Below are 70,523 nucleotides of genomic sequence, written 5' to 3'. Positions count from 1 at the left end.
CAATAAATTCCACTTGTCCACCTCCCACAACATATCGACCAGTTCCTAACACAGAAACTCACTCTTCCACATTCAAACCATGCCCTGCACTGCTCCTGCACAATAATATGTCAATGTTACGCCAGCTGTACCGTCACACTCAGCAGTTGTACGGTTACAGTTTGCAGGTGACTGTTCAGGCCTTTCCTCATTCGAATCAAGGACAGAAATCAATAAAGAAACAACAAGCGGAGACATGCTCGACTGGTTTACCTTGAGATGTTACCATCTGCGTTTGATGCAATAGCTCATCCCTGTTTTTATTTAAGAACAGCAGATACATCTTCAACTTGCAAATTAACTTTGTGTTAAATGAAATGTACAACTGAGCGGTAGTAAATTTCAAGCTCTGCCCCACTATTAGACCTCTGCACTCACCAAGGACACACTGCTCTCTGCATTGGTACAATGTTGGCATTAGATGAAAATTGTTGTTTTACTTTGTCAGATGATGTCTGGTCGTAAAGGCTAAATGAAAAGGCCTAATAGGGAAGTGATTTTTTTTATTTATTTATTTTTTTTACAATTTCTGGTGGGTTAAAGCTCAACCAATCAAATCAATTCTGAAATAGGACTGTGTGAGAGCTGTTGCTTCAGCAGTGCATGCAACAATGTGTTGTATGCTGCACCGTGTGCCACCCTGCAGCCCATAAATATCACAAATATCCCCCTTTCCTCTCCTCCTCCAACTTCCCTGCTTCGCCTCCCTCCAAACTGCTCTACCCTGCTGCTCTGCATCCACTCCTTCTTCCAGTGCTCATAAAAAACTGGAGCTGACAGGTGCTGGAGATCCAAGCCAGGGAAACAAGTTTGGAGGGATCATTAATAAGCTCTGGCTTGATAACGCTTGAATATTTTTGGATCAAACAAATCTCTACTTTAGATTCTTTCCAAATATATACACATATATACACAACAGCTGCCATTAAAGTGTTCATATTATGCTCATTTTCAGGTTCATAATTGTATTTAGAGGTTATATCAGAATAGGTTTACATGGTTTAATTTTCAAAAAACACCATATTTTTGTTGTACTGCACATTGCTGCAGCTCCTCTTTTCACCCTGTGTGTTGAGCTCTCTGTTTTAGCTACAGAGTGAGGCATCTCACTTCTGTTCCATTTATGTTGGGAGTCGCACATGCGCAGTAGCTAGGTAAGGACTACTAGCCAGTCAGTTGTAGAGTATGAGGGTGTGCCATGCTGGCAGCTAGGCGAGCATTATAACGTGTTACAAAGTGATGCACATTTGTCACGGAAGTAAAGGCTGGACTAGAATAGAGCTGTTTGGAGCAGTTTGTGAACAGTGTTTTCTGTCGGAGACAAGGGAGAGTCCCTTTGGGGTGGACTTTGGGCTTTTTCACTTTCTAAACCTATAACATGCACAAAAAAAGATATACAACACAATAAAGGAATGGGAAAAAGCCAAAAAGCATAATATGAGCACTTTAAATTCTGACTGATTTGAACTGGTTTTTTTATAACAAAACTGGGAGATCTGAATCAGCAAAAACAAACAGCTATGAAATGTTTTGGATTGGAAGAAATTCTCCTATGCCGATGTCCTAGCCAGACCTAATTTGGGGTGCGGGTAGCAGGAAGGAGAAGTAAGACAGCAAGGTCAGTATCAATAGCAGCTTTGTTATTTTTGTAGAAGACTCACATCTCCTTCCTCTTCCTCCATCTCCTCCACCCATCCTGCCTCTACTCTTTCCCTGAATTGGCCAGCTCTGGATGTGTCTGCCACAGTTTGGAGAAGTTAGAAAGAGTCCGATGACTTGGAGGTTTTCTGCTGTTGTGTTGTGTTGACAAGCCTCCCATCTGAGCATGCAGCTAAGGACCACCCTGGTTGACTCAAGTCTCATAAAAGCTCTTTCCACTGCTCATATGTGAAGCGTGTGAACTTCTGTTTTCTCAGTTGATTGTTCTCTTTGTTCATTTTGTCTCTGTGTATCATGCTGGTGTTGCAAGTTATTAATTAATGACAAATCCTCATTACATCACCATGAACATAATAATCACCATCACTATTGTTCAGCCAGCCTTCTCACATGGAATTGATTATTTTGTGAATGTAGAATATGTACAAGCACAGAACAGCAGGAGGAGGACTCTACAAGTGGATGCTAGGATAGGGGTGGGATTTAAATGCCATGTGAACAGCAGTAGGGGCGGCAGCTGTAGCACCAAATGCCATGTGCAGCAAAAGAGTGAGCAGAGCACAACAAAGACAATTTACATATATGGCCATGATTAAAAGGGAGATTAAGGATTTGAAATGATTAAATTGCATTGAAAAGAAAAGGCCATGTTAGTGTCGCAGCCTGCCTGAACTAGCTTGCAGGCTTCGCCCAATTTGTCAATGTTGTCTTGTTCAACATGACATATTTTGTTGTGTCACACATCATATAAGGTCTCATCTCATTCCATTTAATCCCATATACATCAGTTCCTTCCTCAACATCAGACTTGTTTTGTAGCCTTCCCTAGATCTGTGCCTTGACACAACCTGTCTCTGAGCTCTGCAGGCAGTTCCTTCAACCTCATGGCTTGGTTTTTGCTCTTATAAGTATTGTCAGCTGTGAGACCTTATATAGAGAGGTGTGTGCCTTTAATAATGTGTAATCAACTGCCTTTACCACAGCTGGACTGCAATCAAGGTGTAGAAACACCAAGATGATCAAGAAAAATAGGAGGAAACCTGAGCTAAATTTCAAATGTCATAGCAAAGCGCTGAATACTTATGTCAATGTGATATTTCACTTTTTTAACTACATGTCTCATAAACTGACTGTGCTGTATCTGTTTTCTGTGTTCTTCAAAGTAAATTGGTGATCCAACTAAAGGTCAACTTCAAGTTAATGTCAGAACAAGGGAGCAAAAATATGGAACCAATCTGTAATACATTCCCCAGTTATTGACAACCTGTAACAGAAATAACTGAATATGCAGGCCCAAGTTGTCTGTACAAGCTCAGCGCAGCCCCCTTTGAATCATAATCCCCCAAACGTTCACTCACACAGCAGAAGGCCTCGCTAAGTGGAGCACTGTCAGCAAACACACAATGCTAGGAGTCACTTAAAAAACAATAAGAATATGAAACAAGGAAGATGCACATGTGTAGAGAAGCAGACTCTTTGATAAAACAAAAAAAAATACCCAGTTGAAAGACATGAAAGCTGAATATGTCCCAGCATATGTTTGCCAGATTTGTAGCAGATTTCCAATCATACAAATACAAACTTTCCTGGTTTTTGAGGAAGGATGAATGGGAGCGGGATAACGATGTGAGGGAGTCTGTTTCATTTCAGACTACTAGTGATGGATGGACCCGTGTGTGTGTGTGTGTGTGTGTGTGTGTGTGTGTGTGTGTGTGTGTGTGTGTGTGTGTGTGTGTGTGTGTGTGTGTGTGCGAAAGCTGACGAACAGCTCCATCCACAGTGATACATGCTTCAAATCGGATACTCTATGTTACTGTAGCGGAGAGGAAAGATCCTGTCTGTCAGGCTGTACGCTTCAATGAAATGACAGATGAAGAAATGAAGCGCTTTAGCAAGTGATCAAACATTTGTCTGTTAACAGCAAACAAATGATAAACCTACAAGTGCTGCTCTCAAATTGCATTGACATCGAAATAAAACGTCTGACTTTCAATTTTTTGAGGGAAAGCTGTAGATTACACAGGGAGAAAGCATGTATTTTGTCCTTAAGTGGGAGGCGCTGAAAATAGCATCCTTGCGTTAAACGTCTTTAGATCTTGAATGGTGGCAGTGTCATGTTTCACAAATGAGTGTTGCTCAAATATTGTAGAAAATTGTGTGAATCCTAGAGGGATCTGTCTGGGTCTAACTGTGGTGTTTGTTTTGATTAGTGAAACTGAATCTCATGTTGCAAATATGGTGAAACCTCTAATAATCATGGTGTTCATGTTAGCCCTGTTTAGAAGGGGTTGTTTTTCTTGCCCTAACATTAGGCTATCCATCCCACAGACGTCATGGAAGCTGCAATAGAAGTTGCTAGGAGCAGTTCATTTAAAGGGACTCTAATTCATGTTTTTAAAATAACAATGTGTACAATGACTATGGGAAAACGATAATGTGACAATGTGAAAGGGTTAGTGATAAACCTACAGAGAATCATCGTCTGAATCTGCAGCTCCCCTGGGCTTCACGGGCCTTTAGTGCAATTTTCAGCTCATTGTTTAGTTGTCCAGCTGCAGCTTTACTGTTTTGTTCACTTTCACTGTTCTCTTTGCGTCTTTTTTGGCCGCAGTAGGCAGCTGTTTTCAGTGGAAAAAAAGCTCTAAAAATCCACTGAACACTGCTCAGTACCAAGCAGCAGACATACACAGTTAGAGACTAGCTGATGAACATGGTGGAGCATTTAGCAGCTAAAGAGATAGATGTTTCCCTCAGGAGATGATAGAGACAAAAAAAGAGCTAAAGGAGAGTGATTATGGACATTCATCAGGTGGCCAGAAATACAACTCTAACTGAATGATAATGTTGCTCCATAACTGCTGGATGTGTAAATAAGTGACGTTTTGCTACAAGTTTGCAATGTCAACTTAAAGTTATAGTGCGTAGTTTCTGTCGCACCCATGAGGAATTCTAAGTAATGACAACAAAACTGTCATGTCATATGATACAAGCCTTACGTGATCAATACCCCCACCCCTCCACCACGCAGTTACTTGTAGCCACCCTTCAGAAGAGGTAATTGTCTTCACTCGAGTTTCTACGCGGGAAAGTCACCGGACGCCACAATCTTCTGAACATAGCCATACTGAGAAATACAGAGAGAGTTGTGTGGAGCTGATAGTTTTAATTAGATTTGAAGCAACACATTTGGCAATGGCTTGAATGTAACGGACGTTCATTATTATAAAAAGTTACAAAAAGTGATGATATGTCAATGTTGTGTTCACAACTTGTTTCTGCTGCTACCAAGTGGCTGATTTAAACGTTTACATTTCGAGACATTTTGTCCAGGTCTGAGGCTTCCACCACATTGTGCACTATGATGTGCACTATGATATGTATAGCCATGCACATGTGTACACGCAGGCCAAACACATACTACTCATATCGGTAATCTCCTCTACATTCATAATCCAAGAAATCACACAAAATAACATTGAGTTTTTAAAGAAATCCAGGCACTTTACTTTTCAGCATTTATTGCTCTGTAACTTGTACGAGAAAGGTACGTTTCACAGCTCGGCTCCGAAAGAACAACAGCTACAGTGCCAGGCGGGATAAAAACCTAATAGCAGCCAATAACCAGAGCATCAACGAAAATAACCTTTAATGGTTCCACGTAACACCAAACACTGGAGTGAACGTAGATTGAGGCCTCAGGTATCCGTGTGTGTTTGCCTTTCCACGCTTGCTGGTTTAACTTACTATCTCATTATGAGAGTGAGCTTTGAGGTTAACTGAGCCAGCGGGAAGAAATAAGAAGGATCAGGGAAAGACTCTGTATGGAAAGGGCAAAAGATGTAGTGCAAACAGGATGCACACAAACACAAACTTGTATACTTTATATGATGTTATATGGCCAGGAACTTCTTAAATCTAGATTTAAAAGATAGTCATTTAGGTGGGCGATTTGAATGTCATGCTGTCTAACAAGCCACATCTTTATCCTGTTAAACTTTATTAATTTGGCCTCAGCTTTCATCCAGAGTTTATAGGCCTTCGAAAGGCCTGAATCCCAGGGGTAGGGCTTGTTGAATAGGGCTCACCCACTGTTAGCTCATAGACTTTATAATAATAAGTGTTAGCTATGTAAACAGCTATAAACCACACACATACACATGCTGCAGAGGGAACAAACAGTGACTCTAACATAGGAACTCAGAAAAAAAGATGAAGAAGCAGTGTGTCATGTAACAACTTGTTACATGTGTGTGTTACAATGTGTGCTGACCAAACGCAGAAATCTGACTGCAAATATTCAGAGGTGAGGGCAGAATTTTTTTTCAAAAGGCAGAGTGCAAGCTGTAATCAAATGTTTGATTTGATTCATTTAACCTTTTTAGTGGTTTAAACACAATAATTCAACATTCAACGACAAAAATGGGGTTTAGCTGGAAAAAGAACAGTAATATCACTGTGTGTATTACAGTAATAAACGCAAGTGAGATTGCAAGTTCATTCTCACCACAAGGTCTTGAGTAGCTGTTCTGGAGCTTTCGGTCATATCTCACCATTTTCCTCCATGGTTTGTCATGGAATTGAATGGAATGTTCAAATTAAAGAAAGAAATCTAAGCACTTCAAGGACCATGACAGCTTAAAAGTTGAGATTGAACATTTATTCTTGACCTTGAAAACAACATTAAGAGAAAAAGCTGCCGAAGACCTTATAAGTAAAAACTATATTATTTTTCTTATCCCAGCTAAACCACATATCTGTTGGTCTGAGTCGATCTTGTGGTTAGGTTATTTTTGTAAACAAGTAAGATGTATTATACTGACTTTTACATACATACATACATCATTTTGTGTGTGTGTGTGTGTGTGTGTGTGTGTGTGTGTGTGTGTGTGTGTGTGTGTGTGTGTGTGTGTGTGTGTGTGTGTGTGTGTGTGTGTGTGTGTTCAGGAAGCACCACTTGCAGCAGAATAGTGTGTCTTCAAAGGTGGTTTAAATACATGATGATTAAAGTGTGTGTGTCCTTAATAACTAACTGTCTTGCTCTTGGTATTCATGGCTGTATGATTTATTTATACAGCAACAACAAAATAGAATTGATCTAATCACTGTCAGTGTTTCAGTTTTCATTACTCAGCAGAAAGCTCTGTAAAAGCTAGGACCTTTATTATTTTAAGATTATTGTAAGTTGTATTTCTCACACACTCGAGTCGCACACTTTGTGAAATGCAAAAGAAGTAAGTTCTTATGTTTTGCAGGTTTGTAGTATTTGTAGGTGGAGAAGTGTACTAAATAAAGTATTCTACTTTATTTCATGTTCAGCACTAAAATCTATATTAAAATCAGTCTTTTGTTCCCCTGTAAATTCAACCCGGTCTCATTCCCTCTCATCAACACCCTCCTAAAAACAGATACACCGTAACTGGACATGTTATGACAGGTGGTCGTCCCTGGTCTATACTGTATAATAGTAGCCTGCAGAAGTTCCTCCGGGAACGGAAGAAGAGACGAAAAGAGAAAGTGCGTGTGTGTGTTATGTATATAACTAAATGACAGACAACCAGAGCAAACACACACATTTGGAAAAAGTAGAGAGTGATTGAGAAAGAAAGAGAGGGAGGCTGAATGTTATTTCAGTCACAATGCATCCAGTTGTCACTGAGCTTCGTGACCAAAAGCCTTTTCATTCCCTTCTCTTTTTCATAAACTACCTCCTTATGTTGTAACAGCACATCTGGTGGACAGATGTCTATCTCTCCTCCAGCTCTTGTTTTCTCTCCCTCTGTACTTTTTCCCCCCTTCAGGCAGGCCTGGTGTTAATCCCTCTCTCCTCCACCTGGTCCAGACCACCCAGACAGGCCCACCAGCAGTGAGCAAGTGTGTGTGTGTGTGTGTGTGTGTGTGTGTGTGTGTGTGTGTGTGTGTGTGTATGCAACGTCATGCCTACAAAAGGAGAAGTGTACTTACAGTACATTTACATATAAGCAATAATAAAATGCAGAGAAATGGAAATGAACAGAATATATGTGTTGTGTATAAAACATAATTCTGTTATATGTTTCTGATAGCACATAAACATGATAATCAAACTCTTATATAATTATATAATAATACTCTTATAATTGTAACAAATGTCACTGTGTTCATTGCTGGGAATTGTTTTTACAAACAGCACAAATGAATGTGGATGTGGAACGATGGACAGAAAACAACAGTGTCTTGTTGTTTTCCTCTCAGAGAGTGAGTGGTAAATTTGAAGTTTCACCATGTTGATTTAAAGGTACTAGAGCTGGACACTTAGGATCTTAACTTACATGCAAACTTTTCAAAATTAAAGAGTCCCAAATTAAAGGAGCACCACCAATTTTCAACATTTTCTTTGCGTACATGGTGTGCATTGATCACATTATATTGGTCATTTTATATTAACTATTGCCTATTTATACTGTACATCTAATGATACTTTTACACAGTGGTTTGACTTTAGTTTTTCTCTTTATGTCAACTTATTTTCTTATTAAATACAGATAACATAATGGCAAGGATCATGGCGAAAGATAAGCATGCCATACTATGAATAAAAGACAGAAAAAAGGTTGAAAAAATGTCACTTTAAATAATCAAGCAGCGGCTTGGAAGTTACAAGTTTAATACTTAGTCGTTGTCGCCATCTAGTGGTGAGCCAACCAAAACACAAAAAAACAATTAAATCAGCACCACAGCCATACAGTCCAATGCATTAGACAAAAATGGCACCTTTATATCTGACTTGCCAGTTTATTAGATGCACGTAGCTAGACTAATGCGGTCTGATGCAACAGTCCTACAATAAATGCTACGTTCATGAAGGTTGATGTTAAGTTTTTGTTTTCTGTTTTAGAGAAGATTCGATTCAACTGTATGATCATTTTGGAGGCTGCAGTTTGTGGTGCTGTTGAACCATATTGTATTATATTGACAGGTGTTTGTTATTTAGCCTACCCTCATTGATACAAATGTGGTGGACAAAATAATGAAAAAACCTGTCCTTTGTAGAGTAGGAGTGTTGAAATTAATAATTGCATCGATGCATCGCGATGCGGATGTGGATGATTCTGCATAGGTGCAGTGACAGACAATAATCGATTATTGCCTACTGATGTTTCTCGTAGATTTTTCGGTCGCTGCTTTTGGGGTTTTTGCCTGTTGTCTGCTGTGTTCAGACTCCGCTACATTCAGGAAGTGTTTTTTTAAGAGCAGATGCAATAAAAATGGATGGTCACATACAGTATATCTGACTGCTTGAATTTGTTGATGAAAACCACGTGTAGCAAAATATAATAAATTTGAGGAGGTGGTGCATCGTGATGCGTCGGGATTTTGAATCGTATCGAATCATTGACAGGATAATCCTAATCAAATTGAATCGTGAGACCAGTGAAGATTCACATCCATATTGTAGAGGGTTAGGGTGAGGAAAAGAAGCACCTCTCCAGGCTTAACAGGCAGTTCAAAAGTGGATTCTCTGGTCTAGACTTTCCAGACCGGCACAGTTAGGAAAGTGAAAGAGCAGAATTTACGTTATATGTTGAGGTGCCCATGAGCAAGAATCTTAACTCATAACAGCTTCAGTGTAGCCGACAGATTAGACTGTCTAAACAGGACCGTAGCTAGCACTGAGGACACCTATCACTGAAACTATGTGCTTTGCATTTTGGTAAATATGTAACCATGTCTAACTTTTAATTTAGATTTAGATTAAATTAAGTGTGGAAATAGGGCAGTGTAGATTTTGAAATGTAGGCCTTGACTCCTTGATCCTGTGGTGGAGAACCGAAGGAATCTGAAAAGGACAACAGAGAGTTTTTTTTCCCCCCTTTGGTGTAGTTGAAACAAAAATGGTCACATATGCTATATGTGCTTGATGAAATAAAATGCAGAGTTTCATACATTGGCACATACAGTATAATGTGCAAAAAGAGAAGAGGTGGTTGCTACATTACAAATGTGTTCCAACCTCCACCCACATACAGAAAAACACATTATGAACAACAAAAGCATTTTAGATAAGAAAGCAAACTGCATGCAGCTTTTATCCAAAACAATCAAGTCCAGAGCGAGGGAGCTCCAAACAGGAACTCATATATTTTGAATTAGAGTGTAAAAGTGAGGGAGAAAGTGGAAAAGTGATGCTGTGTTTCCTATTATTGCAGGATGGGGGTTGACAACAGGGCCGAGTCCCTCTGCCATGCTGTGAACACACCAGTGGAATTTGGACGGCGGCAGTGCTGATGATGAGAAATATGAGAGAGGAAGACACAATACGCTGTTGTTCCGCGCAGTGTCATTGTGACCCGAGGGCCACACACACACACACACACACACACACACACACACACACACACACACACACACACACACACACACAGTGTGTTTCACTATCTTTGTGGGGACCCGTCATTGACATAATGCATTCCCTAGCACCTTACCCTAACCTTAACCATTGCAACTAAATGCCTAACCTTAACCCTTACCCTCACCCTAACCATAACCACATTCTAACCCTAATCCTAAAACCAAGTCTTAACCCTCAAACAGCCCTTTAAACTTAAACAAAGCTGTCAGGACCCCTGAAACAAGCCAACAAAAAACACGCACACACACACACACACACACACACACACACACACACACACACACACACACACACACACACACACACACACACACACACAATTGTCAGTGCTCATCTCATATGGAAATATTTGTAGTTGTGTTGCCAAACGTGGAAGTGGATGTGATTGGGCTGTTTGAAAAGCCGCAGTGCACTCGTAAAGTTCTGCACGTAATCCAGTGCAGGTGATGACGCTTCAGAGTCCAAGGTTAGACTGAGGCCTCAAGGTCAATTGATTCAGACTAGTCCTCCCAGTGAGAGTAACAGGCTCTTGACTTCGTGACTGTCAAGAGACTGATGACTGTCCTCATCTTTTCTACATTTCTACGCACCAAGGGCGTGATTTTACTGGAAACACACACACACACACACACACACACACACACACACACACACATACACACAGTGGAATGTTAGCAGTCTTTTGTTTAAAGTGTCTGTGACAACTTTGTATTTAAAAGCCCATAGGCTCTTGTTTTATAATTGAATTCATATTGGTTTGAGGAGTAGGGGCAGATATGGCACTATAAGTTCAAATTTGAACAAAACCCAAGCAATAGGTGAATATTTACACAAGTGGTTTTATTCTGCACTTTTTCACCTATGGGTAAATATATAAATATACAAATATCTCAGCATTCATTGCTGTAAATTGTTTTCACATTTTGCCTGTTCTGCAACTCAAATGGACAGTGCCTTCAATCATTTTTATTATTGGGCATGTAATATTATTATTACAAGCAAATGTGCAATGGGTAATTAGCAAAAGAAAATAGGAAATAAAATGACAGAGTAAAATAAGAGAGTACATAAGGTTTTGATTTATTGTGTCACCTTAATTTTCTTCACTGACCCTATACTGACCATCACTCCCTATACATCATTTTTATATAACTGTCAGGTTTCTTATGTTTTTTGGTAGCCATAGAAACATAGTAATGTGCTGCTTATACTGCAGAAGGGTGGTGCAATGAAACATCATCACTGTTACACTCCTGACTTGAAAACACCGTGCCGTGCTGCTTTTCAGGCTCCTGTTCAACTGTTGACATTGAATGTACAGTATGTGTGCAATCAAGGAAACTATTGATTGAACCCATTATGCTCTGATTAGCCCACCGGCCGGCTGAGTAAGTCTATTCTGAGACAATAAACAAGCCTTTTCTCCTCCCTGCTTCTGTCTACCCCACCTTCCTTTCTCCTCTATATACTGTACATCTCATCTTATCCTTCTCTACTTATTCTTCCACTTACCTTCATCATATAACCCTCCCTTCAATCAGTAGGATATTTGTTTTCTTTAAAAAAAAAAAGATGTATATATGAGGATGAGGAGCGTTGGTACCCTCACACCTGTGGCTGTGGCAGATATATCCTGTTTGGAAAAGGCCTGTTCCACCCCTTCGCCTGCCCCTACACCCCGCCCCTCTCCTCCCCACCACAACCTCCCCCCTCTGCTCTGCCAAACCAGGAAGTGTGCACAGGAAACAGCTGTCCCCCACGTCCGCCTGCTCGCCCCAGGCCAGGTGCATCCTGGGAATGGAGCGATGTGTGACCGTCCACATGTGGCTGACAGCATACAAGGTGCTGTTACAGTAATCAGGATCTCCATGAACTTTAAGGTCCTTGCTGTCTACTTGGAAAACATCTACAATGTTTAGGCCTTGATGTTACAGGGCAGTAATGAGGAAGAGCTAAATAATTTGTTTGATCTGCTTGAGATGAAGCGGAAACACTTGACTTACAAATGATCGCTTCCCCTCAACTTAAAGGGAAACTCCAATTTTACACATCAAAGTCTGTTTACAGGTGTTGGAGAGTTCTACTGCATAAAGTATGTGATAAAGATGTGTGAAGCCTTTTGTGGCTCCAGAGGGAGCTGTGTGAAGTCTGATAAATTGCCTCAAGTGATGTCAGTTGAGTCAGCGTCAATTGACTACAAGTTAGAAAATAATAATAATCTATTGTTGGTGTGAAGTTATAAAGAAGTGAGTTTACCAGACCCGTGTAGCTGCTCCTGATCTCTGCTTGAGGCCAGCAGCTTGAGGCAACATTAGCTGCTACTAGCATAACACATTTCAATCTCCCAACAGTTTGCACTTGAGTTGCATTGTGGGTAATATAGGCACCAGGTTATGACAAGAAGAAGAATTTGTGAACTGAAAATGATATATCTTGTTCTATTTTTAAACTGTCCACCATACATTAAATCCAACCATGTTATAGGAGTGAAATGTTAAATTGGTGGAGTACTAAATTTGTGATAACTGGGATGGCCGGTCTCCAGGACAATAAGGAAAAATAAATAGAGTCGACATCATGTCGCAGCATAAGAGGAGAGAGAGCGTCTGTCCCGGCCAGCGCTCGCAGCATTGTTTGTCACTTTCTCCATGAAATGCACTTCGAATATTGCCTTAAACAATTATGTTCCAGTGATCCCTATCGCCCGGCACACAATAGTGTTTACATGACGTGGAGGAAACGCGGCCATGGAGCCCACTTTGGGGTGTGTGTGTGTGTGTGTGTGTGTGTGTGTGTGTGTGTGTGTGTGTGTGTGTGTGTGTTCATATGACTTTTATGACTCCAAGTTCACACTAAATTTTGTGAGGGGATGAAAAATATTGGTGTTATAAAGTTAGACAATGTTCTTTTGGAAAATGAAAAGATTAATTAAATTTTTTTTTAAATGCCGCCTTGCTCACAGGTTCTGCCTTACTGGGCCTGGTATGACCAGTAGCTTATGGTGGCTAATTTTAGCTAACTTTAGATGCATATTGTTGTGTAACTTGCATTTAGCTCACTAAGGTCACTCTAATGATGATGTCTTCAAAGTGACTGATGCAAGATCTTTGGGAAATGAAAGGATATTTAATAGGCTGTTATTCCGTAGCTACCACTTTTGGTCACAGTGGCCACTTATAGCACCGCCACTCCATGTAAAGGGATATATATACATTTAAAGGGGATGTTGAAGAACCAGAGGCCTGTACTACGAATCAAGATCAACATGCCCTGGATTTATTTCAGTTACCCAGCTTCACCTAACATAACCACCGCGGTCCCACATAACCTGTGTCACGACGGTGGTTAACAACTAGTTCAATCAACCCAGGGTTTCCCAATCCAGCGTTCACATAAAGGAGGCGGTGTTTGCACAGCATGACCAATCGCAAACATCTACCAGAGCCACATGTTTTACATAAGAAGAGCAAACTATAATTCTACATAAATATGAAGAACACAGACATGGTTTTACCGGCAAAACGCAATACAGTCGCTGCTTCCTAAAACAGGATGGAAAGCTGGCAAAAAAAAGCTGACGCTGTTATGCGTAAATCACAACGCTTATCAATATCACTCCCCCATCAGTCAGGCACAAGATCTGACCATAATTACACTTGTGCTTTCCATAAACTGTCGTTGCTTTAGCCTTTTAGTTCAGTTGCTACCCAGTGGCAGTGGTAAGCGATCATGAGAGCTGTACAAAGATTTGCACCGAATCATTCAGTGCTTGACCCAAGCTCTGACTGTAGAGTAGAGACTGTAGTAGTCTCACTTACTTAACTGAACAACGTCTGAACATGTTTATATCACAGTGTTTCCTATACATAGGTTCTACTTGGCAGATTGAGACCCGCCCAGGCAATCCGAATTACATTTTCTTTTCCAATCAACATGTTGTTTTTTTACAGCGCACACAGATCCAGCCCCTCCTCCTCGTGAAGTCTCACCGCGTGCATGACACAGCGTCAACACTTTAGGCTCAGAGGCTAGCTAGTAGTAGCATGCTGCTGGTGGTCTTGCCGTGGGATTTACTGTACTAATAAACCATAGAAACGCCACGGCCCCACCACTGTGAAAGCTCCCCAAACATCATTTATCAGAGTGTGGTTGTTCACCTTCTCCACGGCAGTCTCCTCCACTCCATATCTTTATAATGGAGCTAACTGGAGCTAATCGTTGCTAACCACTAACCGAGCGTTTTCTCCGTCCCTGTACCCACTTACTGTATTTATGGACTTGAGACCAAATAAAACTTATATACTTAACTCATAGTAGAGTATTAAGGTTGTTATATAACATTTGAGCTCCGGGTAATCAGGTATTTTATCTGAAGAACCATAACCTTTGACAAACCAACCAGATTTAATTGACAGAGCACATCATGGCTACACTTCATTTGTATCTGTATCATCTTTTAGTTTGATTTGTTTAATATGTATGTATATGTATGTATCTAAATTATCTGTTAATGTTATGTAGTCATTGTTTTTAATAAATAGTTCATAAACCTTCGTTTGACTAGTTTACTACTGAACCCAGCCATCGCGTGCCGTGCCATCACATCCTGCACTACCCACCACCACAAGTAAATTCTCAACCTGTGGGAAACACTGTATCAGTTAGTATTATATTCTGGTTCCTGGACTGCAATTTAACAGCTAGTACTTTCTTTCAACAACGAATAGGCCACAAGCTTTTCATTTTCCACTCCTCACCCACACATGCTTACTGACCCAGCAAGAAGATCAATGTTGTTTCTGCTGGTGTACACACACACACACACACACACACACACACACACAGAGTGAGAGAACCTTTAAATACATTTTTACGTTAAGTCTCAAGGGTATTTTAACAAATAGCCTGACTCTTGCTTTCACACATAAACACACACACACTCACACACACTTTACACATTCACAGTGTCTCCCCCATCGATACTCCATTTATCAAGCTAGGTATTTTGAGGTAGCCAGGAGGAGGGCGTGACAGCGAGGTTTTGAGATTAAAACAATCCTCTCTTGATTTCTTCCTCACTCAAGGGAAAAGCGGAAGCTGTCTGTTATCGCTTGCTTCTATTATTATTCCCTGTTTACAGTTTGGGTGTTCACACTGAGCCGTAAATGAGAGCGTGAACGATTTGTCTTCTTTTCTCTTTTGAGGGAGCTGCCCAGATAACTGAGAGTCTGAGAAATCAGGCTTTTACAGTAAGGGGGGCCCACAATGTTCACCGATTTGTTTTTATCTCTACAAAGTTAAAGACATTAAGAGGCTTTTGCAACTAAAACTGCATTCTGAAATGTTTTTGGAGCCCAGGTTCAGTTTGGATAATTGTTGCCATGTTTCTATGCATTTATTTTTGTCTTTGTTTAGCATCTGATAAACCATATTTACCCACATGTTTTTTTTAGCACAAACTCAGCTATAAGTCAGATTTATTTCTGTCAAGGGCCTGTTTCAATCATTTTGTCTTGACTTTGAAAATGTATTTTTTTTTCTTTATTATATTTCCTAGAAGCACATATAGCCACAAATAATTATAAACAATCACTGAAAAAAAGCTAAAGGCATTTTAAAGCATGTTTTATTAAAGTTATATTTTGAATGAACCCCAAAAAACCAGATGCACAAACACCTTTAAAGAACCAAAACGTACTGACAAAACAGCAATGTTACAATATCGAATTATATTACTTTTAACAGTACCATATAAAGCACAGGGAAAGTTAATCCCAAAGGATTTGTCTCTGTCCCTTGGTGTAGCTTTTTATATGTCACAGGCAAATTCATGCAGCATCTGCAGGCACAGCGGTGCCACTGCAACTTTATTCTGGCACACAGAGTGCGATCAACTGGAACCACAGCTGCCGGACGCAAAAGAGTGTGACAGACCGAAAGATGACACTGTCTGAACTCGGGTTGTACTATTATTATTTCAGCATATTCAGACCACAGTGCAGTTATCGTTGACAATGATGATGATCATTATGATTACAATGTAAACAAATCACAATGACGATAATGATGATGATGAAGGCGATGACAGATTTGTTGAGCAGTTGCTCGGCAAACTGCTTTCTTTCTTTCCCAGGACCTTGAAGGTCACGTAACTGTAAAGCCTTTATAATGTTAGCGTTTCAGTCTGTCTAAGAAGGAAATGACTGAGGGAATGTAAAAGAGGTGCTGACCCTGAGGTTGAGAGAGAGAGAGAGAGAGAGAGAGAGAGAGAGAGAGAGAGAGAGTGAAAGATAAATTTAGGAAGGAAGTTTGGGAGCTCTTGGAGAGGAAAGTTACCATGATGACGTGACATAGATCAGTGACACAGGTGTGCTCTGATGTCATAATAGAAAAGCCCCTGCCCAAAATCTCTCTTGAGTCCAATGAATAGAGATCTTTTGTGTTTGTACCATGCCGTCGCACACACACACACACACACACACACACACACACACACACACACACACGACTGCTCAACAAAATCTTGATTGATTATCAGAATAGATATTGTGTTGATCGACTGATTGATTAATGGACATCCTGAGATTATAACCACGATAAGAGAATCAACTATAATCTATTATAGCTCTATTCAGGAATAGTTGCTCCTCATCTCTCATTTATGTTTTTATAATGCTGCTACAAAGACACATTATACGATCCTCAGAAGATTCAAAGCGAACAATCAAGATCTAAAAATTACCATTAATAGCAGACTGTTTAAGATATGTATCTACTGATTCCCCAAGGGCCTCTTTGGCATTGTCTATGTATGAACATCCACCATATGTGTATGTGTGTGTATGAAGAAGCATGTGCTTGTGTGTACAGTACACTATTGTCTATTTATTATATTGATATTTTCTTGGAAACAGTCAAGATGCCTTCAAAGTCTAGGACTGACCAATCTAGTGTGTGTGTGTGTGTGTGTGTGTGTGTGTGTGTGTGTGTGTGTGTGTGTGTGTGTGTGTGTGTGTGTGTGTGTGTATTGGTGGTGGAGGAGGAGGAGGGGTGGTGGAGGTTCCTTATCTACAGGCCACAGGCAGCTTTGAGGCTCTTATCAGGAGCCACCATATTGTACTAGCACATCCTCTTGTCCAGCAGGGAGCGGAAAACTCTCCTTGCAACTTGGTTCCCTCTCTCCCCCTTGTCTCTCTCTCTCTCTCTTTCTCTCTCCCACCTCACACTTGCCAGTACCAGAGCTCTCCGCCTAGCAACCAGCTAGAGCATTGTCTTCTTGGCGAAGAGAGTGGGAGAAAGAAGGATAGACAGGACAGTGAAAAAGAGAGAGCGAGATAGAGAGAGAGAGAGAGAGAGAGAGAGAGAGAGATGAGAATGACATATAGACAGGGGGCGACATGCTTTGAGTGTGTCTTCGTTCAAAGGAGCAACTTCACGACGAAAAACAAATACGTACATTTGGACGGTCTAATTCTGACTTCATCTCTTTGTGAATATTTGGGACTTTTATAAATATATCTAATTATTAGCTTTTAAAGTGATTCACAGAATATGAGAAGTGATTTGAGCGGTGTCAGACAGTTTTGACCTTAGAGATTGACAGACAGACAGACAGTGACAGGCTGCTGGAGGAGGAGGGCGTTAAACACTGAGGAGATACAACATGTGCGTTTACAGATCACTTGAACGGATTTTGCATGACAGACAGACGAGCCACACTGGATATCATAATGTATTTGTAAGTACTTGTTTATTTTATTTGTATGCAGCCTGTAGTGTATGAATGGTTTGCAGCCTCAACAATTATAAAAAAATATGTATGTATAAATATATAATATAAATAATAATAACAAAATAGCATCTGCTTGGAGTTTGTCATAATGTGACACGTCATACAGTGTGTACTTAAGTAAAAACATTTTTTGGAAAACTGATAATAAAATGTGGTTATTTAGTGGTAAATATATGAAGATAAAAATGAAATATCCCACCATGTCAGATGCTTTTTGGATGGCCATTTACTGTATTAACTTACAAATACTTAATATATATATATATATATATATATATATATATATATATATATATATATATATATATTTCTTTTTTTTTAGATTATTTTTTGGCCATTTTACACCTTTATTATATAAGACAGCTGATGAAAGGGGAGAGATAGGGGGAATGACATGCAGGTCAGAGTCGAACCTGCGGTCGCTGCGACAAGGACTTAGCCTTGTACATGGGGCGCACGCTCTACCAGGTGAGCTATCCAAGTGCCCCAATATATATATATTTCTTAACCAGTCTACTGGTTACAGTAAATATACAATATATTGTGCATAAACAATAATATAAGGCAATAAAATATAAATTGATTAAACAGAAAGAAAACACAAATATTGGACATATATAAAAATCTAGTGCAATTAAATATTGGTAGCATAAAGGTTTATTATTAACTTGTGCAGAAATGTGCCAGAGAATACAGGCTTGACCAAAAGTCAAATGCTATACCATCTATGCTTCAACGAAGTATACGAGTAGTGATAGTCGCTTTGTTTCTTGCCACAACAGCAAAATTAATTATTTAAAAAACATTGTGCAAATCATTATGCCTTCAGCAACAATAGCTAAAATAGCCATGTACATCTGAGACCTTTTAAATATTCATCTGTAACTTTCTGTCTGTGTTGCTTCTCTATGCAAGATATTTACATGACAGTAAATATAAAACGCTGCTGCAAAATGAAACGATAAAAAACTACCTGCAAGTCTTGTCCGCACATCATTGTGAAAGAGGGAACTGTCCAAAATAAAGTCATGACCACTAGAAAAAACTAAACAGGAACACTTGCGATTGCAAAACCTGAAAAATCATAAGAGTGTAACGCATTGCAGAGCAGAGTAAAAACAAACGTCTCCTTCCTTGAAGAAATAGAGAACAGTGAATTAACTTGATAGCCAGCATTTTAACATCAACTCAGGGCAGTAGTATGTGATGAATCTGTAAATTATGAATCAAATTCAGATTTTAAACTGTAGACCAGCTTCCACTGAGGGAACCAACAACTATTCCTTACATTTTAGTACAAGCTCTTATGGTGCTTATCTGCAAATTATGACCTTTTAGAATATTTTCATATCTATATATACACCACATATATATCCTGAGTGTGTTTTTTATTTTGTTCAACAGACTCTTTGATATCAATCCAATCTTCAGGGGTCTGGGACGTTTTGAATGCTTAAAAGGATTTTGACTTACATCCTCAAAATACACACAGACAGACAGATAGACGGAAAGACTCAAAGAGCAGCCACTAGAGACTTTTTCAAAACCTAGAATCTGCTGCTCAGGATGTACTGTGGGACAAATCCACTCCAGATCAGACCGCAACAACCACCCTGGCTCCACGCTGTACCCAGAGACGATACCACAGGAGGGCTACTCCATTAAAGACTGCAAGGGCTGAAACATTTGTTTCATTGGCACCCTCTGTAATGTTGAAGTGAGGGAATGAATACAGGCTTATGTTTACTCACACTCACAGCCAGCAGAGGCGGGAATGATGGGTAATAAGGCTGGATCAGAGGACAGCTATAGCTCAATCCGAGGCAAATATAATCTGAACTGACAGATAGAAGACTCACATACTGACCCTGGCAAAGATAAGAACATCTGATGGGTTGCAGGTTGGCCAGAGGAAAATACACATTTCTAGTGAGTAGAGCAGCAAAATATTGCATAATTTGCAAGAAAGCAGAACAAATGAAGAGGAAGTAAAAGACACATACACTTGGTTAGAAGAGGTATAAAGGGCTCTGCAGGACAAGCTGCATGTGGTACAAATTAATATGTTACTTATTCTCACACATATATATATATATATATATATATATATATATATATACAGACACACTGACACACTCTCACGGCACACACACTGAGCAGCCGGGAGGAACAACATTTTAGAAATACTGAGGATTCCCCAAGAGTCTTTTCTACCATGATGGAGAAGCTAAATCCCACCGGCCCACCTACCTCACCCCCCAACCTACCTCACCACTCCTCCTCCTCCTCCTCCTCCTCCTCCTCCTCCCCATCCTGTGCCTCCGTAGAGCAGCACAGTCCCCTCCAAAAAAGGCCTTTAGCTATCAGCAGCCCGTGTCCTGCTAACAAGACAGTGCACAAGGGACACACGAATGTCCCCTCTGCTGGCTCGATTCAGTCCCCCATTGCCACGGCGACGGCGTTAACCAGTCACAACGTAGGGACAGCTACTGCACCTGAGCCCATCGTCATGTGGACCGAGGAGGAGGAGGAGGAGGAAGAGGAGGAGGAGAAGCGAGGAGGACCAAAGTGCACCACAGCCCCTTCTGCTTCTGCCAAGGAGTCCCCAACCCTTTCCTCTCCACCGCCGCTCCTCCCGGCGCCAGCCAAGACCTCCGCGTGCACTTTACCACCTCCAACCTCCACCAGATCCTTCCCTTTGTCTTCATCATCCTCTCCTCTTCCTCCACACATTCCAGTCATCAGCCTCGGTCACAGCAAACCCCCTCTCCCGATCCCTAATACGACTTTGACTGCCCTCCACCCAATCCCCAGTCTCCTAAATGGGCCCCATGGGGACCTTCGCCGCAGTCAGCTGGCCTGTTTGCCTGTGGCCAGCCCTGGAGCTTCTGGGGGCCATTCAGCTCCCTCCCCAGGACCCCTGTTGCCTCAGCAGTACCTGTCTGCACACCCCTTCTTCACCAGGTGAGATCTGGCTCATATAGACCCTCTTCAGTGAGTGCTAAGCAGAGTGATTTCCTCCTTTCTCAGATTGTTTCATTTGAATATTTTTTGGGTATTAAAGAAGCAAATATTTCTATTCCACAAGAAAAAAAAAGGTTGGTGAAAAGTCAGAAAACAATCAATGTACTTTTGTGTTTTTACATCTTTCTTATTGGTTAATCATCATGCTACTTCTCAATCTTGCAACCCCTTTTGAGGGGTCCCGACTAGGGCTGAACGATTAATCACATTTGCAATAATATCGCAATATGTTAAAACGCCATTTCCTAATCGCAAAGGCTGCAATTTGGTCACGTGACTCACGAGAGCAAAGCAGTCTGCACTCCGCAGAGAAAGCATCAACTTGGCACGCTAACGCTACGCCGTACCTTGACCTGTTGTACAATGGCCTCAGGCTCGACAGAAACTTTAGTCCCAAATAGGAACAGTATGTCACTTGTGTGGGACTATTTTGGTTTAAAAAAAGAAGATGATGCGCAGCTTCAGGTATTGTGCAAAACGGGGTAACACTACGAACCTGTATCAGCACTTTAAAAAACAACACAAAGACATCTACGACAGTTGCATGGCTAAAATGCCGAACACCAGTTTGTCAAGTAAGCAAAATACCTCCTGACAGCCATGTTGGTGGAATAGCAGTTTCATGACAAGTTAAACAATTCTGGAGTTTGCATTTCATGCTGTAAGAGAATCTGAATTATGGAAAATATAATAAAACTTCAGCTCTCTATGGAACATGATACAACAGTATATCAAATAAAAGACATGCCACATGCTCATGCACCTCCTTTTCAGCAGGCATGCAAACAGGTGTGGAACTCTTAACCATAAAATAAAAAACGCTTTCCTGTGATGTTACTAGTGATGATGATGCCACCTCGTTGGTAGTAATTTTCGGTTTCATATGAAACCTTAACTGCTGCGATTTCACGACTTCCCATTGAGATTAATTGTGGCTATGCTGCACGGTTATGTGAAATTGACAGCAGGATGTGTGCTGTTATGAAGGGACCTCACATTTCTCACACTACATTTTCTCATCAGGACATTTGGGCGCTAAATACAAGTTGCATCATAACATTTTTTTTTTTTATTGTGTGCAACCAATAACCTGAAGATATCACTTTCCAAACTAAACATCTACTTTTAATTACAACTAAATTTAGTCGTTGAACTGACAAAAGACAACAAAACAGATCTCTTAAAGCTTTTTGTGGGCTCGTAGAGTTGGCAACTCTTAGCTTACACTCACGAAGAAAGGCATTCCTTTGCAGATATTATAAGAGCCCTCCTACTGTCATCTATTTAAAAAGTAGGACTTGTTTCTACATCTAAGGTTTCACCATCTGTCATGGAGGTCTGGGAATAAGATTCCCTCCTCACTTCTCTCTGGTCTGTTTGTAGCAGGAACATTGATCTATTGCATCCCCCTGAAGTAAAATCACTTAATGAGACTGGGCTAAAACTCTGCATGTACACTCAATCAACGCCACAAACCTAATCACATTGCAGTTAATGGCTTCCACCATCTTCTTGATTTCTCCAACCACTCTACCTTTCTTTCTATTTACAAGAGGAGATTCTTTTTTTTAATATTTAGCTGCATTTGATCGCAAATGCAGTTACAAAAATGTCACATTTTGCTATGTTTTTATCTATAGTTCTTACCTGGGTCCCTCAGGAGGAAACTATGGTGTCATCAACAACAGCCGGATCAAGAGAAGACCCTCGTCGCACTTTGAGGTGGAGATCAATGATTGTGAGTTTCTGTGTGACCAAATAAAGAATGAGACATCAATACTGATACAGCCATAATTACTGTATGTGAATGTTTGCATGTTTGAAATTGTACTGATGACGGAAATGCTGCACTGATCCTGGAGAAGGTTAATATTGAATGTATGATGATACTTAAAAAAAAAGAAAATTGCAGATAATCTGTATTTTCCTTTTGGTCAGCAAGTTCTATGAAAAAAAACAACAGCAATGATGTGTCAGTCGATCTCTCAATACTTTTCTACGTCCTTAACTTGTGTGTGGCTTTCAGCCCCATGCACAGTTGTTCTTACTGAAGACATACATGTTTTAAAAATGGGTCATGGATACATATTTAGATTTTTTTTGAAAGGTTAAATAATTCCCTAAAATAACAGGGCACTGTAGTTTAAGTAAATTTTATTCAAACAGGAGTAAATAGTGAATTTGTTGCAGGACTATTTTCAGCGGCGGATTAATACACGTGGTGCTCTAGTGAGTATTTACAGCAGCAAGGTGGTATGCGGAATTTACTCAAAATAAACACTAAAGTGCACATGTTCACTGTAATGACTGAAGATGTCCCAGTGCAACAGTGTTGTTTTAATAGTTTTTGAACAACTGAGTTCTATGTCACAGATGAATAAGACATATCAGGCATTGGCTACACAACACATTATGATAGTAGGATCATTCCATTGTTGTTTTTTCATGGTATTTGTTGACAATAATAATATATATTAACATCTTTTTATGTCCTTTAAGGCCCTGCACACTCAGACAGTGATTATGTGTGTCTAACAGGCCCTCCTCAGAAACTCGCTCGGCGTGTCTTCACCAACAGCCGCGAGCGCTGGCGACAGCAGAACGTCAACGGGGCTTTCTCAGAGCTGAGAAAACTCATTCCCACACACCCACCCGACAAGAAGCTCAGCAAGAATGAAATCCTCCGTTTGGCTGTAAAGTACATCAACTTCTTGGTCACTCTGCTCAATGACCAAGCACAAGACAAGAACAGGGACTCAGCTGAGGACGAGAGCAGCACCACTGGGTTGGACAGTAATAAACAGAACCGTATTTTTAAGTGCAACACTCCTCCTCCGTCCCACGCCGACCCGCCATCCTCAGCACGTCCCACCACAGTCCACAGAGACTCAACTGACTCAGTCATTGCTCTGGCTAACTCCCCAGCAACATCAAGTTGCTATGGTGACACGGACAGTGAGGAAGGCTTTGGGGCTAAGACCTCTTTGGTGACACAGGGCATTCTGGGAAAGGTCAAAGGTCAGATACGGATGGTGGCAGCCACAAATGATGAGCGGTGACGCCAAAAGACAGCAAACAAAGAGGTGTAAATGTCACACTGACAGGCAGGACACACAATCACTGCCAAATTCCAAAAGGGGTTTGTGGAGCCAGTATGATTCTCATTTCAACTCCCAAGTAGTGAAATGGAATTTTGGAGAATTTTTGTAGTTTTGACTATCTCTGTCTTTTGCAGTGATGTGTAAACATTGAGGGTAAGGCTCAATTAGGAAAGTAGTAAGGCATGCAGACACCACAGAACATGCAAACAGACTTGAACATGTTTTATATCCAAGTAAGGTCCCAATGTTCCAATGTCAAACAATGTGGATCCACAACATGGACAAATTGACCCTTCGCTAAGCCCCGCCCTCCTTAGTTACTGTTGCTATGCCTGACAAGCTTTCGTGCCTGGCACATTTATTACAGTATGTAATAACCAGTGTCAGACATTCCCAAGGAGATAATTTGTCATTTTTGGCAAACAGGTGAAATATTTGAGAGAGCAAGACAAAAGGGACTGCAGTATGCATTCAAGGGGTATATCCACGACATAATATGCAACCGATTAGAGAATAATTTCATCAAAATTGAAGCTAAAGCCTATAGGTCATGCCATAATGTTAGCCGCCTCATACGCTGACCATTCAAATGGGAAACACACAAATTGAGGAACAGCTATGTTCATGCACAGCAGGGTAAGTGAAATTTGAAAAAATTATAAATCAAACATCTTATCCATAAGTCTTGTGGAATAAACACAATACATTAGCCTGACCACTTTGCAATGATAACATTATCCTGCTTATATTTGTAGTGATTAACAAAATGCTGAAATATATTTTAAAGTATGTCAGTGAGCCTCCGTCTTGCCTTTAATCATTTTATTTTACGTTCAAATATATGCATTATGAACAAAGAACCGTCATTATTTCCAAGCAATGCTGTGCTGAGTTAGCTATCATTAGCGTGTTCTTGCCTTGGAGCAAACGTAGGTATTTTTGCTAATCCTGTCGACATTTAGCTAGTTGTGAATGGGGCCTCCCACACTGCTTGATCCACGCCCGGCATTTCTCCCCTTGGGTTTTAGTTTTGGGAAGGGAAAACATTCCACCACCCCGTCCAAACTTTTCGGATACCGGGTATCGGATTTGCACAATCCATACCACAACGCTTCGGTATGTTTCCCTCGCTTGAAAGCTTGACAGACCTCCCGCGCCTAGTTACGTTTGCTAAGCCACAATTGGCCTGTGGCGGTTTTCGGGCGCGGCTTAGCGAAGGGTCAATTATGCAAAACAGGATCCTGGAAATCTAATGACATTGTACGTTTTGATTTCTACGTGTTAATAATACAAATCTAATAATCTCTTCTCAGTCAAGACATTCAGGATTTTGAATTCCTCTTTTGTAGACTCATAAAATGGTAAATCTCTCTCTCTTTTTGTTCCACTCTCAAAAATGTACAATTAAATAATCTGCATTACCCTAGTACAATTATTGAAAGTATATAAATACTTTATTGTGTCTGCAAAGAAGAGCATGTAATGCATTCATGAATTGAAGTTGTGGTTTTTAATGTTAATGTCAGAGAAGCAGGGCCGATGGTCCCACCCTGACATTGTGACACACTTGTACCGGACAGAAATAAAGTGTGTTTTAGTTTGCTGTTCCTTATTTGACATCCTCTTATTGCGCTCCAAAGACTGCTCTTTGTCAGCACTATTTCTCAACACATCCAAAAGTTTTGCCGTGTTTGTCAAACGTTTAGGGAACATTTGTGTATCCTCTCAGTGTTCAGTAAGTAGAAATCTCAGTGTGAGATGATCACAGTAACCATCACAATCTGGATCACATATCACATGAAAATAATACATCTTGTCAGGCTTTTAGTAGCCTAATGTGTTTGTGTCTGAACTACCATCTAACCAAACCAATGTCCGGTGCGGAGCTACTTGCAGATACCAGAGTGGTTTAGGTGTGTATAATACATGTGTGTGACGGCCGCGGCTGTTCGTTCAAAACAACAATGGCGGATGTGATAGACAGATGGTTCATCCAATCACCTGTCAGTTTGTTTGTTTTTTTCAAGTACCTGCACAAACAATTTTCAGTGACGGCTTCTCAGATAATTCTGTGTCAAACCATCTGACTCGTCAGGTTAATTAACACATTTTTATATTTTTCTTTTGCTGGTCATTACTTTGGCAATCCAATATAGAATAATAGATCACTGGATTATATGATATATAGGCCTATAGGATATATATATATATATATATATATATATATATATATATAATTTTTGATTCATTAATGTGTACACCACTAATGTTGCACTTGATGAAGGTGGGGCTTCAGTCAGGGGTGAAATTACTGACTGACTTACTTACAAATTATCATTTTTGTATATTGTCAAATATCTTAATCTAATAATAATGTATTAGTTGATTTATATTTTTAAATTAATAATCTGAATCTCCAGTTTCTAGTAACTAATGTTGTCAAATACATGTAATGGCATAAAAAGTAGTATAAAGTACATACCTCAAAATTGTAGATAAGTACAGTAGGCCTACATGAGTAAATGCACTTAGTTAAATTCCACCCTTCATGTTTTGTCATGCATTCTGTATGTGTGTGCAAGCAATCAAGAGGCAAAAGATTTATGTAACAGCAACAATTGTAGTTGTGCGGTTGGGTGAGGAAGGTCAGGGTGGATGTGGGATGCGGTTAGAGATGGGGTTCAGCATGGTGGTGGGGTGTTGCATAAGTGGAAAGTTGGGGCTAAGTTGCAGCTGTGCAATAGTGCTGCTTTTTCTCTGCCTGCGTGCTCGGCTCTATCAAGTGGCCATGAACGCCTACAGTTAGTGCTGTCTCATTGACGGTCAACGAGTTTCCTGGAGGAGGGGTGGTGGCTGTGTGTGTGTGTGTGTGTGTGTGTGTGTGTGTGTGTGTGTGTGTGTGTGTGTGTGTGTGTGTGTGTGTGTGATGGGTGTTTGGACATATGGGGTGGCAACCACTGCATGGGAGAAAGGGAGAGGGGGCAAACAAAAAAAGAATACAGCCACCAGGATGCTCTGGGAAGCCCTACACCCGGTCTTGGGACCACACAACAGGAAGAGCTGCTTTCACAACGCTGCTATGGCTGACTCTGCCCGCTCTGCTGTGCCAGGCTGATCTGTCCCCTCCCCTCGCTATAAAAACACAGAGAGCATTACAGACTGAGGCAGGGGTCACACACATATTAAGGGGGTACTGCAGTATTCTGCAATTGCACACACTAAAGTTCTAGCCAGGTTTTTGCAGCAACACAAGTAATATGCTGTGTTGTTGGGAGTTATTTAACACTTTATGAAATATTATTATTATTAAAGATAAATGTGGCACACTCTTGCAAAAGGCTCCCTGGTGTCACAGTAGGATGCATTAGAGGATAAACAAATATACATTTTTCACAGCAGAAATGTTGTCTTGTCATAGCAGGATTTAATAACATTAAAACAACTGCATTCCATGTAGATGAGCTAGTTCCATGGTCAACTGGTGGTATTGGTGCATACTGGCTCACTGTCATGGCTTACTGGGACACTTGATGGAACTGAGCCACTGTTAACAAAATTTGTTTCACCAAGTCAAGATGTTTGTCTTGTGTGTCAGAAATTGAAAATTGAATTTGCCTCATTTTGCGCAGCCTATATGAATAGGCCTTCTTTCACAGTGGACATTTACTTGTCGGAGTAGCAAAAGCACAGGTGTTACTAATAACATTAAAACCTGCAATAACAGTTGTTTGGCCACTTGGTAAAGGCAGACACAAGTTGTGAACACAAAATTGACATATCATCACCCTTTAAGTTGATATGGTGAACTCGTTGGCAAACAGTTGCTTACACATCTAGCAGTTACGGAGCAACATTATCATTCATTTTGGGTTGTGTTTCTGGTCACCTGGTGAATCTAAATCCAATATTCACTCTCTTTTAGCTTCTGAAAAAAAACATGTCTCTTAGCTGCTAAATGCTCCATCATGATCACCAGCTAGTTGCTAACTGTGTCTGTCTGCTGTTTGGTGCTGAGCAGGTAGTGTACAGTGAGTTTATAGAGCTTTTTTCTTTCTACTGAAAATAGCTGCCTGCTGCAGCTGAAAATGGCTATATGAGAGCGATAAAAGGGAACAGCTAAACAATGAGCTAAACTTGATATAAAGCTCCGTAAAGCCGAATGGAGGTGCAGATTCAGATGATAATTCTCTGAAAGTTCATCACTACGAGCGACCCATTTCACATTGTTTTCATATTGTCAGTTAATACGTTATTATTATTATAGGAATATCAATTATAGCTGCTATAACAATGGCTTTGTTCTATTTAAGTGTCCCAGTAAGCCATGACAGTGAGCCAGCGTGGACAACCCTGAAACTGAAGCAGCTTAATGAAATTGAGCCACTATTCATTTTATTATATATGTATGTTCTTTTCCTTCTATGACAAGTCAACATTTCTTCTGTGGAAAAGGCCTATTCACAGCTGTTTGCACAAGAATCTTTGCACTAACTTTATGTCTAAACTTTTTCTGCTCGCACCCTCAAACTAACCAGCTTTATTTGTGTAAGGTCCCTAAGCTAAGAGTCTGAATCGACGACAATTCATTTCCAGGATGTCTAACTCTATTCTCTTTGAGAAACAATGACAAACTTCGAGCTAGCAAGCTACACACTGAAAATGTGGATTGTGCAACAAGGCAGGCCTGCTTGGTTCTTTTGGAGAATGAATGTAAAGATTTACAAAGAATATGTTTGCGGCATTTAATATCTAACTGGGAGGTTTTGTGACCTATTGGCGGGGATTTGCTATGGACAAAATACACACGGCCTTACACTGGTAAGTGTAGTTTTATAAGAGCAAATTACGTTTAACCATGTATCCAGTTAATTAAGTAGCTCACGTTACTATATTGTGTGAACAGTTAACTTCAGTTAATATTGTATGTGGTTTTCTTTTGCGGGGTATAAATGTTCCACCAAAACATCTTGCAGAGCCATCGTCTCGGCATCCAGAGCTTAGCGCCGCCCAAGACAATTGTGATTGATTTAAAGCAGAGATCTTTAACAGCGGGTCCTCAGAGTCACTGAAAGGTTTTTCAAAAATGTAAATGTTTTAACATGGATCCAACATATTATAAGCAAATATATCCCCACTGATGATAGGCTTACTGTCCTATTGGGAAGGTAGTCACTAAGGTAGCCATACACAGACACAGTAAATCTGGATTTACTGTGACACATGTATGTGTAACATTAAAAGATGATTTATAAAATCATGCCGACAATTATTATTTTAATAGCTTAATATTCTATGTACTAAAAAGGTATGTATAAAGGCTTTAGGCCGCCCTACACCCAGTTTAATATGCAACTTCATTTTATACAATATTAGTAGTAGGGGGTCCCTGATCCGTCTCTCTTTCAGCTAAGGGGTCCTTGGTTTAAAAAACGTTGAAGACCCCCTGGGGGCTGTTTCACAAAAGCAGAATTTATGAATCCAGGATAACCGATAAAGCAAGGCTTGACCTAGTAGTCTAATCTGTGCAGCCTGGCTTGGTGCGTTTCCCAAAGGCCAAGCCAGGCCAGAGGAGCGACTAGGACGAGCCAGCCTGAAGTAATTAGGATAGATGCGCGTTCACAACTTTCTGTAACAGACTGCGAGGTAGCTCACACTCTGTTTCTCCCTCTCTCTCATGGCCTAAAATATAAATATTCATATTAACTTCCACTGCAAATGACAAGGGACATTTTGTTTTTTTACAGAGGCCGAGTTTCCTTCTTTACATATTATATGCCAAAACAAACATGATCTGTTATTGTTAAAGAATACAAAAAAAATAATCAACTAAAATAATTTAAGGTGCATTGGTCCACTATAGAGACACACATGTACAGCATTTTATGTATTGCCCTTAGTAACAGACTTAATTTAAAACACATTTGCAACTTCATTAGCGTTTTCTAATCATCTCAACAACTGCCGTAATATATTCATCAAACTACAATATCTGAACAGCAGTTTACTTTAAATAACTTTAAATACTTTCAGTGCTTAACTGAACAGCAATATGCACCTGTTGTATTTTAATGCAGGCTGACAATAATAAGGTAAAACCACTGAGTCAACAGAAAAGGCCGCAGGATTAATACATTCTGGCTGTTAGCCTGGTTGGGAGCAGGCTAGCTGCACAGAATAAATCTCCATGGTAATTTAGGTGCCTCTGCTTTTGTGAAACCGAGTCAAGGCTAAATTGAGCCAGGATAACTGGGAAATCCCAGCTTAATCCGCTATCTAGGTTTTGTGAAATAGCCCTCTGGTTTAAAGAAATGCTAACAAACCAGAGTGTGTTTTTGTGTAGCCAGACCTTACTCCACAGCGATGTGGAGATTGGTCTGGCAATGCAAGACTACTATGCTATTAATTCAACGTGAAGATATTAGAAACTTTATTAAAATCAACTAAACATCACAGCTTCTGCCTGAATTTACCAGTTCATTCTTTAGAGTAAAGTGCAATGGCGTATAGGTCAGAAAAAAAACTTTATAATATTGGTTGGGACTGCTGGGGTGTAAACCTTCTCTCCTTCTTTTGATACAGGAGGCCAAGCAGGGTGATGGTGGCCAGCCTGGGACTTAGAGATAAAGTCCTTGCCTCCGCCCCTCTTGCTACACCCACATGCACACAGAAATGCCATTAGCCCTTTTCCATCAGTCACATACAGACTAAACCTGCATGTCCCATGTGAGGATTGGACATGCTAGAAGGTTCTTGGTCCTAAAGCAGCTTTAGCATGCTGATAATGAGCATACAGCTTTTTAATGCAGAGGTTTAGAAAGTTGTGAGGTTTAGTAAATGCAAAAACAAAGTCAGTGTAGAACGGTGAAATTGTGAAAAATATTTAAAAAAAATTCATGATAAAACTTTCCATCATATTTGCATTGTGACACTCAAAACAGACAAAGACCCAATAATTATATAATAGTTTTTAATTAAGCACTAGTAATACTAGTAGCACAGTGAAAATGCTGTGACCCATGTACCTTGCTAAATGACTTACATAAGTTGAAATTCATGTTGAATTTACTACTACTACATGAAATAACAATAAATTATTCAATAATTGCATTTATACTTTCTTACAGAATTTGAAATATCTTGCAAACAGTAAGAGAAGCACCTGAATACTTTTCATGTCCATTAATAAAATAAATTTAGCCAAGTTTAGCAGAGTTCATTTTGTCAAATTTTCATTTTAAAATGAATCCTTTAACTTGTGGTCTATTTGTATATAAAGAAACAAACAAAGAGACTAATAGAAAAGTGTCTGTGTTTTAAAGATTGTCTGGTGCAATACATTTAAAATACATATTTGCCACTGTTTAATTATACACTCTTATGTCACTTATTCACAACTAAATGTTTTTGCATTTGTTATACATTTTACATACATGATCTATTCAGCCTTTCATTCAGTTTTGAATACTTTCTCTCCTTGTTTTACCAGAGAGTCTATGCTGTCGTTCACTGTTCTCTCCACATTTTTTGCAGCTTTAGCTGTCTTTTCTAACGTGTTTTTGTTGCCAATTTTCCGTCTGCCCACCTCAGTTACCGCCGATCCAGCAGCTGCCCCGACAGCTCCGCCAATCACACCCCCTAAAATCACACCGAGCACCATACCCAGCAATGCGCCCCCTATGACTAGCATGGGCACCTGTTTAGCAGTAGTCCCAATTTTCTCCCACACTGAGCTCTCCGCCACCATTTTGGCCCCTGATTTGGCCCCAGAGCCAACCTTCCCCCACACAGGACTTTGCGCCACCATCTTTGCACCGGTAACAATTCCAGCTCCAATTTGCACAGAGCCGTCGGCCATCAGTTTAGCTCCAGTTTTGGCCCCAGATCCTACTTTTTCCCACATAGGACTAGCTGCTGCTGACTTTGCTCCGGATCCCACCCATGCAGAACCATCCACCATTACCTTGGGAACTCTATCTCCTACTAGTTTGGAAACATGTCCAACATTAGCTCCAACCTTCTCCCATACAGAACTATCAACGACCATTTTCTGGACGTTTTGTGCCTTGCTGCCGACTGTCTCCCACACCGGACTACCTTTCACCTTCTTTGCTCCCTCACTGACCCACACAGAGCTATCTGCCAGGAGTTGAGGTAACATCTTTGCACTTGACTCAATTTTCTCCATAATGGAACGGAGACGTGAAGGGGACATGGTGGAACGTGTAATGGGAGGAAGGCTGTCAATATTCATTGTACTTACACTCATCTCTGCCTCATCCCTTGTTTTCTCAATCTCATCCTCTGTCACTTCCTCTTCTGCCTCAACCACAGGCTGCATGTAGGGATAAAGTACCCGCCTTTCAGAGCTGAGCTGTCTAACGTCGCCAAGTCTTTCTTGCTCTAGTTCCCCTCCCCTTCTCTCCCTTGCTATCTCCAACTGTCTCTGCCTCACTCGGTTCTCCGCCTCCTGAAAAGCAGGATGGGAATAGCACTGTCCTCCACCTTCCTTCACTGTCTGCTCCACCTTCTCGAGCAGCTGTGCCACATTTCTTCTGTCCCTTCCACCTCCTTCCGTCTCCATCACATGAAACCTGTCACCGCATTTCTCCACAAGCTTTACCAAATCCCCCCGCTGACCAGCGATGTATGCCTCCACACTGTCATTTCCTGCCTTCCCGCTCTTCTTCAGTTTATCTGCGTAAGTAAAGAGGAGCAGAGTGTGTCTCTGGACCGCTTCTGGGCCAAAAACTGCCTCGAGGACCCCGAGAGCCTGCAGCTCGGTCTTTGCAGGCTGGTCTAAGGGGACGCACAGGAGGAAGGCGTGTGGACCGGGACTGGATAAAGCAACACAGGAGGAGATCTGAGCTCGCACCTCATCTGGAGTTTGTTCTGAACTGAACCAGTCTGGGGTATCCACCACCGCCACCTGCAGGTGAGAAAGGAGTAACATGCAGCAATATGAAGAGTTGATTCTTGGGAAATCCCCATGATTGAATTGTTTTATGGTGGAATACAAGACGAGTGTCAAAGATTAGATTTTGGGGGGGGGGGTTGACGATGGCACAAAAATGAAAGCAAATAACATCTTAAAAACGTACCTGTCTTCCGTGAACCAGTGCTTTTTTTTTCTCACATTCTTGAGTGATCGCAGTAAGGCTGTCCGGGCGTGACTCAAACTCCTCCTGCCCCAGTATGATGTTACCAGCTGCACTCTTCCCTGCTCCAGATCGCCCGAGCAGCACCAGACGCAGCTCCGGAGATGATGAAGAAGATACGGAGAATGAGGGGAATGAGGAGGGAGAGGAGGATGAGGGAAATGAGGAGGGAAAGGAGGTGAAGGTTGGTGAGGAGGGGGAAGAGAGGAAGACTGGCGAATGAGGAGAGGAGGTTGGAGACACCTCAGGGGATCTCTCTTCAAAGCTGTTCATTCTTTGGTGAACTGAAAACAATCAGGTGAAATTTGGAGTTTAATATGGAAAATTTAAAAATGACAATTATTTTCAAACATCTTACATCATAGGAGTGCACTTTTTAGTGACATTATACGAGACAGTGGTCCTGTGACTCACAAGTAGTGACCACTCTCGGAGTTGATTTAACCTCAGACATTTGTGAGAGTATAGCTCCATCTACAGAGGAAAAACAGTAGATATAAGTCCTGTTTTGTGCTCACATTCCATTTTCTACATGATATTGTGATGTAGAACAACATTGGGTACAAAAATGCATACATTTACCTGCATTAAGTCTGAAACTGGGTGTCCTGTTCAACTGCCTGTCATCACGCGTCTCTGAATACGACTGTTGCTCTGGTGCTGGCGTTGAATGAAGCCCGTTAGATCTTTGGCTCACACTCACACTTCCCTCAATCTCATCCCTCCCTCCTCTCCTCCTCCTCCTCCTCCTCTCCAAGGCGGCGCTGTTCTCCTCTCTATCGATACTCCTGCGTGTTTCTGTGCTTTGGATGTGCGTTGAAGCGACAGTCTCTCTTCTCTCCTCCTTTTGAGCTCTGTAACTTTCCATAAGTTCTTTCTGTCTGTCTTTCACTCGCTTCTCCAGCTCTCTCTCCTGAGCTGTTTTCACATGGTATTCCCCATTTTCCTTCACCATATTGTCCACCTGTTACATAAATAAATATACAAACAATATATTTAGTAAATCTCCCCCATACTCACATTTACAATTACAGCATCACACTTTATAAGTGCTGTTAATCTCCATTGTGGAATCAATTCCCATGTCAGTCAAAGTTGCAATGTAATCAGCCTAATTATTAATACCTGTCCGATTATGACTGGGTGTGATAATAGGTGTGAGAAACAGGGCCTTGCTGAGAAAAACATGCATGCTCATTAACCTTCTGAAACAAAGCAGTTAAAACAAAGAGCTCTACCACTTGCAGTTTGCAATAAAACATAATTTTACTTTCTGAAGATCTTAAAAAGTGCTTGACAAAAATCAGGAAATATGCTGTACCTCTTTATTCGGGTTTTGTAAGTATACACCCATACTGACTAAATTGTGAGATAACCACCATAAATAATAATAAAACAGAGAAGCTGTTAACAATACTACTGCAAAATGTGCGTGCAAACTCTAGTCTTGATGCCATTAATCGTTCTCTACGCCGCATCTCACCTTCTCCAGCAGCTCACAGACCTGCTCCCTGTCCTGACGCTTACGATTATTGAAGACATGGTACCTCCCCCGACAGCGCTCAATTATCTGCCTCAGGCCTGGGTGTTCTTTCTGCAGGTATTCCTGTGGAAAACAATTTACATTTGCAATGGGTTGCCTCTCTCCTGCTAAAAACAGCAGCTGATAAGTCCAAATTGGACACAGTGTATGGTGAGGAAATACTGCAAAGATGTCAAAAGGAGAATGCAGCAGTTTCCATTTTTACGAAGTATACAGTATATAATAAATAATATGTTGTTGTTTGAATTTGTTTGCATAACCTAACTTACTTAGAAAGATTACTTTAATTCCTGCGTCAGTGTGTCACAAGACTGGCCAACCCAGTTAAAATATAATAAATAATATTATATATATATATAAATACAAAAGCTCAATTTGAATTGCAGGGTACCAACGTGTATACAAGACTTTAAAAACACAAAAATGAAGAGGACTTGACATTTGTATCTAGTGTACAACTCTAATACCTCCACTGTTCTTCCCATCAAGTAGTCCCCACAGGTCAGCAGGACCAGGGTGTGATCCAGCACCTCGTCCCCAAACGCTTCCTCCAGCTCTGCAGGCACATGACTCTCCATCTGGTAACACCAGGGAAAGAAAAAGAGAAAAAAAGACTATTAGGGCTAATATTAGGAATTTTACTGCCAACTGTTATTTGATGATACACAGCTCTATATCAGCACCAAACCATCCAATCAGCTCACCCCCCCCACCTCCCTGGTCAACTGTCTGCATGACATCAAAGCCTGGATGTCCAACCTACTCAAACTGAACAACAACTAAACAGAGCTCTTGGTTGTGGCCCCCAAGGCGCTGCTCCTTTGGAGATCTCATCCTGGATGTTGATGGGTGCGCCATCTGCCCATCCTCGGAGGTCCGCAACCTTGGTGTAATCCTGGCCTCCACCCCCACTTTCCATACTCACATCAAATCCATCACCAAATCAGCCTTTTTTCATCTCAAAAACATCTCCAGACTCCTAGCCTGGTTGACACCAGACCCTTCTCAGTTGTAACTGAGAGTGGGTCTGGGCAAGGTTAATTCACAGCTCATTTCCAAAGGGGCGTCACCAACGGACGCCACTCAAATGCCTCTGGGCGCAATTAGATAGTCCTTCAACCAATCAGACCAACGATCCAGGTGACGTAGCAGCGACAGGGGCATCAACGGGTTGCTGCGCTTTGGTGGCCGTCATGTTGAATGTAAACAAAAAGCTGCTTGCCGTCGCTGCGCTATCGTCATCGTGTAAAGTCCGCCTCAACTGCGCAGCCTCCAACTGAGAGCAACCTGTCTGAAAGTTTTAAGTCTTCTGGTAGCTGTGCCAAGAGAAATCTCAATCATTCCCAATCTTGCAGAGACGGAGAGCGTAGATATATGTAAGGAGATAACATGGACACAGGCTAATTATTGCTAACTAAAATGCTAGTTAACATTAGTAATTAAACTTAAACAGCTAATTATTATTTATTATAAAGACATGGTTAAAAATGATGCACATTATATACCAACATATTGTTCCTTGTACTACAAATATGAATGGATGTTGTCAAAGCCAGTCTACGGAAAGCCGTTCCACTCCCTATTCAGCCCCATTGTACAGAATTTGGTTGCAGTTCCACCAGAGTTCCACTGGGGGTGATCGCGGTCCAGTGCTAAATGAATGGGACTCTATGGAGCTAGACGGCTAAATGTGTCTCTTTCGCCTGATTGTCGTTGAGAAATCTCAGATTTGATTGTAGTTTTTGCAAGTTCAACATGGATTATAGGTCAAAAGTTGAATGAACGAGTACTTGTATCCTAGACGATTTCTTACAGGTTGAGTCGTTGTTGCCCATAACACGCTAGCATTCTGCTAATGAATGCTGATTGGTCAGTGAAGGACTGATTACGATCGGCGATCCCGCTTGACGGCATCCAAAGCAGAACCAGAATGTCAGAGTGAATATTTCGGCGTGGTCTTTAAAACATTAGCAAACCTCTTTCTAGCACGTGTATTGACAGGGAGAGCCTAACCTGTCAGCTGTGTTGTCGATGCTTTGAGAGAACAAAGGAAGCGACTCAGAGCTTACCGTAAAGCAGTATCTCTGGCCGTATATGTGTATGACGTCACTGACATTTTAAAAGGCTTTTTAGAACAATAAAGCGACTTTAAAAAAAATACACCCAGCAGTGTGTATTTTCTTAGCCTCCCCTTTCGAATGCAACATTCAAATTACTTGACAAAAAATTATATCCTGAGAAAAGTGAGGGGTATAGCTCTATAGAGTCCCATTCATTCTGCACTGGACTGTAAGCGCCCCCTATATGGAGCACTGGTGGAGTTCCAGTTCAGAAGCCAGAAGTAACGAGAGAGTAGAACTTATTCCCTTAAGAGAAATTCTTTGATGTTGTATATATTAGGAAACACAGGAACGTAAATCAAAAGCATGTCTTTTACTTTTAAAACTACCAGAAAAAAGTAATTGATGAATGCATGAGTCAATGAGAAATAATGGCAAAAGCAAAAACCACAAGTAGAAAGGCAAATAGAGAGACGGCAACCAACCTCTGTGAATTGGTTAACCGGCACCAGCAGCAAAATAGCATGTGGGCCTGGTGCTACCAGCGTCATCGCTCTCTCGGTCTCCTTCCTGACACTGTCCTCCATCTTGCCGCCGTCCCAGTACCATCTCGGCGCCTCCACCACAGTCACACTCCTGCTCTCAGAGATGCCCTCAGAGATGCCCCGTCGCAGCTGGCAGCTCCTGGAGGCACTGGGAGAGATGGGGGACAGCTGGCCCAGGATAGTGTCTGCTGAAGACGTCTTTCCACATCCAATGTTTCCCAAAAGAACAAGTCTCAGCTCTGGGGGGGAGGACCCGTAGTAGCTCCCTCTCAAGTGTTCACTCATGGCTGGAAAGAAAGAAAAGAAGAGGAAGGGATCAAATGTACTATCTGGATATAATTCAGTACCAAAGATTACTGGTTCTATTAGGTAGGAAGCTACACCAATGCACACCAACCAAGAGCAAAAGTGAGTTGTGAGAATGTGTTTATACATGCGTTTGACTGTTAGAAGATAAAACCATATGTAAATAAAACTGGAAAAACAGACTTGGACAGGTTGGGTAGGAGTTTGTAACATCTGATATGTGGACAGGATGAGTCACTTCTAAAAATAAACTGAGGACTTTTGATGCATTTCATCTCTGACGTGCATGATTCCAGTTGTTTGTCTCCTACATATTCACTCCATCCTCTCACCTGCATGAGTTAACAAGAACTAAGATAATTGATAACTGCTGTGCTCTTAGCTGAAGATTTAATTTCCCTGAAACTTTTCCTCCTTTTCTGACTGCATGCCTTTTCTCTTATGTGATGCATGATATGCCACACCTTGCCAGTCCTGTTCAATTACATTCTACCTAGACTTTTATTTATGGACGGATATGCAACAATGCACAAAACATATCTGTGCACAAATGCACACAGAAATAAAGACTGAACATATGACACCACATATTAGTGCAGTTAGCACTAAAGGGATATTCAAACTTGGCATTAAAATAAAAGGGTACAGCTAGACAGACACTTCTGTCTATTCAAAGCTCACATAACACTGACAACCATTTGTATGATCTACAATTTGGTGCTACAGTTAAACTCCCACTTAAATATTCCGATAACTAGCACAGTACTTAGTTTAGTAAACAGATGTATAATTCAAACAATAACAAAACATACTTACTCAATCGTGTGAGGACTTTTAAGCTGTGTTCATGTAATGTCTTCTCTGTGTGCTCCGTTTGTTCAGTAGTCAGTAAATTATGTCGCTCATCCAGACAACTTCAGTACATGGCGACTGCCAGTCGACAATCTCACGAAAAAGCTGCCTACGCAGGTGAAATCCGCTGTCTCAGAAAGGTATTTGTCTCACCACTCCCAGTTTTGAACACATGAACACACTTGTAAGTTTATTTTTTTCGTGCACGACAGGTTTCTGGCAGAGGTGTGTCCCAGCGCACATGTGAATCATTATGTACCACACCCATGAAGTGTCAAAATTCATGGTTGACTGTCAAAAAAGCTGTCCTTCAGTGTTTATAGTCAAGGTTAATAACTGGTAAAATATTCCTGTACATTTTTGAGAGGCTGCAGTTTTCATGACTGAGGGCATGTCACAGACAGAAGTGACAAGTTGACGACGTAGTAAATCAACAAGGAACTTCCCTCTGCTTGTGTCGTGCGTAATACGGAATGGGCATTCCCAAAATAGTAACGTTACTTTGCAGTTTGATCCTACTACATAGTGTATTAAAACCTTGAATCCTCAAGCTTCAATTATTTAGAGCCTGTGAGTTTTGTATTCGATATAAAATTCTGTGTTGAATCGATTACGTAAGGGTCAATGCCTGACAATGTTTCCATAATCAGGAATTAATGGACAACGGCGAGGCCAGAGCCTCAGGCTGCTGCAGACAGTACACATGACGTATCATTTGTTCGTGAAAGTCTTTATTGATTTGAGGACAATGACATAGCTGGATAGCTAGCTTGTCTTGTTGGTAAACATACGGTCACAAATATATTTACTGATTGTCAACCGTGCCTAATGTTATTGACTTTAAATCTGGCTAGCATACTTTAGCTTTCTGACTCTTAGCTGAGCCAAAGGGTTCTATAGATGGACTAGAAATATATCCAACCAAGCTTTCAGAGGAGCTGCAGAAAGTGGGTAAGAGTTTCCCGACGATCGACATAGTTTCTTGTGCGGTGAATCATGTCAGGCTGCTCTATAGGAGTCCTGAATCAAAAACTAAGGCCAGAAAAGTAGTACAATAGCTGCTCTTTAAAGGTGCTCTAAGCGATGTTGATCACTTCTTGTTGACGTTCGAAGTACTGTTAAACAAAACGGAGGCTACTCGCCCCTCCCTCCTCCTCATCCTGTCCCCTCCCCCTCCCTTCCGCGCACTAACCCCCCCAGCCCCCACCCCCTAATCCATCTTGTCGGTTATTGGCTGGAACACTGTTTGTTATGTTTGGTGGTGCAGGTTGGCGCAGTTTGTTTTTGTTGCCGTTTGTGGAGCCTGGGCTGTCTACAGAGACCGCGTTTTTTTACAGTGTGTTCAGGGGACAGGCAGCTCGCAAATAGTGAGATGTTTGCTGTATGTGACAAAAAATGTTTTAGCCTAAAAAAAGCTTGACATTGCTTAGAGCACCTTTAAGTAATGTCTGTTAAGTCACTATCCGTCACAGGAGGAATCACAATGTTGATTGAGCCTATGGCCCAATGATGAAAGTATTGCAATATATATGATAATTCTTTTGGGCTTTTCCGTCTTTAATGGACAGGACAGGTGAGAAAGAGGAGAGAGAGGGGGAAGACATGCAGGAAATTGTCACAGGTCGGAGTCAAACCCTGGACCTCTGCGTCGAGGCATACACCTCTAAATATATGCGCGCCTGCTCTACCCACTGAGCCAATCCGGCCACGCAATATTTATATATTTGAGGTATTACAAACTGGGTGTCTGGCATGACATCTCCCGGTTAAAAGAATCTTGTATTAGTTTTTCTCCATTGTATACACACAAAAATGGAACTATGCACACAATTCTGAAAACCTGAAGCTTATGTATCAACAAGACTTTAGAAAAAAAATTATCGAAAAAAATGGACAGAAAGGACATTGAGCTGTTTGCCGTGGTCATTTGATTACTAAGGCACAAAATGGCGATTGTTGTTAGTTGTCATTGTGACAACACACGTCAGTGGGGCCGAAAAAGTGCATCGCAGCTCACTGGGAGGATGGAGCTTGGGATAGGTTTTGACCCAGCGGTAGCGGGTCAGTGGGCTGTTTGCCTCATTTTCTAATTAACCATTGCAGCATTGAAAGCACAGCGGAATCAGCAAGCCGACCAGTGGACGACTGGCTAGTTAGCTAGGTTGCTAACTCTGCCATGCCCTCACGTCACACCGGTCACAAAACGAGTCAAACAAAGCTATCACTCATCTGACGATAGCAATGTGCTTTGTGTGATTGAAGCATTAAATTGTTATATTTCAGTCATTAGCTAAGTGGCTGGCTCTGCATCGTAACATTACTACTCCACTGCTCATTTGGCCGTTGCTGCAAAACCTCACCTCCGCGACTTGCTGCAAATCGGTTTATACAGAAGTTAGTCCGTTGCCATGTCAACGGTACACATAAAAATGGCTGCCACTCTGACCATTCTGCTACGTTGATTTGAATAGGAATGGCCTTTCTATCCATTTTATTTCTATGGTCTGGAGTCTTGTTTGCTTCAAGTTTTCAGAATTGTGTGTATAGTTAAATTTTTTTGCATGTATACAATGGAGAAAAACTGCAGTTTGTAGTACTGCAAATATATCATTATTGCAATAATTCATCATCAGTGGGCCATAGGCTTTATCCCCATTGTGTTAATTCCTTCAGTGATAGTGACTTAGACATTTATTTTTAAATAAAAATCTTTGAGTTTACAGCTTTAAATGCTAACCTGTGGTCAAATAATACATTTTAAAAAAACTTAAATTGAAATTACTCAATAAGCATATATTTAGCTTGACATGAGTTAATTGCTCATGTTGCATTATTGCAGGTTGGATGCACATATCCCATAAACTGTGAGCTTCGGTGTCCCCTGGTTATATGCAGTCACAATTATCAGAGGGGCCAAAAGATTCAGTTAAATTCCTTAAAATTAACTTATGCAAATTTGTAGTTTCTCCAACTTTTATATTTGAGTATAAACCAAGCGTGAGTGCGCTTAAGTAAAGCGTGCATGTGACTTATAAAGCATACGCGCTTAAAAAAAATCAAAAAAAAAAAAAACGTCACCTTCAGGTCTCCGTAAGTAAAAGACTATGTAGTAAATATATGTCATGTTACATCAACTCCACTGTGAATAAGAAAAATACACAGACCAAAAGGTATCTGGTCAGTAAAAAGAAGTTACATAATTCAATCTTTACACACATATTTTAATTGACCAACCAATACAAGAAAGTAACCTGACATATTAAAGTAAACTTAGAACGTGCTGTGTGCTGCTAGTGTGGTCTTCATTATCACTCACAACCCTGGCATCACATAGGCAATGTTTCCCAGAGTGGAGGCCTTAAAAGAGAATAGAAAACAGGCGTTTCCTCCTTAACATGTAACTGGAACAATAATTTCACTCGTGCATGAACATGCACACATAAATAGAGTGTAAAGTATGTGGTGTGTATGCGCTGATAAGTGGCTGCATCTCTCACCAGTGTGTGTTGAGTGCAGCTCCTCAGCTCTGGTATCTGTGCAGTGAGGCACATTAGAGGAGCCAGGGCACACAGCAGCGAGTCCAAGAGCAGAGACAAGCTACTCGACATACTCACCATTTTCTGCAGAGAGATAAAGAAAGTCAATTATCATCTCTTAATGCAGTGAATAGGCTTTATGTTCTCTTGACGCTAAATGTAACCTGTCCTTCTTGATCCTGTTGTCAGTTAGTGTTTGGGCAGATTAAAGATGCAGTAGGTAACACTTATAAAACTATCTTTCTGTCATATTTGCTGAAACTGACCCTATGTTTGAGTAGAACTACTTGAAGCAGGTAATTAAAAAAAAAAAAAAAATCCAGCTCCTCTGGCGCCACCTACAGCCTGTAGTGCGATTTGCAAAAATCCACAGCTCCCTGTTCAGATGCGCCAATCAGGGCCAAGGGGGGGGGAGGTGTCTAACTGCGTGTCAATCACTGCTCATGCACACGCATTCATTCTCCCTTGTGTGGGGAGGGGCTTAGGAGACCATTTGGGCTTTAGCAGAAAGGGGGGAGGGACTGAGAAGTTGTCAATGTTCAAATTCTTTGGCTAAAGCCTGGATCTTCCTATCTACCTAAAGCACCTTTAATGTAACAAAAACTAGAGAATCATGTTTGTGTCAAAACTTGAATTCTAGGACTGCAATATCTCATACTGTATCTCTCCTTCAACTCTTCCTAAAATACTGTTTAAGTACAAATTAGTGTTGTTAATTTTCAAAATTGTGTAAGATAAACGTAAGAAAGCTTTTTTGCACACCTCTTTTGTCGGGCAGGTGCGTAGGATATGATCAAAAGTAGCAGATCAAAAGCTTAGAGAAGGTCTGAGACAGAAACGTTGTATTTTTCTAAAACTATTGCTTGCGTAATGGTCAGTGTGCGGGACTCTTCTCTAAAATTGTGTAAGACAAAATAGCTTTGACTATACCGTCATGTGAAATATTAGGACACCCATGCTAAAGTTGACTAAAAAGAGGAATAAAAAAAATCATCTTTTGGAGATTGATCTTAATGCCTTAATTAAAAAGATTAGGAAAATCCAACCTTTAAGGACACCAATTATCTTTGTGAATGAATAATGTATCGTAAATAAATAAATGTTCTTCCTTTAAATACAGGGGGCATAAGTAAGTACACCCCTATGTTAAATTCCCATAGAGGGAGGCAGATTTGTATTTTTAAAGGCCAGTTATTTCATGGATCCAGGATACTATGCATCCTGGTAAAGTTCACTTGGCCTTTGGAATTAAAATAGCCCCACATCATCACATACCCTTCACCATACCTAGAGACTGGCATGGGGTACTTTCCATAAAATCATCTCTCAATGCAAATCAAACCAGCTATTAGTTTAACTGAAATAAAACCATGCCAGTCTCTAGGTATGGTGAAGGGCATGTGATGATGTGGGGCTATTTTAATTCCAAAGGCCAAGTGAACTTTACCAGGATGCATAGTATCCTGGATCCATGAAATAACTGGCCTTTAAAAATACAAATCTGCCTCCCCCTCCTCGGAAGCCACCTCAAGTACAGGAAGAACATTGTACGATATTATTCAATCACAAAAGAAAATTATTGATCGCCATTGAATGTTCCTCATTGCAATTGGGCATTAAGATCAATTTCCCAAAAGATGATTTTATTCTCTTTTAATCGGCACAACATAGATCTATTTCATGGTATGTTCTACTCCTTCAGTACCATACACAATATGTTAAATTTAAACAAACTATTTCTGTAATTTCCTCATTTTCCTCCTTAAGCATAAATGTGACAAAAAAAGGTTTAACGCTGCCTTTGGGTTTTATATATTTGTAATATATTTTTAACTACACATAATCTCTTAAATTAATGAAAATGTTTTTTTCTACACTGAATCTACTCACATTGGTTTCCTGAAGATGGTGTCCAATCAGGGACAAGGATTCTCCCAACAGGTGTAGGTGAGCTGCAGCATTGACAGGATCCTGATCAGCGCAGCCAGGACTCGTGGATGTGGATCTGAGGGTGTCCCAAGCTGAACTGGTGGGACTGCACATAGAACTAATGGGACTACAGGTGTCAGCCATGGGGCTAGACATCATGGGATTAACTACAGAGCACACTGTAGAAGCAACGGCTGTCACTGAACTAGGAACAGGTATGAATGGACAAGGCCTGTGGGTTACTGGAGTAGCAGGAGGGGTGATAGTCCTGGTAATGGGACAGTCTGCCATGCTGTGCTGGTTATCTGGATACACCCAGTACTCTAACATGGAGCTTGGACTTGCCTGGGAGAAACAAAAAGGTAGAAAAATGATGATGAGTAGAAGTGAAAGTAGCAGTACTGAACAATATATAAGATAGTTACCTGACCAATGCTGCCCTCTGCTGTGCAACATGAATGCAACAACTTGTCTTGGATGTCCTGGAAGAGAGTTTAAAACACCATGAAGTATAGAAGGGATCAAATGACAGGTAGTTTAAATGAGCTCTTACAATCTTAACACCCACAAACAAACTTAATCCGACGGCGTAAAATGTATTTAATCTCATCTGTTCTCTCACCTCTTCTCCTTCTCTTTCTTCCCATCTGTCTCGTGACACGCAGACTGGATAAGCAGGGAGGAAGCCAGAGGACTCTGCTCCATAAAGTTCAGGCTCACCTTCACTATTACCTGCAATGTGATGTATTTAGTATTAATATATATTAGGATTGTACTATGGTCATCATATGAACAGCCATGGCGTTTTAGCTACAATATGCTCACCATTTACCACTGAGATTTACTGTAATCCAGCCATGATGGATTTATGAGAGTTAAAATATAAAAACCTCTTTAGCCATTTGGGGAAATTAACAGTTTAGATTTTAGTACTCAATGAATTGATTTTGGTGAAGTGTGCTGACAATCAACTGAAAGACCAAAAATCAAAGGGTCATTGTCCCGAGGGAAGGATAAGAGTTTTTGTCCTGTGGGATAGCTAAGGCTTTTAACAGCAAACGGCTATTGTCTTGGTACATTAACATGACCTTGGTTCTCAGGAAGGCCTCAGGCACTGCATGTCGTAAATGCCTGACTGAATCAACCTTTGTCATGAGGTCAGATGAGGTTGTCCTTTTTTTTTACTTGATGATACTGTATATAAGGCAAGGTATGCTGAAAGAACTTTAGAGATCATTCCAGATCTTCTCTCCATGCTGCATGAGTAAAGAAACCTGATTCATCACACCATTGACTCTTTAGTTTTTAGGAGAACTAGAAGAATTTCTCTGACACCATCTACACAGCTGATAAACGCACACAGTTACCTTAAAAGCACCTTACCAGAGTGTTTCCTTTTCTTGTTGAGTAAACCTTCTGGTTCCTGAAAAATGTGAATAATAAGCTATCACACATGGGAAAATAAAATTAATCTCCAATGAACATCCAAAAATAACAATTTTGCAATCAGTTTTTTTTTATAATATGTAAAGATACCTACCTAGAAACATACTTTCACCTAATTTCAGGGATCAATTCAATCACATACTGTATTTTTTAGCTGTCCGTTTCACGGAGTTAAATAGAGAGCTTAAACACACAGCCATACACTGTTAAAAGGCTGCCACAAAGCAGAACAGTCCAGAGTTCAAATATCTGCAGTTAAGGATACACCTCGGACATTGCAACAGAACGTATTCATGCCAATGAATCAATAGCATATGCCAAGAGACTACATGTATATCAGAATATATTAAATGTATTATTTGTCACATCCATAATCACAACTGCTGCAGATGAAAGATAATTTGAAAAACCTAATTTCTCTAACTACCACTAACTACCAGTAGAGACCCAGAGTCCACCTTGTAAAGCTTATTTGTGCTACATTCCTCAAAATCCGAATCTGATTCCTCCAGCTCCTCCACATCCATCGTTAAGTCTTTGCATGACCTTTGCTTCTCTCTCTGGCTGCCTCCACACACTGGGCCTGCTTCACCATCCATCTGCACCAGTCAGGGATGAGAGAGCAGAAATGTTCATGTAAAGTATGAGCTCCTAAGAAATAATTCAGTTAGAGTATGCGACCATTTCATTATGAAATGTGCTTTATTTTAAAGCTTGATATTTTATTCAAGATTTATGTCAGACCAAGGACTATGGTAATGCCATAGTAAGCAAAATGATACCCTGCTAACGATCTTATTGCTAAATTTACACACATTGACACTTCCTGTACATTTTGTAAACTATTTTTGATTGTGAAAAATCAAAAATAATTTTTTGGGCAGATTTGGAGGCTTACTTTTTTGAATCCACTAACTCTATGGTATACTCTTTTGACCTTAGAAATATCATCCATTTCTATAACAATCCAGATAATGGCGCTCTTATCTGATTAATTCCATTATTCCATATGCCAAATGTTTTATTCACAAATACTGTTTTTAATTCATTACCTAATTTTGTACGTTTTCTCATAGAACTGAATTATAAACTCAAGTCACTCAGTTTGTTAAACAACAAAAAAGTATTAAGCTTTTGGATAGAGCTTCTTCCCCTCCAAATCCTCTGATTGAATATGATTTTCCTGTGGTGTATACATGTTGTTTTATTTATTTTATGTAATTTGTCCTTAATATCCTCACTTTATGTTCATCACATATTTTTCTGTATGAATTATGTTTGATCTGTGTGCTAATGTTTATATTGCATTTTGTCAATAAAAATAAATAAAATAGAAATAGTAGATAGGCAAAATAGTGAGTAACTTGCTACCGTAGCTAGACGGTAGACCTACCTGTTGGTTTGGTACCGCGGACGTGTTGCTAATGTAGAACCCTATAGCAACAATGACGGTTCTAAAAGTGGGGCTTTATTGTTATGACGTAGGCTAATAATACAGGGTACACTTGGGACTGTCTGCTCAGCAAGTATTAGGTTTTTTTAACGGGTTGAGTCCGTTTTAATCTAGGTTACAATCAAAACAAACGGATAAGGCTGTGAGTTAACAATTAACTTAATTAGTAACGTCACGTCTCGCCACGTTCAAAGTCTATCATCGACGGTTACAGCGACAGTTAACGCTAATTCAGGGGAACTTTTCTCTATGATATATCCAGTTTTGTCGACTGAGCAACGAGCTAACATGTAGCTAACCACCTTTTACGTCTTAGGTAAACAACTTATTCTCGGTCGACTGGTCTGAAACACGGTGGAGGAAAAGTTGCTGACTCACGTTTAGTTATCGCTCTCTCTCTGTCTCTATCTCTCTCTCTCTGCTGATTCATGTTAAGACTGGAGTGAATGAACTGATTTAACAGATGAACAGTATGTCTTGCTGCAGCTGGCTGAGCAGAAGCACGTGCGCATGCAGTTCGGAGACACATTTTTAGTTTTTACATAAAATCATCCTCTCGAAAGGTTTTTGATATTTGTAGGATGGGCTCAGTCATTGGTTGTGCTCAAGAATTCAATTATTTTCCCCCACACTATTTTACAGTAAGGTTTCAGTAGACATAATTCATTTCTACATATAAATTCATTTCAAATAAAATGATTTGTGATATGTGAGCCTACCCCTAGGCTAATTACACTTTATGACCAAAATTATGTAGATATGCTTTTGTGTAAACCGTGATGTGTTTACAAAAACACTTAATGATGCGTGCTGCACCAATTGTTGTAGGCTAATTTAAAAAGCTGAACTGTTGGCTTGATTAGTTTTTATGGCAGTAACATTATTTACAAAAAGAAGATGAATCCAAGTGGTTTTCATCAATTAGTGTAACTTTAATCCCAACAGTTTTTTGTTTTAATGGAGAAAATCATAGCAGCAGCTTCTGCTGCCTGATTCAACACTGCTCATATCTGCTCTACTTTCTCAGTATTGCCTCTTGTTCTGCTGACATATTATTCTTTTCATGTGAACATTGACAGACTTAGCAGTGATCTATGAACGTGATTAAACTTGTTCATCTTTCTGATTAACTGAAAACTGTCACTGTAACATTAGTCACTGTTTCAACACTTCCTCTCTCTGGCTTCAGAAATGTATTCAGTCATGTTTAGTTGGCTCCACCTCTTGTCTGATCCAACTTTAGAACTCCAAAGCTGCACTGTCATGTTTAGCACTCAGCCCTCCCTCCCTCTGGTTTTCCAGGGCATTACCTTACTGAAACTTCCATACTCATGCTAAGCCCCATAGTCCCTCCCTCAAAACTTTTCCAAGTTGTTCTCAAAGTTGCTGCATCATGTTAACTCTCAGTCCCTCCTACTGTTTTTGCTGAAGTTGCCATATCACGTTTAGAGGTTTTGTGAGGCTGAGTTCCTGTTTTCATTCAGCTGCTAGAGGGAGGAGACAGAGTAGGAACGTATAAAAGCGGGGAGAAGACTGTAGGCACACAGAGCACAAACTGTACTGCACATCCAGCGAGAAAACAGTGAATCACTGTGAACATAGATCAACCTACCTAACTACCAAACCTTCAGAACTTTATCCTAACTGGTGAGTAAAACAACAATATCTAGATTGCTGTTTTTGTCATACTTTGAATTTCATAACCTCTTGCTGATGTTTTACTTCATTATGTTGGAAGATGGCCCGCAAAAGCACTTTTCTGACACCTCGACTTTTTACAGGGCTGCAATGGAGCCAGAGAAGAAGACTCAGACGACATCAGAGCAGATGACTGACAGGTAAGAAGGAGCTGCGTTGATTTATTGTATCTCTAAATCCTGGCATTCACATTTCACCACCGGGCATTGCGAAATTCATCATTATTATTATATTATTATACATTATTATGCTTAAACTGTACATTTCTTTAAACTTACACCGAGTTTGGATGATCTTATCTGCATTGGCGAGCAGCATCCGAAAGTAAGTTTCTAGTGCAGTATGTGCTGACTTTCTGTTTTTATCAGCTGCTGCACATTGCCTACATTAGATAAACATTTAGGTGCAGTAATTCACAAAGTGTATTCACACAATGTCTATCTTCTGTACTTTGGAGTCCCATATTTGTTCTTTACACTTGTTTCATGCCACCCTCTTTGACTTCTTACTCATTTTCTTTTTTGCAGGGATCTGTCAGAACAAATCAAAAAGGTGACAAAGGATAGTCACGTCAGGGCAGAAAACACAGAACTGATGCTGAGCTTCCAGAAGGGAAAAGTCACCCTGCCACAGTACAAGGTAAAATATATTTTAAATCTCTTTTTTTAATTGCATGATCTTACATTTGTTCATACCTTTTTCTGGTAGGCTATTAGCTACTGTGATCTTCTTGTCTGACACCAGCTCTCCTACTCCTCTTTTTCTTCAGCTCCTTCTGTGCTCGCTGTATGAGGTCTACCAGGCCTTGGAGGAAGAGATGGACAGGAACTCCAACCACCCCAGTGTTGCACCCATTTACTTCCCGGCTGAACTGGCCAGACTGGAGGCCATCGAGAAAGACCTGGAATACTTCTATGGCCAGGACTGGAGAGAGAAGATTGTTGTCCCTGCAGCCACTAAAAGATACTGCCACAGACTCAGACAAGTATGTGTACCATTTATTTTTATATATATATCTCATACACAATCATTTTGATACTGAAATAACCCTCTTTACTCTTTATCCCTCTTCTTTTTTAGATTGGTAAAGAAAACCCAGAATTTTTGGTTGCCCATGCTTACACTAGGTACCTAGGTGACCTGTCTGGAGGGCAGGTCCTGGGTCGAATCGCCCAGAAGTCCATGGGGCTAAAAGGCAGCGAAGGTCTGTCATTCTTCGCCTTCCCCGGTGTGTCCAGCCCCAACCTGTTCAAACAGCTGTATCGCAGCCGGATGAACAGCGTGGAACTGACGGAGGAGGAGAGGAACGGCGTGCTGGAGGAGGCTGTCAGAGCGTTTGAGTTAAACATTCAGGTACAGAGCGAAGATGCAGAGCTAGTAACCTTAAACCAGAAATGTCATTGTGAATTTACAAGATTTACCTTCTGATCTTGCAATTGTTTATTAAGCCAGAAGAAGCTGATGAGCGTTCTTGCTTTTGTTTTACAGGTCTTTGACGGTTTGCAGATGTTGCTGAGTGTCACTGAAAACGAGCTGCAGACATGTTCAACACACTCCACACCAGTAAATACACTCCAGATCCCCAAAACCATCATCAAAACTGCCCCACTGCTCAGGATGGTGCTCGGACTTTTGGTGGCTCTGGCCACAGTCAGTATGGGAATCTATGCTTTTTAGAGAAGATACACACAAAGAAATACCATGTGTTGGTCTGTTTCTGTAAGACCATTAAAAACTTGTAAGATTTTAAATGACAAAATACTGTATATTTTTATGAAAGTTGAGTGTAATGATTTTTGAAATCTATTTTATGTCTAACACTGTTATCCAGTGTGCATTAAAATGTGCAATACATGTGCTTTTAATCCTGTAAATATGTTATATTTGTAATAAAATCTTGTTGAAAGAAAGTACCTCTCTTTTCTTAGTATTTGACTGTGCTTGAGTTGGGACTGCATGCTATTTTCTTGTAATGGGAATGACACTGCTGATGTTCTGGGTCCAGCTGGTTGACATTTGCACTAATGTGTTGGCACCCGTCCAGGATCCAGCTATTTATTTGGCCCTGTCCATATGATTGTACAATTAATGAACACAACTGCTGGTAGGCCATCTACTACACCTCATGGCTTTCACACAAAGAGACAACACATCATTCTTTGGTAAATTTGGTATCCACTTTTATTGTGGTTACATGATTTTTCCTAAAATGTTCACACCAGTGGCACACATAAATTAAAACAAACTGCTAACAGCAACCAGAGCAAATTTCTGTTTTTTTTTCTTCTGGTTTCTGGCCTCATTCATCATGACACAAATAAGTACAGTGCTGGTATCAGTTTTCCCCCCTTGAGGACAACTAAAAGAAAAACAAGTCATGTCAGAAATGATTGTACTTCACAGGAATTGGCTTCACCTCAACCTTAAATGGTAGCCTGGATGCCAGCCGAACTTAGCCCCGCCCACAACATTTGAGGTCGGGATATTCTGACTAGAATCTGAGTATGACGACGTCAGGCTACTTAAAAGGCATAGCAGCCTGAGTACATCAGAAATGTCCTCTTATTGTCACATATACTGCCAAAAATCTTAAGCTGAAATAATGCTTTACATTCAGGATACATTCCTTTCTACTGCTGTAGCTTCTCTTTCAGCATTATACTTGTTTGTGCTATACATTATTCAGCCAGCATCAGAAAGTACACACCTACTAGGCCTACCAAAAGATAAAAGCATTTTTGTTTGACCAGACCCAGGGGCACTGGGAATGCATTACTTGTTGTAAGAAGGCCATCAACACAAATCAAAACCCAACCCCCAAGCTTAAAATTAGAAAAAGAGGGGGAACTACAACAATGTTTACATTTGACAGGTTTAATTTACAATGTTACCTTAACATTCCAATCTCTACCCACCATCTGCTCAACACACACACACAACAAAATATGCAAGCTACAGAGTGCCAAATAGTATCCCAAGGTGCTTAAAGGGGGATTGCACAGCATATCTTGTCTTTGTAAATGTCACTGACAGAAAACAATGTTCTTAAATCTTCTATCTAAACAACCCGTTCTTACTCCGAACTCGTAAAATACGGACGTTTGGACAGTGGCTGTCAGCATCTGAAGCGACGAAAAAGGCATCCTTCAGTGTGTTTGTAGAACCTAGTGGGGAGAGCAGCAGCTAGACGGGGGTAGCGAGTAGTATGTAAGGTCGAAGTTCCACGTAGGATGGGTCAAACACAGGACTTTCACCCAGGAGACCGGGGTTCGTGTTCCGCTTGTCACGTTTCCTAAAGTCGCTTTCTTCTTTAACCGCCCTGTTCTTCCCGTGTGTCACGGAACCGTAAGCCCACCCACGACCTTTTCCTTAACATAACGTCAAAAGTAGAGATGGTCCGATACCATCTTTTGCTTCCCGATACCTATACCTGAACTTGCGTATCGGCCGATACCAAGTACCGATTCGATACCAGTGTGTCATATATTTTATTATGTTTTAAAAACTGTATACTACTATCCCTGTATGGATGTGATATTATTTCTTACTTTGTTGTCGGTCTGGATCAGGTTAAACTCTTTGTGAAACATGAATGCCACAGAACGTTATTTTATTCTGCAGTTTGACAGTCAGTTATAACGGAAAAAGAACATAAATAAACTACTTTAATGTATTTTTTTCTTTAGGGCTTTATTACATGGTATCGGATTGGTGCATAAACTCCCATACTTCCCGATACTGATACCAGCGTTTTAGGCGGTATCGGAGTCGATACCGATACTGGTATCGGTATCGGTACATCTCTAGTCAAAAGGGACGCCAATAGTCCTGACCAAGCCACTTTGTTAAAACGCTAAAGGAGACTTTTAGCGTCAATAACAACGACAAAAGGCACCTGACCAAGCATCCTTATTTTACGAGATGGGAGTAAGAACCTGTTGATCTAAAATGACACCATTATATCTCACAGCACTGTAGACATGAATGGTCATGGGACCTCATAGCACAACTTTAGATAGATAGATAGCTTTTATTATTAGGTCCATTTAGAAAAAAAAAACATACAACACAAAAGGACAGATACAAAAGAACAGACACAAATTAAAAAAGACAGCTATACCAGTATTCCCATGAGGGTGACTGGTATTGCACACTGGTATCCAACTTTGTTTAGAAAAACAGATTTTTCTGTGTTTTGTGATTGCATATCAGTAGAGAGGCCTTTGTGTTTATGTCATTCAAGGCCACAAGTTCATTTGAGAAACATGGTAACTTCACTTGACCAAGACAAATTTTCTGCATTTTCTCCATTGATATTACTTATTGCACATTACGTCTAAAAAGGGGAAGTAATTCATTGAAGTCATTCAAAAGTGAAATTACTTTTGCAGATATAATTTGCTACGTGTACAGCTTTCCTTATTCTTCATCTAGCTTGATTTGGCACATTGTCCTACTGTAAAAGGCGAAGAGTTTCCAAAGCTCAAATAGGTGGATATCAGACTTAAGCAATTTCCCGTGGGGCACAGCTTTCCACACCTGTCTGCATCCTAAAACACCCTTCAAACATCTGCATAATGCCACATCACCTTGGCTACCTGTTTGAACAGCTAGGACAAGTTTTGGCTAAAAAGATGCAGTTACTTTTAGGCGGGAGCAGCCATCATGGGGCTGCTCAGTTGGTTTCGTAAGAGGACAGCAGGGCTGCATCTACCGGCTCCATGCAGGAGGGGCAGGTGAAGGAGCGCATCAGCCAGGGGTCAATGCAATCCATGTGGTAGATGTGAAGGCAGGGCAAGAACCGAATGGGATCGCCATACTCAAAATCCATCATGCAAATCACACACCTGGTGGAGAGAGAAATTAAAAGTAAATTTATAATTCTTTGTGTCACTTTGTTGTTTTCAAGTTTTTTGAACGAGAAAGGAGTAGGCCTGTAACAATTATTGCATAATTGTCTAATTGCCAATTACTTTACATAATTGTGGTTTCTTTGTTTAACTGCAATTAATTGCTAACATTAGCTAAAGTCTTAAGACGTGTCACTGGTAATTGTTGATTTTGTTTAGATATGCCAATTTGTAATTATATAAGTGATTATTGGTCGGACTGTATATTTTTATGACTATTTCAATTGTTAGTTGTTGGCACTTGACCCTATACACGTTCATAGCAACACAAATGACAAGGGGGGGGGGATACAGTTAGAAACAATGTTTTATGATAATAAAGAGGCATGGCTTAATTCACAGGCTGTGTATTTGTGTTATTCAATTATCAGGGTCACATGACAGTGATATTTAACCAGAAGATGTATCCTGGAATTCATTCAAAACTTTAATTTGTTTTTAAAAAGTAAATTTTTTTTTATTTGACTGAAAGAGACAATTATATTTTTAATCGTAATTATTTCTGTGACAAATAATTCTACAGCAACATTTGGAATTGTTACAGCTCTAGAAAGGCGCCCCAGAAGCAGGTGAACATCAACCGCCTCTTGTCTTCTGGTCAGAAAACTTAGGGAAAGAAAATCCCAATACACAAAAAAATAAATTGTATTTTGGGGTACAAAGTTTCTTTATTCCAGATGGCCTCATGTCGTAGCCACTGGAAGCCAATTTACTAATAAGATGGCACCTGATATCCCATTGAAATAAACCCATAGGTCCATTTGTTGATAATCACCACAACAGTGATGTGGGGCTGTGCATGTGTATGCTCTAATCTACATTGTAAGTCCACTGCTGTAAAAAAATGTTGTTGTATAAAGTATTATTTTGAGCATTTTATTCACTCAATATGACAAGATCCCATTCTGACCAAAAGCTCAGAGTACAACTTTATTTACAAAATGGTACAAACATTAACCCAGTCTTTTGTGTGTATTTAAAACAACAATAACAACAAAAAAGAATAATACAAAAGACTAATCATATTTTAGACTCACTCTTTAACTTTCTTGTCAGAGGGGTCGGAGCCCGGGTCAAAGATGCCTTTGGGCAGGTGATGGATGAGACCGATGCGCTGGGCAATGCGGACCTGCTCCTCCTCGGTCAGCTGATGAGCCAGACGACTCTCTCCTGGGGTGGGATGGTACACCGGCAAAGGCTGGGTGCTCTCCTGGAAAGAAGGAACAGCAGACAACCTGCATCATTTATGAAGCAAGTCTTCTTAAAAGGGGATTTTAAATATGCCAATGCTCCCTTTGCATTACAGCCTAACAGATTTCTGAAGCTGATACTGATATTTGTCAAGCTGATCACATCAGTTTGAAAAGTCATTGAGGGACATCAGACATTGCATCAACAGTATGGCCCATCTTACAAGTAGTAATGGATGAAATAAAATCACTGTTATTGAAGTCTTGGTATTGTGATTGGGATTTTGGTTGTCATAATATTCTGATGCATTGTAATTACAGTTAAATCCAATTTCTGATGTAGAGCAGTGTGACTATGCCTCTTCCAGCTATTCTACCATAACAAGTTTACCTATACTATTTTTTCACCCATTCTTATAAGTGTACCTGTGATAGGAAGAACTCAACAAATTAAAGTCACAACTTGAACAAATTGTATCGTCCAGGGCTTCTGTAATTTCATAATTAGACATTTCTGTGACTGGTACATTAATACTGAGTGCTAACAGTATGCTAACAGCAGTACTGGAAGAAATACTCAGTACTAAGTAAAAGTACTAATACACTACCACACTGAAAATACTCAACTACAAGTAAAAGTCATGCATTCAGAATCATCCCTGTCAGTGTTTTACTACATATGATATGTATGGACTAATATTACTGCTGCATTAATGTGTATGTTGCGTTTGACTGTTTACTGTTGTGCTAATGTTAACTCCTTTATAAACTGTTGGGTAGTTAATCTACAGCAATAAGATCATCATATGTTTGTAGCGTCGCTGTACTGTGAGAACCACGTATCTCTAAAACGTCAACTTTTCATAAGCTCAGAAAAACAGCCCTGTTTTCAGCTTTCCGTCTCCGACAATTCATTTTCCAGCTAACCCAAGAGAGTTTCTCAGGAGAGTCAAAACTAATTTTAGTTCATGGGCCACATAAAGCCCAATTTGATATCAAGTGCGCAGGACCAGTACAACCATTGCATAATAACCGATAAATAACAACACCTCCAAACGTCTCCCTTTCCTTAAGTCTAAAGGGGTACAAGACGGTACATTCTGTAAATTTCCACAATTAATGAACAATCCATGTCCAATACAGTTGATAAACATCCTGGGATATCTCAAGAAAAAGTTAAGTGCAATTTGCACAATATGTATCAGTTTTTGGATGGAAAAGGAAATTAGTCTGATAGTGGCGCCAAATAAATATATATATATATATATATATATATATATATATATATTTATATATATAGTATATTCCTTACGTACTGAAAGGTGCTGTGAACACACCAAGAACACTGGTTCCATTTACCACTGTAAAGAAATAGGAACTGATCAATTTTTTCTTGGAAAGCCCTGTCCACTTTTCTCCTTTCAGCATAGGGCCTGCTACTCTTATTAGGACAGCACGACCCCCAGTGGACAAATGGTAATATTGGAACTAATGACTACATTTCACAATTTGCAAAGTCATCCAGTAGTCCATATTGGATCGTTTGGTGGGCTGGTTCTGGTCCAAATGCCGTATGTTTGACACCCCTGGTTTATTTATTTATATATATATATATATATATATATATATATATATATATATATACTAGGATAATTTTCTCAACCCACAAAATCCTTTAGTTTATCAGAAAAATAATAAAATCACCAAATTTGGAGATACATGGTTTTTACTGGCCAAGCAGGGTATGAACAATTGTAATCTAAAAAGTAACTAAAGCTGTCAGACAAATGTAAAGTAAAAAGCACAACAAATTTCTCTTAGATGCAATGGAGTAGAAGTATGGAGTTGCATAAAATAAAAAAATACTCAAGTAAAGTGCCTCAAATGTGTACAACAGTACTTGGATGTAACGTTAGCCTACTTCACGTCAGTGACATTCCACCATACCTGACAGGTATAATAATCACTGATATGTAGACTTTATTTAATGGCATACAAAAATGACTGAGGTGCATGACATGCATCCCCGGAGTGTATTTAACTTGAGCCCCAGCAGCTCACCTGGTAGGGCGGCGGAGGCTCTCCAGGCAGACTGCCCCCCTCGGACTCGTTCAGCAGCGACAGGTCATCCGCACCTTGTGAAAACAGGCAGTTCCCCATTGAACTGAGACCACCATGAGAGTGTCCACTTCACTCTGAAGGTGACAGACACTTTGCAAGCCTCGACTGGCGCTAAACCATGGGTGTATAATAATAATAACGACAGTGTGAACGAGTTTGTTTGACGTTAGCTTAGCTAAGGTTAGCTGTTAGCTTATAGTTTGTTGTCATCCCACGAAGAGCTTAACGGAAAATCGACGGGAGGAACGACGTCGCTCTCTTGGCGGAATAAACGCCCAACGTTGAGCTATAAAGGGGCTGGCAAAACGATTGGTGACAAAGGTTTTAACCGTTACAGCTAGGTGTTTTGTGTGTTTCTGTTTGTATGTTGCCTTCTTGTGTTTACAAAAACCACAAACCGTAATATCGTCTGTTACCGTTTGTAAAACACTACACTTCCGCCTTCAACATTCAGAATAAAAGTGGAGAATGTTAACATTTTTTTTTAAACTATAGTTTAGTATTCAATAACCTCACGTATGGGCGCATTATACTTGTAGTTTATTGTTACGTAGTATTTATACAAAATACTATAGCACAATTTAATAAAATATTTATTTTAATGATGTTTAGTTGATCATCAGGACATAAAAGAGCTCTGTAACTTTCCAACAAGAAATGCTAGTATAACTTCAAACAGAGAACGCCAGGAAGCATAAGTCAGCCCTATAGGCCTCTTCAGCAAAGATTTCTACTGGATGTAAAAAATAAAAATAAAAAATAAAGAAATAGTAGGCTACTATATGACAGCGTGGGCACTGTAAAATCTCTTTGATTATTGATCACAGATATGTTTGAAATCCTCTCCTAACCTATAGGCCTACTTCATCCTCACACTTTGTCATTTAATCTGTAACTGTGCAAGAATAAATATTAGCTCCTATTGACCTGGCTACAGTATACAGTTTATGGCTATTTGAAGGCCTTTTCTCCATTCACAGCTACACATGAAATGGGGGGGAGAATATGTACAGGAGCTGTGCGATCTTCTCCAGTGTGTTCCTTGCAGGTAGAAACAGGAGAAATGCCACTATGTTCGCGAAGAAAGCAACTCCAGGCTAACTATTGGGTCAACTTGATGGGTCAAAGTTGTGATCACCCAGTTAAAATAACAATTCAGGCAAGCTGGGAGAGAGAGGTGGAAAGACTTCCAAGTTTTGGATGGACAGGGGAGACATTAGCACAGGAAATGTCTATACATGACAATAACTTTTGTCCAGGAGTACTGTGGCCATCAGTTCCTTTATGGCAATTGGAGGTCCCAATGACTGATTTAGAGATACTTGGGATTAAGTCAGAAAACCCTGAATCAGATTTGGTGCATGAATTCCAGTGTCATATAAGAGAAAGATATCAGGAACACATATCATTTGTACTGATGGTTCAAAGGATCAAGAAACAGGTGCTACATGAGCAGCTTTTTGTTGTTCAGAGATGGAATGCCCAAGCTTGTAAGAGAACCTCAAATTTCCTAAGTGTGTTCATAGTGGAATTATATGCAATCCTGATGGCAGTGCAATGGACTGAGCAGATTCAGAATCATAAAGTGTTGATATGTAGTGACTCTGTGTCAGCTATCAATAGTATTGGGAAAGGGTCATCAAAGAGTCGACAAGATCTTGTATATGATATTCTTCCGGCAATTAGAGATGTGAAAAGGAGAGGAGTAGAAATATCATTAGTATGGGTCCCAGCTCATTCAATTCAATTCAATTCAATTTTTTTTATAGTATCAATTCATAACAAGAGTTATCTCAAGACACTTTACAGATAGAGTAGGTCTAGACCACACTCTATAATTTACAAAGATCCAACAATTCCAGTAATTCCCCCAAGAGCAAGCATTCAGTGCGACAGTGGCGAGGAAAAACTCCCTTTTAGGAAAAAACCTCGGACAGACCCAGGCTCTTGGTAGGCCGTGTCTGACGGTGCCGGTTGGGGGTGTGATGAACAGTGGCAATAATAGTCACAATAAAGATAATGGATCAGTGACTAGAAATAGTAGCTGTAGTAGTTCATGGCATAGCAGGGCACTGCAGGGTGTCACAGGATGTAGCTGGGCGTCACAGGACGCAGCAGGATGTAGCAGGGCACTGCAGAGCGTAGCAGGTGTAACAGGGCATAGCAGGGCACGCAGCAGGACCACGGCGACAGGCTGCAACCATGATTTAGGGGCCACCCTAATACTCATGTAGGTATTGCAACAAATGAAAAGGTTGATAAGTTGGCCAAGGAAGCTGCTCAAAAGGAAACCATAGATGTCAACATTAATCTATCCAAGGCGGAGGGTAAAAGTATTGTGTGGCAGGGAACAATTTTTAAATGGCAACAGCTCTGGGAGCGAGAAAACAAAGGGAGGCACCTATTCTCAATATCTAGTAGGGTAACTGACTCAGTTAATGTTTGTAAAAGAGGGGAGGTCAGACGTAAGGAAGAGGTTATTATTTTTAGAATGAGGATTGGTCTGAACAGCACCTTATTTATTTTAGGAAAACACCAGAGTGGCTTGTGTTCATGTCAGGAACCTGAGACAGTGCAACATGTTTTGATTTATTGTAGAAATTATGACCGCCAAAGACAAGATCTACTCAGAAAATTGACAGAATTGGTTTGGAAGAACTATCTCTGAAAAGTATTTTAGAAGTAGGGTCAAGCGGGAGGGGAAAACGTTTTTTCAAATTTTTAGGAGACACTGGGCTGTATAACAGGATATAGTGCACTAAGGTGCTAGTTCCATAGATGGCAGCAATGCAACTTTTTGGATGCTGGCTGCCGTAAAACCCCGAAGAAGAAGAAGAAGAAGAAGAAGAAGAAGCGGCAAAAGAAAAGACGGTTACTGTTATATTATTTTAACGTTGTTCTGGTTTGTTTTACTTAACGTTACATCTTTGTGTCCCGTCCTGCTTCACCTCAGCCCAGTGCGGGTTTGATATTTGAGGACTGAAAAATGGTAAGAGAAAGATCACGTAGGCTATTTTGTCGAAATGTTTGATATATCTCACTTTAACACATAGCTTTAATTAGTGGCATAACACATTTAGTTTAACGTTAGCTGTTATTGTATAGCTAATATGCAAATTTCTGCAGGGTGGTATCTTTTTATTACTCGCCAAATGTAACAGATCGAGCTGACGAGAGTAGCGTACTACTGTGACTACGTTTGGTTTTCAAAATAAGTATTGCCAAATACCGGTTCAAAGTACCAAGTGCATGTACTTGTCCACAAATATTATGCTCATGAACTGCCTATGGAAGAAATGTTTTTATACCACACCAAAGTTAGACGAAAAGGCCTCTTGTTCTTAATAAAGGACAATGTGATACTTTTACCAAAGAGTATAGAAGTACTTCTATACTCTTTGCTTTTACCGCAATTGTAAAATGACGAGCTGCTCAAACAGAGAAGTAAGTCATGACTCCAAATTTCCCAAGTGCGGCTGCACCACCAGACCAGCCGCCAAACAAACTGTTACATAAAACAAGAAATTACATATTTTTTTAGTCATTTTTTCATTTGTCATATTTTCCGGGAATCTTATCTCCCTACAAATGATCTAGGGCCGGGTATGTCATTCTGAAATCATTTTATAGGGTGAACTGCTCCTTATGTTTACCCCCCAAATTTCCAGAAATATTAGCCAGATACTAGTGGAACAGGGCCTAGCTTGTATACAGACTTTCCCTAATGTCAGTCTTCACACATTTAGTTCACAGCTGCTCCTCCTCCACCACCACCACCACTGCCCTCTCGTCCATCCCATGGACACCAGCGTGAAAGTATTACTCCATCTCCTGGGTATGCAGCAATACCATGTTCTTCTGACAGCCCAAGTCCTCCAGTCCAAGAGACAAGTCCTTCACCAGAGGCTATACATAGTGCAGAGGTAAGATATCCTCCACAATCTGGAGTTATGTTGGTGCAAGACCCCTAAAACATATTAATGTGAAATCTCCAAAACATCCAGGGTGCACCAGCTTCATCACTACTCCCAGTTCAAAATGGACCCCAGTCTCCTCCGTCGGAAGGGCAAAAAGACAATCCCTCTGATGGTGAGGTGAGACACCATCCAGTGCAGGAAACTGACCCTGTACCGCAGGTAGATTATCTCTTAGTAGATTCTCTTTTTCACTTTCCATAACCCATAAAACACAAGAAATAACTGTTCATTTTCTTTCTGAAGACAGAGCAGCAAGATGGCGTACCCAATCACCTGGACCAGACTGGAGAGGACCAATTGACCTGAAGCACTTTAGTTACTTAAATGCATAGACTACATTTACCAGTACTTGAAAAGGCCGTTCTGAACTGCACGGAAACACTGTTGCATGGAAGGTACAGTTGAGTGAGCACATCACTTTATGTTCAGGCCAAAAGTGTTTGGATACTTGACTTCAGCCTTCAATCCTCATCATCATCATCATTCTCGTTCCTTGCAGCTGAATTGATAATTTAGTGCTTTGCTTGTTTTCATGCAAATCCTAGCCATATAGGCCTACTTTATAGTGCCTTTGAGAAACTCTTAAGCTTAAAAATAGATATTTTAGTGACATAGCCATAAAAGGGTAAAAGCACTTTGAGTGTATATTGTTGCTGCTATTTATATTGTCTCTCTGCCCCTGGAGACTGCACATTTTTACAGCCTGGGTTACAAACTGGGGATGTGGATTTTAAAATACATAGGCATTTACCCAGGAGGGAAATGTTTTGGTTGAATTAAGGGAATTGTAAGATCAAGCATATTTGGAGCTTGACCTATACTTGGCACTCTGCTTGGGAACTGAAGTCAGGATATTTTGCAGTTGCGGCTTTAATTTTAAGCACACTATTGTAATCTGTCTCTCTGAGTTCCCCAGTTTTATGGAATTACTGTATGTGCAATACTAAATTGTGGGAGTACCCCTTTGACAGTATATTCTCTAAAATGAGAGTACTTAAATGTACAATTCCTTGTGATTTTCTTAAATTATCTAATTTTATTGTTTTATTGAAATGCACATTTGGATCAAATTGTTCTTGTCAATTTCCAAAATGTTTCCAGAAATTAAACTCACGCCTGCTTTGAACACTCAGTTTCTTTGCTTTTCTGCTTCAAGTAAAAACTTAAATACTTTGTTGTCAATGCTTTAAAATCATTATAAAATCATATCATATATGCAGGATGTTACAGCCATGCTAGCTGCTCTGCAAGGCTGTACTTAGACAGGGCAGTGCTTTGAGCTAAATGCTAAGGTCAGCATGCTAACATGCTCACAGTGACAATGATAACTTGCTGACGTGTAGCAGGTACTAATGTTTACCATGTGAACTTCAGTTTAGCGTGTTAACATGCGGACATTTGCTAATTAGCAGTTATCAATTCTACATGTTTTAAGAGATGATGATGATGATGGCAATACATTTTTGGCTTACATCCCAGCAGCTCCAGCTGCTACATCAACAAAGACAAAAAATGAAGACAACAAACAAGAATACACACACTTCACATAATGGGATTAAGTGCCATGTTACATTTTAGGATTTACTGGTGTTCAACAGGGCTTCAGTTTTACTCTGTTGAATCGTGGAACCCTGTGTTTCCGATTGAAGATATCAATTTGTATTTACTGTTTAAGACATGGTTGGGGTAAGAGACAATTTTGTTGGCCATTCTTAGTATGTTATTATGGTAAACTGATTCATACTTTCTCAAGGGGTTGACCTACAATCCTTGAGCAGATTTTCATTCAGTGGAAGAGTTCTGACGTTAAAGTGGTGGACAAACACTTGTGCTATGTAGTATTACAATACTGTGGAAAATTCAAAATCACATTAGTAAAAAAAAAAAAAAAAGTCTACTCACCTCAAAAGACCTAAAGCAGCAGATAAAATAAAGTATTTGTTTTGTCCTTTTGATATTAAGGCTGCACTATTTACATGAAGACAAGTATACCGGCATTTGCTAAATAGCACGTCTACTATATCATGTTATTGTACGTTATGCAGCTCCAGAGCTGATTCCTTATTTAGTCAGCAGTCTATAGAAAGAAAGACATGGCACAGCAAGATGGTACAGTCAAGAACATCCTTTTTATTCAATCAGGTGCTGCTCTTTTCAAACTGTGTTTTTCTTCTTATGGAAAAGAAACTGTAATTAACACATGCATTTCACCTAGAGCTCTGGGGGTGTTCTCACAAAGAAGTGGTGCTGCACTGAGGGCGTAGACAGAGGCGTAGAAGAGCTGGGAGTCAGGGGGCCTAGGGTGCTGCCTATTACACCAATAACCATACACGCTTAGGATGAAGAACAAAATAAACAGAGCAAAGACACGGAGTAGTCCAGCATGAGGTGGTCAGAGGAGAAAAATGGAGGGACTTCCCTGAATCCTCAGAAATCTGAGCGTTCAGGTTCATGCTGGCCTTTTATCTATCTGGTTGGTGTGTTGTAAATGGTTAATACTGCTGACACCGTGAACAATAATACTTCACTTTAAAAGATTGGTCTGAATGGATATGGATATGTCCTGAAAATGCAAACCCCCCTCTTTCAGCCTCGTGCAGGACAAGTCCGGTTATAAGGTGCTTGTAGCTTTCATTTACAGTCCAAAGGCATCCTTGAAGAGAGCCTAAATGAAAGCATACCCTGATAGCAAATATTAAAAGAAATCCAAATTAAAAGAAAAATAAAAATAAAGGAGGGTGTAAAGCAAAGTCAAAAATAAATAGCTAAAACAAACTTATCATAGTCAACGCAGCCCCTTTCCAACATCCCAAAGGAGTTCATCCAGCCTTCTCGACCCCATTAATCTTCTCTGTAAACCTTTTTAACCTAAACCCCTGTCGTCCTTTCCTAACCCACCCAAGGACACCCCCAAAAGCCCGTCAGCGTAATTTGTTCACTTACATTAGCTGCTGAATGGAGAAGCTGAAGAAGATGGGTATGGTAATACAATGTGAAGCATACAGACAAGAATAACATGTGAGCTAACTGCATTCTGCTCAGACAAAAGTTTTTCGGCAATTTTTTTTTTTTCACCCTCCCAACAGCGGAGAGGGCATGAGAGAGAGCGAGAGAGAGAGAGAGAGAGAGAGAGAGAGAGAGAGAGAGAGAGAGAGAGACGGACACACAGTTACAGACTACTCCAATGTCTAAGAGAAAACAGACAGTGGAGACAGAGGGGAAGAAAAAAGCAAGAGCTGAACGAGAACAAGTTTTTTTGCCTTTTCAAAAAAGATTTTTGTCATTATCAATAAAAAGTAAATAACTAATTCACACCAGTTTCCTTTTGTGTGTGTATATGTGTGTGTGTATATATATATATATATATATATATATATATATATATATATATATATATATATATATATATATACTTATACACACACGGCTTTGAAAAGGAAGAGAGGATATAGGGGAGGTACAATGGAGGGGATTCATTTAAAAGGCAGGAGGAAATAAAAGTTGTCCCTGAGCGCTGGATGGGCGACGACCTTTTACCTCCTCGCGGCACTCAGGGGCAACCTGCTACCTCGAGCCGTTTCGAAAAAAGGGCCGATCTGGATTACAAAATGGAGTCTGTGAACAAAAGGCACTTTTAAGGGACAACCTTTAACTGCTGGGAAACTATACACTACAGCACAAGCACTATAAGAGTCATTTACAGAGGAGGGGGTGGAACAGGGGAGAGGCTCACCTTGCTGCCTGTTTCAGACTTTTTTTTTTTTTTTCTTCTGATTTTATGCTACTTTTTTTGTTGCCCCTTTTCCGTTTCTGTTATTTGTGCAGGCTACAAAAGGTCTTACCTTTTACTCTTTCCATTGCATGTGGGTCTCAACACAACCTGCCGAATTTGATCCAGCTCTAGATTCAGAAAAATATCAACATGCTCATGGGAATAAAATATTTCTGGATGTTAAGCATCTCCTGTAGTACAGGGAATAACTTGTAATGGTTTATACCAATGTATGAGATGAAAATGTGTTAAATTGGTAGGGTTGTTTTGTTTTTTGCTGGTGAGTTTCAGGCAGTGCACGGGTAAGTTATCTAAAAAGTTTGACAGTATAGGTTTATTATTTTCTAAAGGTTGAACCAAAATGCCTTTTGTGTCACAACCTTAATAGGAACCTCTCCCCCCCACACTCAATACAAATAGAAGAAGAATAAAAATAGAGAGAGGAATAATGCTGTTTCCTAAATGGTCTGTTATTTTTGTTCATTACCATTCATTTATAATAGTTGCTGAATGTACTTTAAAGTTTTAAAGCACCAGTTTTCATCTGATGATAGAGATTTGTTTTTCTTAAGTTGTGTAGAATTGTTTTTTTCCTTCAGCCCTCCCACATTTTTATAAACAACCGATTACACATAAAACATTAAAAAAGAGACAAAAGAAATAAAAACAAATACCCCCGACTTACAAAGACTAGGATTTTTCATGGCCCTCTAGTTTAGAGTCCTGGAGCTTACGGACTTGAAACAAATACATTTTTTTTTCTCTTTTCTCTTAGCTTTCTTAAAAATCTCTAACAGACAAACACAATGATCTACCCAATGCATTGCACGTGGCTCAATCGACACATATTTTTCAATAATAATACTTTCCATCAAAAAACACTTTTTTTTTTCTTCTTCAAACCTACTGTCGATTTTTGTTCATCTAGGTATTATAATGCTGCGCTGCAGATGGCGATGGTGTGTGTTTGATTCGTACTGGTAACAGTAAGGTGATGTTACTGAAATGTTTTTTTTTTTTTTGGGGGGGGGAGGGGGGGAGGGTGAAAGTTCAGAAAATAACTAGACTGCCAACCAGCTCATGTAGTAAAAGTTAAAAAGGAGCATATATCATAAATATATATGTATAAGATCTCTCTCTCTCTCTGTCTTTACAAAAAAAGTTTGCAGTCCTCTATAAAGATCTGTCCTAGGCCAATGGTTTCCACATGCACCAACGCTACCATTCCCTGTAGCTTTAGCTTATATGTGGGAAGAGAACCTGAAGTCAAGTTTATTACTAATTGCATGAAGGGAATACAGAGGCACTTTCATATATTGTTATAGTCTTGATATATGGTTTTAGTACATAGAGCTAATGTTACTAGAGAGGCTGAGAACAGTGTCTCAGGCCTGTTTACTATCCCTGCAAAATAGAACCAACAGCTAGGCAGTCCAGTTATTTTGTGAGGTCAGCTTTTGTTGGATGGTGTCATGATGAAAGTAATACCAATAGAAATTTCAATGTGAACATTTACATAGAAAAAAAAGATCTCAAATTAAAAAGACAAATCTTACGTGAATGAAAAACCATTAACAAAGGCAGTCTGGAGAACCAAATATAAAGGCTTCCCTTTATTATTTAATGTCAGGTTGTTGGTGGTGTTAGTGTGGCTTTTATATGTGTGTCTGTGTGTGTATGTGAGCGTGTGTGTGTATGTGTGTAGTCCACTGGGTTTTCCTGTGAATGGACTAAGGGATACACGGTGAAGCAATGCAAGGGATGCATGTGACGAGCTGTTGTTACTGCGCTGTTCGTATGTGAGAGATTTGAGAAATGACTGTTACTGTTTTGCTGAAATCTGAGCATGATTCTTAACGTATTACTGCAAACTACAGAAAAAGTGTTATGACATGAAAGAGAAGGTTAAAAACAATCCAAGTGAGACAAAAACCAAAACCAAATCTGGCACAAAAAAAAAAAAAAAAGGAAAACGCAAGAAAATACCTACAAACAAAATCAAAGTTAATAATATGAAGCTGATGATGGCTGTGCATTACTGTAAATTAAATTCCATGTCTATGAATAATAAGATGATATTATGAGTGGTTGTGTGACAGACTGTTCTGGAGAAGATGGTCTGTCTGCAAGTGTGTATGTTTGTGTGTGTGTGTGTGTGTGTGTGTGTGTGTGTGTGTGTGTGTGTGTGTGCGGGTGTGTGTGTGCTGCATGCTTCAGGGCCTAGACTTGAATGTTAGCACAGCCACAACCCTGCAGTGGAAGCCAGCCTCGACGCACTTCTCTAATCGCTCGTCTGACCATCGATGTGCAATACTGTTCATCCCTTATTAAAAATTAATAGTGCATAGGTGAGGGGACGAAAGAGCACATGTAGAGTTAGTGTTATGACTGTCGTGTGTTCACTCTCTCGCACTCGCCTCATGGCTATCATTTCTCCCACAGCAGGATGCCCTGATAGTTTGACAGGTAAACAAAGACCAGCCACTTTAGTGCATATATGTCACACCATCAGATGGTGTCACCATGATTGGCCAATCAGAAAATGAAAAGAAGCTCAGGGCTGAGCGAATGAAGCGGCAGAGTGTGGCGACACACAGGCATGTGGCTGCTGGTTAACGGTCTGGAACATGGGCAGCACTGAGCTCCAGGTGGGGTGGTGGGGGGGGGGTCAGGTGGGACCATGCACCTGGAGGAGAGGTGCGTGGGGAAATACACACATATGGAGGCGTGCAAATTTGGGTGGCAATCTTTTCAACTTGCACATCCGACTTCACCATTTACCACTATTTTTTTGGATCTCCCAGCCAATGCATGGAGTTTCATTGTGGAGACAACAAAATGAAGAAAAAAAAAAATAATCATAAAAAAGAAAAAACAAATGTATAATTGGTCATTTGTCAGGTTGCCATATTGTGTTTCCTTTCTGACGTTTCGTGGTGTGTGTGAGACAGTTCATCATCTTCCTTCGCCTTGCATTCTGAGTCTGTCCACTCAATCTCATTGAAGCCTCCTGCATAAAGGGGGGGGGGTGTGTGTGAACATTTCTGTTCAAATTGCGTTGGATTGGGAGTCCTTTTGGGGTGATGTGGGGCTTTTTGGAGTTCTGTAGTAGTACTTTGAATAGTGTTGGCTAGAGAAAAAGACCTTTTAGTTTCAGCAGTCTGTTCTTAATCAGCGGTGATGTGTTTGTTTATCAAATTTCAATTTTGTATGACACACGTTAAGCTCTTGATTCAGGGAGGCCTTGTCAGAGAAACCAGGACTGTGGAGAAGAAAAGAAAAGAAGAAATTAGTTTTAAACAACATCAACAGATTGACTTTTAAATTGAGTTTTGATTCTCAATAGTCTTGAGATGTAGCTGCAGTGCAAAAAAGGTAAAAAATACAGAACATTACCTACCAACAGACACACATACAAGTTATTGATATAAATAAAGGAGGGAGAAAGGGGACATAACACAGTATGAAAAGGTGTGTATGTAGTATGAACACAGTGAACTTGTATGAACACAGTGAACTTTAAAGCATGGTGTAAATCATTGGCTCCCACAAAAGGGTCACAATATATGGTAACACTTTACTTGAAGGTATCTACATAAGAGTGACATGACACTGTCGTGAACACATGCCACTGCCATGACACCCTAATCCTAACTCTAACCCTAACCCTAACCTGTCATGACAAAAACCGAATGACACTTAATGACAGAAGCGTTATGTCGTAAGCGTTTATGACTTGTTTATAATGTTTATGACACGTTCATGACAGTGTCGTGTCACTCTTATGTAGATACCTTCAAGTAAAGTGTAACCCAATATATATGTGAGGAAAAAGAAAAAAACATTTCTGCTACACAAAACAAGGTTTATTTTTTCATATTTTTCTAGTGAATTACTGGACAATTTTACCTCTTTAGACTTCTGTACTGTCTGGTTGAACTGCTCACAACCAGGAGGCACATGCAAGGTAACGAGGAATCGCAAGTCGAGGTTGCTTTGTTTCAAGGGGTTTACAAGACTTGGGAACCACTTGTATGAATAGTCCTTTATCCACTAGGTGGCCACCTTTTACTCCTTTTCCCTCACACGTACAGTTCTTGCTGAGCTCAGCTGTCCCATACAGTGTTGAAAAAGTTACTACCGCAACTTCACCGCTTGCTGTTTTTAAGAGGGCTGACTCTGACGTTTTACTCATTAAAAACACTTGTGTTATTTCAGAACTACAAATAGCATTAGGGCAGCAGTTTTTGTATCGGCCTGAATGGCTTTCTAATGAGCAAACACAGGACTATAACGGCTCTGTCATGCGCTACCAGTTTACATGTAAGGTGATCCTCCTAATGTGTCTCTGCTCTGTGGGCCCGAGTGGTCTCAGGCTACACTGTAAAGCTATTGAGGGCAGCTACTCCAGGGATCCGGTCTCTTAGTTTGATAAGAGGGCAGAGTGGAGGCTTTGGCACAGGCCGGGCTGTTCTGGCTGCCACTGACATTCCTCAGGCCTCTGTCCGGGGAGAGCAGCAGATTACCCCACCTTTAACTGCAAACTCTGTTGTCCCCTATTCTAGCAAACCCAGAGAGTTTTAACCCCCCTCAATCTCCGTCTATCCTCCACCACCTCTGCCTCCCTCCTTCCTACCCATGATTATTTGGTGTTGACTCCTCCTCCTGGCTCCGACTTCCCTTAACCCCCTTCTCTTTTCCTTTCCTTCTCTTACTCTGGCTCTCCCAGTGTAATCCTTGGCAGTGGAAAGTGACCCCCTCTCTCCAACCCCCCTTCAAGTCCAAGTTCAACTGCCTATGACATCATGTCTGGTTGCTGCGGGCAACCAGACAGCCAGGACGTGACTGTGGAGTGCAGCGAGCTTCAACTAACTCCCTCTCTCTTTTTTCCCTCCGTTTCTCTCAGTCCCTCCTACTTTTTTCACACACATCCCCCTATCTCCCTTTCTCTTCCTGCATGGCCGAGGTCTCGCCACCAGAGAGCTCCTCAGACCAGCTTTTCTCTGCTTCTTGCCCTGACAGCAGTGGAAAGACTCTCTCCCTCCGTCTTGGCTAGTTGGCTAGAAGGCGGCGAGGCGGGCTGGCAGGGCCATCGTCTGAACCTCTCCATATGCCAGAGAACAGCAGGATAGGCAGAGACCTCTGTTACTCACTCTGGCTGGGGTCGTTATTGACCTACTAGGCTCAGCTTACTGGGAGTAGTTGATACCAGTGCCCAGGTTCTCGCTTGCCATAAACCCGGCAGAAATGTTCAAAGTGGACATTTTTGAATGATGTTTGATAAGCAATAGCAGTGGATAATAAGCGTTCTGAACAGATGTAAGCTGTTGTAAAAGCCCTGTTGTTTTTTAGGGGAGAAAATCAGGGGCAAGAGTTTTGGCACAGAGTTGAAGTGTATGTGTGTGTGTGTGTGTGTGTGTGTGTGTGTGTGTGTGTGTGTGTGTGTGTGTGATGGTGTTTGGATGTCCCCTCAGTGCCAGGTCTACATCTGTGGGAGAGTGGTGCAGGTGGGGATCTTGAAAATACTAGAGGGAGCAGCAGGAGGAGAGAGGGAGAGAGAAAGAGAGTGAGGCTGCTAATGCATGACGAGAGGAGGGGGGGGGGGGGAGAGCTGTGCCGAGGAGGAATGCAGATTGTTTCCATGTGTGGGGAGGACAGGAGAGCCGAGTTGGCTGCAGGCAGGTGCGGTTAGCCCCTAATGAGAAAAGTTGTGTTGGTGATGGAGGAGGCCCAAGACACTGCAGCCCAGTGGCAGAGTGCAGCCAAAGCTGAAACCACAATGTAGTTCACTACTGGCCTCACACGCTGCACTAATACACACTGTGGGGCCGAGCAGAGATAAATCAACACTGCTGGAGCTGAAACTAACTGGCACCGCTTACATTCACTGTGGGGAAACTACTGTGGTACAGACACTGTAAACCAATACTGAAACTAAAGGCCTTGATACATGGGCAACACTTTTTGTCAATGTAGGTGGGCAAGTAAATGGGACTCAAACAAGCACAACCCAAAAGATTTTTAGC

The 70,523-nt window shown here is 40.5% G+C and overlaps 6 protein-coding genes and 1 long non-coding RNA gene across 19 annotated transcripts in view; 3 read left to right on the top strand and 4 right to left on the bottom strand.

Moving 5' to 3' along the window:
• Window positions 1-17,305: 17,305 nt before the first annotated feature.
• Window positions 17,306-25,616, top strand: lyl1 (LYL1 basic helix-loop-helix family member). Of its 2 annotated transcripts, none has more exons than XM_078281145.1 (4): window positions 17,306-17,825; window positions 19,284-20,843; window positions 22,544-22,641; window positions 23,442-25,616. In XM_078281145.1, exons 2-4 carry the CDS (start codon window positions 20,095-20,097, stop codon window positions 23,960-23,962), a joined length of 1,368 nt encoding a protein of 455 aa, XP_078137271.1. In that variant the 5' UTR covers window positions 17,306-17,825; window positions 19,284-20,094; the 3' UTR covers window positions 23,963-25,616. The 2 variants fall into 2 exon arrangements, with proteins under 2 accessions (XP_078137271.1, XP_078137261.1); XM_078281135.1 differs by having other exon boundaries at window positions 23,403-25,616.
• A 5,338-nt stretch (window positions 25,617-30,954) lies between these two features.
• Window positions 30,955-38,649, bottom strand: LOC144537391 (uncharacterized). 2 transcript variants are annotated; one of them, XM_078281080.1, is made up of 8 exons: window positions 38,430-38,649; window positions 37,248-37,594; window positions 35,170-35,280; window positions 34,643-34,765; window positions 33,742-34,123; window positions 33,574-33,633; window positions 33,103-33,443; window positions 30,955-32,930 (listed from the first exon to the last, which is right to left on the bottom strand). In XM_078281080.1, the coding sequence occupies exons 2-8, from the start codon at window positions 37,590-37,592 to the stop codon at window positions 31,452-31,454; spliced, it is 2,841 nt and encodes a 946-aa protein (XP_078137206.1). In that variant the 5' UTR covers window positions 37,593-37,594; window positions 38,430-38,649; the 3' UTR covers window positions 30,955-31,451. The 2 variants fall into 2 exon arrangements, with proteins under 2 accessions (XP_078137206.1, XP_078137214.1); XM_078281088.1 differs by lacking the exon at window positions 33,574-33,633.
• A 1,030-nt stretch (window positions 38,650-39,679) lies between these two features.
• hmgxb4b (HMG box domain containing 4b) lies at window positions 39,680-47,213 on the bottom strand. 3 transcript variants are annotated; one of them, XM_078281100.1, is made up of 8 exons: window positions 46,770-47,213; window positions 45,835-45,975; window positions 45,314-45,374; window positions 44,553-44,662; window positions 44,356-44,412; window positions 43,892-44,275; window positions 41,963-42,085; window positions 39,680-41,822 (listed from the first exon to the last, which is right to left on the bottom strand). In XM_078281100.1, the coding sequence occupies exons 2-8, from the start codon at window positions 45,973-45,975 to the stop codon at window positions 41,778-41,780; spliced, it is 921 nt and encodes a 306-aa protein (XP_078137226.1). In that variant the 5' UTR covers window positions 46,770-47,213; the 3' UTR covers window positions 39,680-41,777. The 3 variants fall into 3 exon arrangements, with proteins under 3 accessions (XP_078137226.1, XP_078137235.1, XP_078137245.1); XM_078281109.1 differs by having other exon boundaries at window positions 45,314-45,353; window positions 46,770-47,212; XM_078281119.1 differs by having other exon boundaries at window positions 45,314-45,355; window positions 45,864-45,975; window positions 46,770-47,212.
• Window positions 47,214-48,316: 1,103 nt separating this feature from the next.
• hmox1b (heme oxygenase 1b) lies at window positions 48,317-50,440 on the top strand. Its single transcript, XM_078281055.1, has 6 exons — window positions 48,317-48,476; window positions 48,611-48,667; window positions 49,055-49,166; window positions 49,297-49,512; window positions 49,608-49,880; window positions 50,016-50,440. Exons 2-6 carry the CDS (start codon window positions 48,618-48,620, stop codon window positions 50,202-50,204), a joined length of 840 nt encoding a protein of 279 aa, XP_078137181.1. The 5' UTR covers window positions 48,317-48,476; window positions 48,611-48,617; the 3' UTR covers window positions 50,205-50,440.
• A 242-nt stretch (window positions 50,441-50,682) lies between these two features.
• On the bottom strand, window positions 50,683-57,182 carry rnf11a (ring finger protein 11a). Its single transcript, XM_078281067.1, has 3 exons — window positions 56,689-57,182; window positions 54,475-54,647; window positions 50,683-53,374 (listed from the first exon to the last, which is right to left on the bottom strand). The coding sequence occupies exons 1-3, from the start codon at window positions 56,785-56,787 to the stop codon at window positions 53,203-53,205; spliced, it is 444 nt and encodes a 147-aa protein (XP_078137193.1). The 5' UTR covers window positions 56,788-57,182; the 3' UTR covers window positions 50,683-53,202.
• A 3,331-nt stretch (window positions 57,183-60,513) lies between these two features.
• Window positions 60,514-63,462, top strand: LOC144537360 (uncharacterized). Its single transcript, XR_013503850.1, has 3 exons — window positions 60,514-60,671; window positions 60,753-60,884; window positions 60,969-63,462. It is a non-coding gene; the product is annotated as an uncharacterized LOC144537360 (long non-coding RNA).
• A 2,635-nt stretch (window positions 63,463-66,097) lies between these two features.
• The window catches only part of nfixa (nuclear factor I/Xa), a 107,822-nt gene continuing 103,396 nt past the window's right edge, over window positions 66,098-70,523 (bottom strand). For all 9 annotated transcript variants that reach the window (XM_078280953.1, XM_078281003.1, XM_078281010.1 and 6 more), the window contains one exon: window positions 66,098-67,759. In XM_078280953.1, coding sequence (XP_078137079.1) covers window positions 67,745-67,759 — 15 coding nt within the window. In that variant the 3' untranslated portion in view covers window positions 66,098-67,744. The remainder of the gene's footprint in view (window positions 67,760-70,523) is intronic.

The sequence above is a fragment of the Sander vitreus genome, chromosome 2 (genome assembly GCF_031162955.1).
Source record: "Sander vitreus isolate 19-12246 chromosome 2, sanVit1, whole genome shotgun sequence".
NCBI lineage: Eukaryota > Metazoa > Chordata > Actinopteri > Perciformes > Percidae > Sander > Sander vitreus.
This window is presented reverse-complemented; position numbering and strand designations above follow the sequence as displayed.

Bases quoted from the DNA above. Each gene is read 5' to 3' on its own strand.
- lyl1 (XM_078281135.1), top strand. From the start codon at position 20,095: ATGATGGAGAAGCTAAATCCCACCGGCCCACCTACCTCACCCCCCAAC. The intron at 20,844-22,543 runs GTGAGATCTGGC...TTTTATCTATAG, and splicing joins GCACACCCCTTCTTCACCAG to TTCTTACCTGGGTCCCTCAG. The intron at 22,642-23,402 runs GTGAGTTTCTGT...ATGTCCTTTAAG, and splicing joins TGAGGTGGAGATCAATGATT to GCCCTGCACACTCAGACAGT.
- hmgxb4b (XM_078281100.1), bottom strand. From the start codon at position 45,975: ATGGATGGTGAAGCAGGCCCAGTGTGTGGAGGCAGCCAGAGAGAGAAG. The intron at 44,413-44,552 runs GTGAGAGAACAG...ACTCTCTTCCAG, and splicing joins AAGAAAGAGAAGGAGAAGAG to GACATCCAAGACAAGTTGTT. The intron at 44,276-44,355 runs GTAACTATCTTA...TGTTTCTCCCAG, and splicing joins CAGAGGGCAGCATTGGTCAG to GCAAGTCCAAGCTCCATGTT.
- rnf11a (XM_078281067.1), bottom strand. From the start codon at position 56,787: ATGGGGAACTGCCTGTTTTCACAAGGTGCGGATGACCTGTCGCTGCTG. The intron at 54,648-56,688 runs GTGAGCTGCTGG...CCTTCTTTCCAG, and splicing joins AGCCTCCGCCGCCCTACCAG to GAGAGCACCCAGCCTTTGCC. The intron at 53,375-54,474 runs GTGAGTCTAAAA...TCTCTCCACCAG, and splicing joins TCTGACAAGAAAGTTAAAGA to GTGTGTGATTTGCATGATGG.
- LOC144537391 (XM_078281080.1), bottom strand. From the start codon at position 37,592: ATGAGTGAACACTTGAGAGGGAGCTACTACGGGTCCTCCCCCCCAGAG. The intron at 34,766-35,169 runs GTATTAGAGTTG...TGTTTTCCACAG, and splicing joins TGATGGGAAGAACAGTGGAG to GAATACCTGCAGAAAGAACA. The intron at 32,931-33,102 runs GTACGTTTTTAA...TCTCACCTGCAG, and splicing joins CACTGGTTCACGGAAGACAG to GTGGCGGTGGTGGATACCCC.
- hmox1b (XM_078281055.1), top strand. From the start codon at position 48,618: ATGGAGCCAGAGAAGAAGACTCAGACGACATCAGAGCAGATGACTGAC. The intron at 48,668-49,054 runs GTAAGAAGGAGC...TCTTTTTTGCAG, and splicing joins TCAGAGCAGATGACTGACAG to GGATCTGTCAGAACAAATCA. The intron at 49,881-50,015 runs GTACAGAGCGAA...TTTGTTTTACAG, and splicing joins CGTTTGAGTTAAACATTCAG to GTCTTTGACGGTTTGCAGAT.